The 72,089-nt window shown below is 37.9% G+C and overlaps 1 protein-coding gene across 1 annotated transcript; it reads right to left on the bottom strand.

Annotated features, from left to right (window-relative positions):
- Window positions 1-26,052: 26,052 nt before the first annotated feature.
- LOC115990775 (VQ motif-containing protein 1-like) lies at window positions 26,053-26,388 on the bottom strand. Its single transcript, XM_031114566.1, has one exon. The coding sequence runs from the start codon at window positions 26,386-26,388 to the stop codon at window positions 26,053-26,055; it is 336 nt and encodes a 111-aa protein (XP_030970426.1).
- Window positions 26,389-72,089: the final 45,701 nt, after the last annotated feature.

Below are 72,089 nucleotides of genomic sequence, written 5' to 3'. Positions count from 1 at the left end.
GGTTTCTCTGGACATGGTCAGGTTGTAGACGCAATCACTGTGGACGATCATCATGGATGAACATCTTTAAGTTAGTCCCCATCAGTTACCCCCTTGTCCTTATGTCATCCATGTCATTATCCTTTCCTTCAACCATCAATTATTTATTAAAGGACTAATCAGGGGATGTGTCGTGACGTGGCTAAATCTTAGAGGCCTTTAGGTTGAGTCGCTTCGTTTTTCAAAAATGTGCCACGTGGCACATTCTAATTGGTTTGTCGCTTCAGTGTCCCATCCTGTAGGCTATAAATAGGAGAATACCCCTCTTACCCTCTCACATTTTTCATATTTCCTTCCTTGACATCAGTCGTCCTACGCATCATCTAGAAGTTTCCTCCTGTCCTTAGTCGTCTTCGTCTAAATCAGGTATCCTCCTTTCTTCGTCTATAGGTTTTCTTAAGTTATTCTTTTACAAAATGGTTATCGTAATGTCCTTGTCTAGTAACAGCAATGAGAGAGAGATAGATGAGTATCATGACAAAAGTAATAATAGTAGTAGTAGTGGAAGTGACAATAGTGCAAGTAGTTCTTCTGACAAGCACTACTTGTCTGGGGTTCCTAGGGTTCCATTAGAGGTTTTCCAGGAAGAGTTAAGGTAGAGGACAGCATTAAGTTCGTTAGCTGGCCCGTCCTCTCAGATACCAGCATCCATTCCCTCTTCAAATGAAGAGGAAGATATTCTATATTATTGCGCAGTAGGTATTCCTTCTAAGACAAACAAGAAAAAATTAGGTTCCATTAAAAGTTGGTATCAAATCCTAGATGATTTGAATCCTTGTCTAGCTGTTCGTGGTGAATGGTGTTGTTCCCCTTGTCTTGGGGTTGGGATTTATGAGGCTTATCTGTTGGGAGGTCTTAGGTTGCCTCTCAACTCTTTTGCTAGGGAGATTCTTCACAGGCTAGACATAGGTATAAACCAGCTTAACCCTAATGCATTGAGGCTCATTATGTTTATGCAAGTGATGTGGAGTGAAGTTTTTGAGGGAAACTATCCTCTTATTGTGGACGAGTTTCTTTACTATTATAAGCCTTCTAAGATTAGTCAGTCTTTGGGCTTTTATCAGTTTTTAGCGAGGGGTTCCAACTATAGGTTGGTTAGATCTCTCCCCAGATCTAATAGGAGGTGGAAGACGGAGTTTTTCTTCATCGAAGTAGGCAGGGATCCATTTCCTCCTTATACTGGTGAAATCGATCATCTGCATCCAGAGGTATGTTAATTTCTCACCCTTTGCTTTATTTTTCTTTATCATACTCGTCTAAATTTTATTTATTTATTAGTTTTACAGCTGTAAGACAAGCTGCTTTGTCTAAATTCCATCTGGACCACGTTCAGCGAGCTCATTCTTTTGCAAACAAGACGTTTCACTGTTTAGTGACACTTTGTCATCTTGCAAGTTGGGGACTTGGCCCTAAATCTACTAAATAAGCACTTACCCATGAGCTTACCAATCGAAGACATGATTTTTTTTTTCCCTTCTCTCTCTTTTTATTTTTTTATTTTTTTTTATGTTTAAGTCGTCCAAATATTGAACCCTTTTTTTTTTCTTCCCTCTTCCCCCCCCCCCCTTTTTTTTTGGAATGGCAACGATGAAGGAGAACAAAGGGAAAGGTGTTGCTGGGGACAAGATCGAGGAGGGGGTTAACCAATCTTGTCCTCTAGTTTCATCCACAGTGAAGGTCTTCCCTCATGCTCTGTCGGAGCAGAAGAAAACAGTGTCCAAAAGAGTGGATACTGGGAACCTTCTTAGCTGTCAAGGCAACAAAAAGCAAAAGGTTGACCTTTCAACAAAGTCCACTCCTGTTGTGGTTCTTGACCACCCTACCCCCACAACCAAATCTAGAGCTGAACTTCTCTTGCTCATCCTGGTGTTAATGCATCTAAGCCTTCTAGCGCTACCCCCATGACTCTTCTTGAAAGTGAAGATTTGGCTTGGGAGAAATTCAATCAGGCAATCACTGACAAAGACGTTGCCATTTGTTTTGACATGTCCATGAAAGAATTTGAACATTCTACTATTCATGACCTTTTCAAGGTATTATAACTCGTCCTTAGCTTGATTTTTGTTTCTCTAAGCTTAAGTTTCATCACTTTCTTTTGTCCGTATTCCTTTGATACAGGTTAAGTCAAAGTTTATGGCGGCGTCTAGGCAGGCTTATGAATTGGACCACACCAAGTTTAGGCTTGAAGAAAAAATCCGTGATATGGAGAAGGAGTTAAGCCGTAGGACAGAGGAAAGGATGAAGTTGGAGGCTAAGGTGGAGGAGTTGAAGAATTTAGTAGAGGAATTAAGGACGAACATTGTGGAAAAGGACACTCGTTTGGACCATCTACAGAAGCAAAACGAAGAACTCAGATCATCTTCAAGTCAAGCCAAAGACGAAGTGATCAGGGAATTCAAGTTGTCCAAAGCATTCATTGATCGAAGATTTTCATATGGATGCTCTTGAGTTGTTCCCTGAGATGAACTTTAATTCCATCAAGCTTTGTACTACAACTGAGAGTTCCTTGCTTCAAACAGGTTCAGAAGATTTGAATGTTGAAAACGATGCTTCCACTCCTTTTCCTGCTAAAGACAACTCTAAGTCTGTTGGCGAAGCCCCCAGTGGTTTATCCCCCTAAAGTGATTTCTATTTTATCCATTTCTTTGCTTTTTATTTTTTTATTTTTTTTTATTTAGAAAGGGTCTGTTGTTTTGGACCACTTTAAATTTATCTAAGTACATTTGGCTCGTCCATGTTTAAAGATGAGTCTTGATACAATTGCCTTGTTTAGGCTTGACTTTGTTAAGGGTTTTTGGACGATAGTCGTCTACCCTTTTTATTTATGAATGCACTTTTATCCATATTGTTATTACCAAATTTAATTCCAAGTGTTTCTCGTCCATGTTTAGAACTTCATTTTGGAATATATATTTTCCTCATCCTTAGACTTATTCTTGGAACTTTCTTTGGTTATTCTTTTTATCCATAGCTTGGATTATTTGGTAGGTTGGACATGTTGCCCATAAAAAGTGTCGCATGCATGCTTTTCTTCGTCCTTAATTTTTTGGACGAGTGTACTAGGAGGTTTGTTCCCTCCCTTTGCACTTATCATTATTGCCTTAGGTTTTATAGCAATTTGCCTTTTCCTCATTTAAGGATGGCTCATGACGATATATCTCCGTGTCCAAAGATTTTAAATGTCTTTAATTTAATATGGACATTAATTTCACAATATACTTAAATTAGAGAATTCAAGCAACTTTATATACAATAACTGTACATAACATTGTCCATAAACATCAAAGAACTTAGTACATAGCAGTTCAAAGACATCGTCTATGCTAGTACTTAGTCCTTTTTTAGGAAATTCAAATTATTTTATATACAAGGGCTTTGTTCATGACATCGTCCATAGCACATGCCAGTAGCTAGTGCTTTTTAGGGAATTAAAATGCTAGAAAACATAAGATACTATTGAAAAACATAAGTTCTAAAAGATAACATAGATAAATTACTAGAAATCACTAGCAATCTTTAGACTTGTCCATGTTGACCTTCTCGACAAGTCTTCTTTATTGGTAGTACTTCCTCAAGTGCTCCACATTCCACGGGTGCTCTAGCTTTCATCCATCCAAGGCTTCCAAGTAGTATGAACCTCATCTTTTGGAATTGATGACTCTGTATGGTCCTTCCCAATTAGGCCCTAACTTTCTATGAGCAGGGTCCTTTGTAGCCCGGGACACCTTCTTTAAGACGAGATCTCCAATGTTGAACTATCTTGGCTTCACCAGTGCATCATGATGCTTGGACATCAAGTTTTTGTAACGAGCCACCCTTTATTCTGCATCCATCCTCACCTTGTCCATAAGGTCAAGGCTTAAACAAAGCTGTTTTTCACTCTTATTGTTGTTACAATGAGCCACCATGTATCTAGTTAGACCAACCTCCACAGGTATAACTGCATCACTTCCATATGCCAACTTAAAAGGAGTCTCTCCAGTTGGAGTCTTTACTATCGTTTTGTACACCCAAAGGACGCTGGGTAGTTCATCCGGCCATATCCCTTTTGCTCCCTCAAGCCAGGTCTTGATGATCTTTAGCAAGGATCAGTTTGCAACTTCAACTTGTCCATTCGCCTATGGGTGGGAGGGTGAGGAATAATGATCTCGCAAAAGTCTTTGAAAGGTGTATTGTCAAATTGGCGTCCGTTGTCCGAGATGAGCACCTTAGGAATTCCGAAGCGACATATTATGTTCTTCCAGACGAAGTTTCTAACATTTTGCTTAGTGATTCTTGCTATAGGCTTTGCTTTCACTCATTTGGTAAAATAATCAATCCCTACCACTAAAAACTTCATCTGTTTCGTCCTTATAGGAAAGGGACCAAAAATGTCAAGTCCTCATTAGGCAAAGAGCCAAGGGGCCACCATTGGAGTAAGATACTCTGATGGTTGCCTAGGTATGTTGTTGTACCTTTGACACTTATCACATGCTTTAACATAAGTTTTAGCATCTGCTTGCATAGATGGCCAGTAATATCCTGCACGGACCATCTTATAGACAAGGGATTTAGCCCCTGAATGGTTTCCACAAGCCCTTTTATGGACATCTCTCAGGACATAAAGAGACTCGTCTGGATTCAAACACCTCAGGTAGGGTTAAGAAAAACCCCTTTTGTATAACTCCTCGTCCATAAGGACAAACCTCGTTGCTCTCACCCTTAGCTTCCTGTTAGGATTAGTGTCCTTAAATCCTATTGTATGATGCTATATATGACATTATGTATGACTTAATGTTGCAATTAATAAAGTTGTTTTTATTATTATCTAAAATAATGGTAACATGAATATTTAGACATTATCATTTAGTCCATGAGATGCATAGTATGTGATTTTGTTAAGTTCTAAGATTTTAGGATCTAATGTATTAGAACTTCAATTTGTATTGTGTTGGCAAACCATGATCAAAACATAGAGTATAGGTTTAGGCTTGCTCAAAGTGTGTTCATTTGTAAAATTGGAATCAAGTGATTGTAGAAATTACTGGACTTAATATGCAAGGCTCGATTGATAAAAAATTAGACTCGATCGATTGAACCACGTGTAGATTTATTTTTCTATAGAAATTCCAATACAGCCTAAACCTGTTTGAAGTGTAAGGTTTTGTGTTTTACTCCAAGTATAAAAGGAAAAACCCTAGCTACGTTTTAGAAGTCTTTTTTGAGTTGTGTGTTGAATCTTCTGTGAGATCTAGAGGTGTTTACCTTCATACACACACTTAGGGTTATCAAGATCAAGATTCATGTCAAGAACTTGGTGATCTCTTCAGTTACTGCACAAAGAATTTTAAAGAAGATTTGAAAACTTTTAGTGGAGTCTCAAAGTCACAAGTAAGAGAACTTGTGGTTGCAGTGGATCAAAGAAAAAAGTAGTTCGTGGACTCGGAGTTGTCACGTGGTCATGATAGTAAGTTTTCTACTCAAGGTAGCAATAGGATGTTAGTGGTCTAAGTTTTATACAAACTTCAATTCTTTCATAGTGGATCTGTTTTACCTTGAGGATAGTTAGGTTAAATCCTCCTTAGGTTTTTTACCGGTTAGGTGTTCCTGGGTTATCATATCGTTGTGTTCTTTATATTTCCACATTATTTACATGATATGATTTTATTGTGTTAACTTAGAACTGAATAATTTATCTAAGTAATCACTTGGCTAAATAACTAGGTTAAACAACTTGTGTTAAGGGGTCTAAAAACATACAAGTGGTATCAAAGCAGATTAGCTCTTGTGTTTTTAGATCTTTTGATCTAAGAGTTGATCATTGACCCATGTTGTCATGGAACACGGTCACTTTCTTATGATCCCACCACACTTTAATGGGAACAACTATGCCTACTGGAAAGTAAAGATAAAAGTATTCTTGAAACCTATTGATGAGAGAGTTTGGAATTCCATTGAATACGGATGGAAGAAACCAACTACTCCTGTAAATGAGTGGTCAACTTCTCAAAAAGAGGCAGTCACTTTAATAGCAAAGTCATGAATGCTATTTTTAATGTTGTTTATATGGAGAAATTCAAGAGAATCTCAAATGTTAAGGTTACTCATACTGCATGGGATATTCTCCAAATTGCGCATGAAGGCACAAAGACAGTTAAGATTAATAAATTGCAGCTGTTAACTACTAGATTTGAAAGCATTAGAATGTCTAATGATGAGTGTTTTGATGAATTCTATGCTAAACTTAATGATATTGTTAACTCTGCTTATAATTTGGGTGAAATCTATGATCAACCTAAGATTGTTAGGAAGATACTTAGATATTTGACTGAGAACTATAGACCCAAAGTGACTGCCATTACTGAAAGTAAGGATGTGGACTCCATCCCTGTTGATGAGCTTGTAGGATTGCTCCAGTTTTATGACCTAGACCTACCTAAGACAAACAAATCAAAATCAATAGCTCTTAAGTCAGTTGATGATGTTGATGGAAATGGATTTAATGATGAACTCTCTTCTACAAAGATTGCATATCTTGCCAAGAACTTTAGAAACTTTCTAAGAAACAACAATAGAAGGGCAAGAGTTAAAAAAAAATGTTGAACCTAGGAATTTTAAGAGGAATGAACCCACTAAAGTGAACAATACTGATAAATCTAAAGAAAAAGTAGGTTAAACCTCTAGTAATTCACTTGGTCAACAATGTTTTGGTTGTCAAGGGTATGGTCATGTGAAATCTGAATGCCCTACATTCTTAAGGTCAAAGGGTAAAGCTATGGCTGTAACCCTTAGTGATGATGAAGTTTCTGATCATGAGTCTAATAGTGATGAGGATGGAAACTTCATTACTTTCATAGCTACTGCTATAGTTGATGAAAGTATTGTGGTTAAAGAGAACCTTTCTGATAGGGAACTCTCTAAGTGTGATGATTTGCAAGAAGCTTTTAATAAATTATGCAAGGTTGCTACAAAGGATGCAATGAGTGTTGACTTAGGTTTAAAGAAGATTGCCTCCCTTGAACTTGATAAGAAAAACTTGTTGTTGAAATTTCTTGATGTTGAAAACATGTTGTTGCTTGATGCTTAAAGAAGACTGAAAACATGTTGTTGCTTGATAAGATTAAGAACTTGGAACTAGAATTATTTGTTGCTAGAGAACAAACAAATAAGTCTGCTAGTTCTAAATTTGATCACATGTTGAGTGTTCAGAAGTCTCCCTTAGACAAATCTGGTCTAGGTTTTATAGATAGCATCTCGGTGTCTGAAACTCATTTCACAAACTTTTTTTCTTCTTCTGAGCCCCCCAATAATGAGATTGTCAAACCAATATAAGTTATACCACCTCCTAGGAAGATTAGGATTGATCTTAAAGAGTCTAAGCCTAAGAATACTAACCTCCCTAAGGATAAGTTGCATGATAAACCTTTGTGGGTTTGTCATTTTTGTGGAAAGGCTGGTCATATTTGCCCAAACTATTTCAAGATGCAAGCTTCAAAGCAAGCAAATAAGCCAAAAGTACCTGTACTTCAAGCACAAGATCCTATGGTACTTATTGGTGAATTGGTAAAGGTTTTAAACCTTTATACCAGTCCTGAAGTTGCTCATCATTCTAATATGAATAATAACTCCAATGATAGAGTTGCATCTAAGAAGTTTTAGATGCAAAAGGCTCAATCTAATTGAGTCTTTCTGACATGGTCCTTGTGCTTCATCTCAATACTCTTTGTGACCATTCTTCTTTTGATGTTTTGTTTTCTTTTTCTTTTAGGATTAGCATTGCATTACATTCATGCATTTCATGATAGGTTGTTTTTGCTATTCCTTTTAATAATTATAAAAAATAAAAAAGGAAAGAGAAATACGTTTTGCATTATATATCTTGGATTTGTAATCAAGGTTGGCTTCTTATCTTTACATAACATGCTTGTGTACCTTGTTTAGCTTGGATGAGCTTATTTTTATTGCACTTTGCTAGTTTTAGCTATGGAATGCATGTTGTGTGGGAGTTGTTTATAGTTTTTTATCATATGATCTTGATTTTGAAGTCACATGCTTTTGATTGTTAGGATTTGAACTTAATGAGAAAGGCATAAATAACCATCTCACCACTGTTTACTAGCCAATCATGAACACCTTAGTGCATATCATAAGATTTTGTGCTCAATAAAGTGTAGCACATGCACAAAAAGAACATGAGGTGTAGCCTCGGATTAATAATAAAATTGATGTGTACATTATTGGGCTATAATAAAGATGACACAAATGAATAAAATTGGTGTGTATATTATTTGGGTAAAATATCAGTTTCACAATGAAATAAAAATTGTGTGTACATTATGAGGCAAAATAAATAATTTACATGATTGTAACCTTGTTTTCTAGGAGATGTGAGAGTTATATGATGTAACTCTTTAGGTGATAGTCTCTTTCAAACTTATGTGATGAATAATTGTAATTAATTACTATCTACATATCACCTCACATGTATCTCATGCCATTACAAGTTGTACACACTACACAAATAATTCTTTGCTAAACTTAGTATATAATATTTTGTGTGAATTTGTTTTGGCCATCCAAGATTATATATTCCTTGATTTTGATGCAAAATATGTTTAATGTTTGAGTTGTTGAGGACAAAAAAAGGTTGAAAAACTTGTTTTTAGAAGATCTGGGTTGAATTCATGTGTTTTTGAAAAACTTTAAAACTCATACTATGCATTTCATTCATGATATATGTTGATTTGAGTGGTTTCTGTATAAAATTTGATCTGTTTTTCAAAACTGTCACTTTTCCATATTTTCGATCGATCGAAGCTATTGCTCGACTGATTGAAATTGCGATTGAAATTTTGGTTTGAATCTTCCTAGCTCGATTGGTGCTCGATTGATGCTCAATCGATCAAATCTATTTTTCGATCGATTGAAGCTCAATTTCGACCAATTGAATTTTGAAAGCTGAGTGTTTTAAAAAGGTTTTCTCACCTGTTCTTCATTATTTTCAAATCTTTTCAAACACCTTTCTCACTTTCTCTCCTCGACCAATCCAAAATAATTTTTTTTTTCGTTTTCTTCCACAAATCTCTCCAAGATTTTTGTCTTCAAGCACTAGTAAGTCATTTTTACCCTTTCTTTTTTCCATTTAATCACTTATTTCATGCATTTTCTTTGAAAAATTCAAACATAGCATCTTAGGGATTTTTGTTAATTTCATTTGTTTTTAACCAAATTTGATCAATGAGTTTTTGTTCCTAGATGATTTAAACATGATCCTCATGCATTAATTTGATCAATTTTGTGATTTGAGGAAAATTGAAATTTCTAGGGCTTGGAACTTTGTGAATTTGGGGATTTTGTTCAATTAAGCTTAATTTGGTAAAATTGACTTGTGTTATTGATAGAATAATGCATTATATGATTTTTTCTAACTAGTATAATGGTTAATTCTTCAATTTGGTTGAATTTTCGAAATTGGGTTTTTCAAATTTGGGGTTTTTGGACTAAAACTCTTTGTTCAAGTCAATTGATGGTTAATAATGTATAATTGAATAAATTTCAATGCATTAGAGCATGCATCATATGTGCATTCATTACACGCATCATATAGATTGTTATTTATTGAGATTTTTGTGCTCTAACCCACTCTAATGTAGTCTACCCTTAGTATTTTCTTTATTTTTGTTTTTTCTTTCCTTTCCAACCCTTAGCATCATGGTTAGGAAGACTAGAGCCTAGAAAACCACCACTCCAAGCCACATTGGAGCTCGAGTCTTATTTGTTCCCTTTTAGTCCCACTTCAAGCCACATACTAGAGCCCAATTGGAATGGCCCAAAAGGCTAGCCCAATTAGATAATCAGTTATAAAGAGAGAAACATACAGAATTTTGTAAGAGAATGAAATGGTTTGTATGTGAGTGTAGGACACTCTCTAATTCTCCCTTGAACACATACATATAAACTGATTGAAAGACCACACTTCTTGGGCATAAGTGGAATTAGAGTGAAGATTAAAAGTGTTCCCAAGTACATCTAATCTTTGCTTTTGAATTTCACTGTACCAAGGTACACTCTCTTGTTCTTATATTTTGAAATTTACATAATACATGTTGCGAATGAAGTAAATCCATTAATTTTTCGCTGCGTATATTTTGTATGCTATACAAACATGTATTTTTCCAACCCTTCCTTGCTTCTTCTTTATCCTTTGGGAGGAGTCCATTTTTAAGATAAGAGATGATTAGAGTAGTCCAGTTGGATACTCCGTCTATCTGAAGTACTTCTAGAATGTCAATACTTGGGATGTACTGGATTTTGATTTGATCACTCATTTCATCCGCAGATGCCGTCTTGACTAGGACGTCAACTTCCATATTATCCTCCCTTGGTATCTGCTGAAATTGAGCTGCTGTGAAGCTTTTGATGCACTACTTAACTTTACCCAAGTACTTCTTCGTCTGTTCCTCCTTAGCTTCACATGTTCCATTTATTTAGCCTATTTTTGATTGTGAATCTCCTTGGACAAGAATAGAGTCTGCTCCAAGTGATTTAGCTAACTCTAAGCCCTGTAGCAGGACTTCATATTCAGCTTCATTACTAGTTGTTTGGAACTGTAGACGAACTGCATACTCCAGATGATCCCCTTTTGGTGAGCATAAAACTATTCCGATTCCTTCTACATGCTGTGTGGACGAGCCATCCACATGGATGACCCACTACTTTGCCCTCTGGTCTTCATCTTGCTTACTACTAGCAAGAGTGAATTCAGCAATAAAATCTGCTAGGACTTGAGCTTTTATTGCTATTTCTTGGTTTATATCACACATCAAACTCACTTAGTTCTACTGCCCACTAGATTAGTTGTCTAGCGGTCTTCAGCTTGTTCATGGTCTTCTTCAGCGGGTGATCTGTCAGGACGTTGATTGCGTGAGCTTGAAAATAAGGTTTAAGCTTCCTTGTTGCTATCACTAATGAAAATGCAAGCTTTTCCATGATTGGATATCGTCCTTCTGCTCTGCTTAAAGCTTTGCTGGTGTTGTAGACAGGATTCTGTATCTTTCCCTCCTTTCTGATCAAGGCTGAGCTTACTACGTGAAGGGATACTGCTAGGTAGAGATATAACTCTTTTCTTGGTTTAGACGTACTTAACAACGAAGTTGAAGCAAGATAATCCTTCAAGTCTTCAAATGCTTGTTGGCACTCGTCCTTCCATTCAAATGCTTTTCTTAACACTCTAAAAAATGGTAAACATTTGTCAGTAGCTTATGAAGCAAACCTATTAAGGGCAGCTACTTGTCTAGTGAGGCTCTGGACATCTTTGACATTCTTTGGGGGCTCCATGCTCAAAATCGCTTGGATCTTATCAGGGTTTGCTTTGATCCCTCTCTGCAAAACCATAAAACCAAGGAATTTCCCTGATACAACTTTGAAGGTACATTTGCTTGGATTCAACTTCATCTTGTATCACCTAAATGTATCAAAGGTTTCTTAAAGGTTGTCCAAATGCTACATCTCCCTCACGCTCTTAACCAACATGTCGTCCACATATACTTCAACATTTCGCCTAATTTGTGGATGAAACATATGGTTAACTAGTCACTGGTAAATAGCTCCTACATTTTTCAAACCAAATGGCATCACTTTATAACAAAACAAACCTTAGCTTATGATGAAGGATGTTTTCTCCTGATCTGCCTCGTCCATCTTAATCTAATTGTACCCTGAGAACGCGTCTATGAAACTTAGCAATTGGTGTCCAACTGTTAAATCCACCAACTGATCAATGCGTGGAAGAGGATAGCTATCTTTTGGGCAGGCCTTGTTTAAATCTGTGAAGTCCACACACATCCTTCATTTGTCATTAGCCATTTTGACCATCACTACATTAGCTAGCCAATCATGGTAATAAACTTTGCATATGAACTTCGCAGTGACCAACTTATGGACTTCTTCCTTGATGGCATTATCTCGTTCTGAGGCAAACACCCTCTTCTTCTGACGAACAAGCTTATAGGACGGGGACACATTTAGACGATGAGTAATCACACTTAGGTCAATCCCAGGCATGTCTTCATGGCTACAAGCAAACACATCTGTACTTTATTTAAGGAACCCAACGAGTTCCTACTTTTTCTTCTCCCCCATACTTGTTCCAATCCTGGTAAACTTCTCTAGATTGGACTCATCCAATGGTACATCTTCCAATATCTCAATTGGCTCCGCCAATGTTCTTCTTTCTTCAATGCTCATTGTTTGCATTTGCTCGTCCATGGCCATCATTGCTAAATAACATTCTCTAACTGCTAATTGATCTTCTTGTACTTCTCCAATGCCATACTCCGTTGGGAACTTAACAAATAAATGATAAGTGGACATTGCAGCTCTCCAACTGTTCATAGTTAGTCGTCCAATAATGGCATTATATGAAGATGAACAATCTACAACAAGGAAATTCACTTCCTTATTGAATTGTCGTGGGTAAAAGCCAACCACAATTGGTAGAGAGATGGTGCCTACTGGTAAATCCTTCATCCCTCCTAACCCAATCAATGGCACATTTACTGGACGAAGTAACTCTTTGTTAATCCTTATTTACTAGAAGGCTGGATAGTAGAGGATGTCTGTTGAACTCTTATTATCTATTAACACCCTTCTTGTTGTATAGTTTGCAATTGTTAAAGTAATGACAATCGCATCATCATAAGGATGTTGAAGTCGTCTTGCATCTTTGTCCGTAAAAGTAATGGCTGGTTCATCTTCTCTGATCATCCTTGGTGGTCGTCTAGTTTTTTAAACATTCTAGGCTTCCTGTAGGTAGGTCTTCTTGGCTTTAGACGAGCTTCCTGTTGATGTAACTCCTACAATGATCCTTATTTCTCCAAGTGGTGGATGTGTTGGTTCTTCTGCTTTGCCTTTCATTGGCTGTCTCATATCCTTATGGTCTTGCCCAAGAAAATTCTTTAACTTTCCCAGCTTAATAAGAGCTTCAACCTACTGCTTCAAGTCATAGCATTCGTCCGTATCATGTCCATGGTTGCAGTAAAAACGACAGTACTTGCTTTTGTTCCGCTTACTAGGATCTTCTTTCATCCTCTCAAGCCACATCAAAGATGGACCGTCTTTGATCTGTATTAATACTTGATCAAGCGAAGCATTCAAAGGAGTGTAGTTAGAGTATCATCTTAAGGACGACCCTACTTTCTTGCCATCGCGATCCCTTTTCTCCCCTATTTTGGCTTTCTTTGGACGAGGACCTTGCTCTAGATGTTGTATATAGCCATTTTCTAGTTGTTCACATTTCTTTCTCTTTTTGGCAATAATTGCATCTTCTACATTCATCAAACTTTGGGCTGAATGTATCAACTCAGCCATCGTTTGAGGCACCTGGTTGTACAGCTTGTGAATGAACAGGTCTAAACTAACTCCATTGTAGAAAGCTGCCAAGAGGATCTTGTCGTCCGTCTCGTCCACCAACAGAGCTTCTTTATTAAAACGGCTGATAAAAGTACGCAGACTTTCATTTTCTCCTTATTTTATGTTTAACAGGCTAGACGAGGAACGCTTTTGCCTTTGTCCCTCAAAAAGGTTGTTGATGAAAAACTTACTTAACTCTTGAAACAAAGCTATGGTATTTGGCGGTAGCTTACTAAACCATACTCTGGCTGGGCCTTTCAAGGTAGTAGGATAGGCTTTACATATGATTTCTTCTGGAACATCTTGGAGATGCATGATTGTTTTGAACGTGGCAATATGATCACAAGGGTCACGAGTTCCATCATATGATTCTAGGGTAGGCATCTTGAACTTAGAAGGCAAGGGATGACTTGTGATGGACGTAATAAAGGGGGAATCAGTCCTATGGATGAGATCATCCACATGGTTTGCTCTCCTCATGGAATCCTTCATCTCTTCCATGGCTCTTTTCATCTGGTCCATCTCCCTCTCCAAATGTGGTACTCTATGAGTGACAATGCCTCTGGACTAGTCTCCTTCAGCATTATTATCAACCCCTTCGTTCTCTAAATTTTCACCTCGTTCTCCACCATACTGCTGATGACGTTGTCTATTAACTTCTCTAGTTAACTCCTGGTTCTGTTGTGACTACTGCCATGGACTGTAACTGTTGCTGGACAGTCATTGGGGGTGGTGGCACACGATTTGGGTGACTGGAGGCATTTCCACTCTCTTGGTGTCCTGGACTGGTGGCATTGACCTAGTATGAACCATGCAGCCTTTTTGTCTTGGAAAGGGCAAAGAAGTTAACACTTAGAAACTTTTTTCCTTAGCAATCTTTCCCACAAACGACGCCAACGGTTGATACACAAAAATCAATAGACTGGAATGCTTCGGGCTATAGTGATAGTTGTGAATCCTGAAAAGAAAGAAATAACTATCAAAGGTGACCGGCATGACCCATATAAGGACCCTCCAACGATTAAGTCAGTTTTCTCTCTAGGATACAAAGATGGAAAATAGTGAATGGTTACAACTTACCTTGGGTGAATGGGACTTGTTATTTTTATAGAGAGTTAGAAGTTAGTCTACTTGTTCGGATTCATCACCATAATGGGTGATGTGAGTAGTTAGTGGAGAAAACAGGTAAATGGAGTACGTGGGGCATATTACGAGGAACTCCTTTCACGTTTTGAGAGTAGTACATCATGGTCAGATCATAAGGAAGTTTATAAGAAGTCCTCTTATAAATTTCACTAAGTGTTGTTTGGTCTTCCTTATGTTTGCACTATGGACAACCTACCTAGAGCAATTCTAAAGGGACTTGTATTGTTTCCCAAGTACAATGTTTTTGTTACCCTTTTCCTAAGGTTTCTTTGGACGTGGTCAGGTTGTAGATGCAATGACTGTGGACGATCATCATGGACAAACATCTTTATGTTAGTCCTTGATGATGCAAGAAATCAACAGTTGAGCTCCTCATCATAACAGATGGACGATGCTGTGAAATGGGTCGTTTCCGTAGATAGAGAATCTGCAAAATGAACTAGGTGGAAGAGTAATTTGCTGGTGTGGCGTCAACCAAACCGCCTTCGATGCTTAAGTTAGTAAGGGAGAAAGATTATAGAGAGAAATAGACTGGAAAGTGATTTTTGTAGAGTATTTGTGTGTAATTGATCGTACCTTGGGTTTCTAGTGTTTTCTCTTTTATAGTTGAGTGCTTAATCAATGGGCAATGAATCACCGTATTTATGCTTAACTGCTAGTGTGTTATAGAATCTTTGTCTGAAGTTCACAGCTCATTCTGTGACCGTTGCTCTATCTGTTACGTTTCGTCATCAATGATCGTAATAAATGCGTAACGTCTTCTCTGGGTAAATAACGATCTTTGCATAGTGACGACCATAAATTTTTGACTCATCAGCTGCCCCCTTGTTCGAATTTTCATCTGTTAGACTAGATAAGAACAAATTCATTTAGGGCTTCATATCCCGTGTATTGCGCATTTATGACGGTTTTGATGTTTGAGCAATTGAATGCCACGTGTACGACCAAGATGTGTTTGTCGTGTGAACGTGTCTCGGTTTTCCCGCACATGTTTTGGCCACTTGTTTTTCATTTTTCCCTCCTCTTTCCTTTCCTCTATATTTTTTCCTTATTCAGTTTTTGTTCTAGGGTTTGTTTCTTCTCTAAGCTTCTCTTCTATATCCTGCATTTCCTGGTAAGTGCTTCATGCAATTTCTTCTTTTCTGATTTTTCCATGGTAGATTATTCTGCTATTAGAGTAAACTTTCCTTCGATAGCTTTCTTTTTCACTCATTTAGGTAGTTTACTTGAGTCCGTAGAGGGGGAATGCCTTGAGAGGATTAGTTTCTTTGTTGGAGAGGACTGCCTATATACCTCTATCCTTTCTTCATTATTTCCTCCGATTTCCCATTCTGCTAGGGTAGCTAGGTCGTTGAAAATATCTAAGGTAAGGTCTAGCAATCTGGAGACGGTGCTATCCTTGCTTTATGATCGCATGGTCTCGGAGGCCACTTTTGTGTCTACCCCCTATAAAGCCTAGAACATCTCGTGTTCCCTTACGGGAAAGGACAAGAAGTGAATTAGGGATAGGTTTTAGTTCTGTTATTCTATGAAAATTAGGATCCCAAGTGATGAAGAGAGGGCTTATCACTCTTATGCGGATGAGGTTTGTTTTTACGAGGCCAATTTTGTCAGTGGCCTTCGTTTCCCTATTCATCCCTTTGTTAGGGAAATTTTTTTTTCTATTTGCATCTCGCTTTGGTACAATTAGTGCCTAACTTTTGGTAGATTCTCTTTTCTTGCATGGTGGTATGGATGTCCGCCAAAGATGGTGATGTCATCAGGAGGGACGAATTCCTCCATTTTTATTGTCTGAGGAAATCTAAGGACCCCGGCTATTATGAGTTTAAGCCGTGGGATAGGGCTTCTAGGTTAATCATTGATTACCCATCGTCTCTCCAAAATTGAAAGCCAAATTTCTTTTTTATCTTTGAAAGTGGTTGGGAGTTCGTCTCTGGTGAGGACTTGGACAACGCCCCCAAGTTTTTTCATAGTTGGGGAGTTCCCGTGTCTGGTGCGTCTTTCTCATCTTTTCAGCTGCTTTCCCCTTCTTTTATGAGTGACGATGATAGGTGACTTACTTGTATTCCTGTTTTACAGTTGCCCAACATCCTCGTCTGAAGAAGAGGTACCAGCATCGCACTGAGAAAGTAAAGGAATATCTTGAGTTTGTCAAGGATTTTGACGAACTCGTTTCTCCTCAATCTTTGTTTTTACACTTTTTGGGTTCGGAACCGTCTACTAAGGTTTGGAAGTTGTGAAAAATAGTACATGTTTCTGCCTTCTTCTTTCTTTTTCTTTTTCTTTTTTCTTTTTTTTTTTTTTTTATAAAACTTTTGCCTCATCCTTTCAGGAATGATGACTAGGTTTAGCAAGCAGAAGTTAGCTAAGGCCCAATAGAAGAAGGCCAAGGGTGGCACTATCATTGGTCTATTGTCCAAGAAAAAGGTTAGTGGCGTTGTTATGAAAGATCTTATGATAATACCTTCTCCTACCCACTCACCTACCAAGCACCCTACCTCTCCCACTTCGTCGTTGGAGATGATTGTCTCTAGTGGAGAGGAGATTAAGAAAAAGAAAAAGGTTGGTGATAAATCTTTCCTTCCTACCTTCTTGGATGATGCTGACGTAGCAGCTTTGAAGGCCCATGAGGCACTTTCTATGGATGATCTGTGTCCTTTAATGGCGAAGTCATCTAGTGCAATGATGTCATCCAGTGCAATGATGTCATCCCATATCCACAAGCTTGTGCAGGTATGTTGTTCGTAGCTTCTTCTTTTTCTTCATTTTGCTTCTGCTAAGGGAGAATTTCTTTGTAGGCTTTGGGGGAGTCTCTGTTCGTCTCTAGGAAGCTCTTGGACTTAGAAAAGAAGGTGGCCATGTCTGAGCCCTTGGTCAAGTCTTTATCCACTAAGAATGAGATGTTAAAGAACATGGTCGCTATTCTTACTGCCGAGGCTGAAAATGACAAGGAGTGTGTGGCAACCTTGGAGAAAAGCTTGCAATTGGAGAAGGACTTCTGCAAGCTGAAGGACAAGCAGATTGGTGACCTGGAGCTGAAACTGTAGAACGTTGGGGCCACGATGATACAAGACTTTAAAGACTCTGATGAGTATTTTGATGACTTGTGCAAGTACTACATGGAGGGCTTTAATCTCCTCGTGAAGTGGATGATGAAGCATCACCCTGACTTATACCTCTCTGGCTTGGCTGTGGACATCGTTGAGAAGGAAATTATGTCTGATTGTCCCTTTGAGGCTATGGCAGAGGAAGCCACAAACGCTACGGAAGTAATGAAGGAGGCCTCTGCAGACCCTGTCCCTGATGAGCAGTAATCTTTTTTTTTTTTTTTTCTTTTTAGTTTTTTATTTCTTTGCAAGGCAAGAACAATATTTCCCTTTGAGCCCGTTGTTTTGGGCAATTGCAATTCCTTTGACGATGATAGATAGGTTCATGGATTTCCTGCCTTTACCTGTAGTAAACAACTTTTTTATGTTTAGGCAACCTTTTATGATGATGTTAGGTGTGTCGAATCAACTTTTATGTTTAGCTTGCATTTGAACAACTTTTTTGTACTTAGCTTGTATACGATCAGCTTTTTACCTCTAGCCGTGTTAGAATGATTTTTCACTGAGTCATATTTGGCTGATGATCCCTAGCTGTGTTTGAATAGCTTAACATTGAGTCATGTTTGTATGATGAGTCTAGTTGTGTTTGAACAACTTAGAATGTTTTTTTTTTTTTTTTAAATTGTGTTTGAACAGCTTTTTATTGAGTCATGTTTGAATGACGATTTTAGTTGTGTTTGAACAACTTAACTTTCTTTTTTTTTTTTTAACTGTGTTTGAACAGATTTTTATTGAGTCATGTTTGAATGACGATTTTAGTTATGTTTGAACAACTTAACATTTTTTAGCTGTGTTTGAACAGCTTTTTATTGAGTCATGGTTGAATAATGACGTTGCGCTATACTCGTGACATAGAGTCATGGTATTGGAGCATCTTTTAGGTTAACCATTTCTTGTTTTGTCTTGAATGACAATTATATTGGTTGTGTCTAAACAACTCTGATTTAGTCGACTTTGGTATTTGTGTAACAACAACTTTGATGGCTATGACATCATTGACTGTGCATGAATAACTTTTAATTTGAAATTTTAATGACGGAGGTCCTTGAGACATCTCCCAAGGACGACTCCTAAGCATGGCACATGTTTTGATAATGATAGATCATGGATAATCATTGATAAATACGCATGGATAATGCTTTCATGTATTATTGATCTTATGAAAGATGAAAGTAATGATTGTTCATACATACTGATATGAAGATTAAGCAAAATGTAAAGCACTCCTTACTGATAGTATTTCTTCAAGTGTTTTATGTTCCATGGTTGAGGCAGTTCCTAGCCTAAAGACTTCAGGTAGTAGGAGCCTTCTTTGGAATGACGGATTACTTCGTAGGGGCCTTCCTAGGCTTGTCCTAGTTTTCCTTGGGATGGGTACTTTGTAGCCTGTGATACCTTTCTAAGGACGAGGTCTCCCATGTTGAACCTTCTTATCTTAACCTTTTTGTTATATTATCTGGCCACTACTTCCTTGTGTTTGGCCATTCACTTCATAGCTTCTTCTCTGACTTCATCAATTAGGTCTAGATTGCTATTAAGCTCCTGCTGGTTCTTTTGGTCTTCATAAGTTTTGACTCAAAAGCTCGTCAATCCTACTTCTACTGATATGACGGCCTCAGAGCCAAATGTCAGTTTGAATGATGTTTCTCCTGTTGGAACTCTTGTGGTCATCCTATATGCCCAAGGGACATTTTGTAGTTCTTCAGGTCATGCCCCCTTTGCCCCCTCAAACCTAGTTTTGATAATTTTGAGCAAGCTTCTGTTCGTCACTTTTGTTTGGCCACTGGCTTGAGGGTGTCTTGGAGAAGAGTAGTGATTCTGGACTCCTAAGTCTTGGCAAAATTTTCGAAACTTGGGATTGTTAAATTACTTTCCATTGTCTGATATTATGACATGTAGGACTCCAAACCTGCAGATGATGTTTTTCCACACAAAGCTTGTGACTTTAGCCTCTGTTATCGTTGTCATTGGCTCTACTTCTACCCATTTTATGAAGTAATCGATTGCAACGATCAGATATCTGAGCTACTTCTTCCCTAGAGAGAATGGACCCATAATGTCAATTCTCCATGGGGGGAAAGGCCATGGTGAGGATATGGGTGTCATCATCTCTTCTGGTCTCGTCTGGACATTTGAGAAGCGTTGACACTTGACGCATGTTCTGACAATGTCGTATGAATCTTTCTGTAGGGTTGGCCAATAATATCCTGCTCTAAGCGCCTTTCCTACTAAGGATCTTGCCCCAGCATGGTTTCCACAAACTCCTTCATGTATCTCGCGGAGCACATAATCTGCTTCTTCTGAGTTGGCGTATCTTAGATATGGGAGTGAGTATCCTCATCTGTACAGAACGTTGTCAATAATGATGAATTAAGCTACTCTGATCTGTATCTTCCTTGCTTCCGCCTTATCTTCAAGGAGCTATCCTTCCTTCAAGTAACGGACGATTGGAGTCATCCATTCGTCTTGTTCTTTTATCTTCAGAACTTGCTCACCTTCTATGCTTGGCTATCCCCTTATCTCTATACATAGTTTAAAGGTTGCATTGTAGTTGTCTGACAAGGCCAATCTGGCTAGGAAGTCAGCTTCTATGTTTTTGGTTCTTGGGATTTGCACAAAGTCTAGGCTGTCAAAGTGCTGTAAGAGTCGTTAGACGATCTTTAAGTACTTCTGCATCCTTTCTTCTTTGGCTTTATAATCTCCCTTCACTTGTCCGATTATTAGTTAAGAATCAACTTGGACGATAAGGTTCTTTGTACCTAGAGCCTTCACTAGACTTAGCCCTGTTAGAAATGCTTCATATTCTTCCTCGTTATTTGTTGCTGGAAATTGCAATCTGACTGCTTACTTCAATGTCTCTTTTTCTGGAGATATGAGCACTACTCCTGCTTCTCCTAGTTTCTTTATGGCAAACCCATCTGTTTGAACTGTCCATGTTTCCATAGGAGGTTCTTCTTCCTTATGGGGGTAAGTGAATTCTGCAATAAAATTTGCTAGCACTTGGGCTTTGATTGCTACTCGAAGCCAATATTCAATTTCAAATTGGCCCAATTCAATTGCCCATTGAATGAGTCATCCTGCTACATCTATCTTGTTCATTGTCTTTCTTATGGGTTGTTCTATCATGAAGATGATGGAGTGTGCTTGGAAATAAGGACAGAGCATTCTGAAAGCGACCAACAATGCAAAAGCTATCTTTTCGATCCTTGGATAACTTGCCTTTTCTCCTTGGAATGCCTGGTTGGTATAATAAATTAGTTAATGAATGTTCCCTTCTCCTCTGATCAGTGCCAAACTTATTTGAGTATTGGATACCACTAAATAGAGGAACAACTTCTCTCCCATCACCGAAGGGCTTAATAGAGGTGGTTTCGTCAAGTACTCCTTTAACTTGGCAAGGGCTTCCTCACACTCGTCATTCCACTGAAAGGATTTCCTCAATAGCTTAAAGAATGGCATGCATTTGTTTGTTGCCTTAAAGACGAATTTGTTTAAGGCTACAACTTTTCCTAATCAAGATCTGCACCTCCTTCACTATTTTTGGTGATTTGACCTCAATTATTTCTTTTACTTTGTCTAGATTTTCCTTTATTACTCATTGGGACACCATGAGTCCCAAGAATTTTCCTGAAGTAATAGCAAAAACACACTTGGCAGGGTTTAATTTCATATTGTACTTACGTAGTGTGCTAAAGGTTTCTTTGTGATCGTCCAAGTGATTGGCTTCATCTTTACTTTTCACTAGCATATTGTCTACGTACACCTCTACATTCCTTCCAATCTGGTGAGAGAACATACGGTTCACCAATCTTTGGTAGGTGGCTCCTGCGTTCTTTAGTCCAAAAGGCATAGCTTTGTAATAGTACAACCCTTGGCTAGTAACAAACGAGATCTTCTCTTGATCATCTTCATTCATAAGAATCTAGTTGTATCCAGAAAATGCATCCATAAAACTCAAGAACTTGTGTCCAACAGTTGAGTGTGCCAACTGATCAATCCTTGGCAAAGGGAAGCTATCTTTTAGGCAAGCATTGTTCAAGTCTGTGAAATCGACACACATTCTCCACTTGCCATTACTCTTCTTTACCATGACCACGTTTGCTAGCCACTCTACATAGAATACCTCCTTGATGAAGTCGGCTTCTAATAGCTTCTCTACTTCTTCAGTTAGAGCTTTATTGCACTCAGGCGCAAATATTTTCTGTTTCTACTGTATGGGCTTGCATTCTAGATTGAAGTTGAGACAATGTTGTATGATCTTCCTATCAATCCTAGGCATATCCTCGTGTTTCCGGATGAAAACATCCTAGTTTTCCCTTAAGAAAGAAATCATCTTCTCTTTCTCTAAAGTTGGAAGTGTAGTTCCTATCTTCAATACTTTTGTCGAATCTCCTAGGACGATCTCAATTCCTTGTGGTGTTTCTGATGGTTCGGGGATGGGCTCTGGTTCATTGATCACCCACGTGTGGTTCTCTCCTGATGCTAAGGCAGCTTGATAGCATTCTCTTGTCAGAACTCGATCTCCTCTAATTTCTCCTACTCCATGGGCTGTTGGAAGCTTCACCTTTAAGTAATATGTTGATGTTACCGCTCTTAATTTGTTGAGTGCAGGTCTTCCCAAGATGATGTTGTATGTTGAAGGGCAATCAACTTTGAGGAAATCAATTTCCATGGTAATCTGCGCTGGTAAGTTCCTACAATCACAGTTAGAGTGACAATATCTCTAGGGACAATCCTAGCCCCTGTAAAGCTTACTAGAGGTGAAGTGAAAGGCCTGATCCTTTTCTTATCTAGCTTCATCTGTTGAAATGCGGGCAATTAGATGATATTTACTGAGCTTCCGTTGTTAATGAGTACCTGGTGGATGTTGAACTCTTCTACTCTAAGCATGATTACTAGCTGATCGTCATGGGGTTGCCTAATGCTGCAACCATCTCTCTTTGAGAAGACAATGTCAGGCTCGTCATTCTTTGGCATCTTCATTGGAGGGAGCTATGAATGGACACTATTTATTTCTCTCACGTGTGCTTTCTTCAGGGACTTCAGCATTCCACTTGCTGTTAGTCCTCTTGAGATTGTCTTTATCTCTCCTACAAGGGGTTTGCTATCCCCTGCCTCCAGAGTTTTGTCCTGGTCGTCCTTCTGTTGTTATCTGTAGGGCTCTATCTTTCTGATGTACTTCTGTAACTTCCCTTATCGGATCAAAGTCTCCACCTGGTCTTTCAAATGTCTGCACTCATCAATGTGATGCCTGTGGTCTTGATGGAACCTACAATACTTGCTTTTGTCTTTTCTTTCTACTGGACTGCTAGTTGGCTTTGGCCATCGCAGGGAGGGATCATCTTTTATCTACATAAGGACTTGCTCAATTGGCATTATTAGAGGAGTAAAGTTAGTGAACTTGGGTTTCCTCTCTGGAAGTTCCTTCTTTTTCCTTGTGGTCTGCCCAGCACTTCGTGTCTCCTTCTTCTTATCGCGATTGCTACTTGTTCCTTCGTCTCTCTTCCTTTTTCCTTTCATTTCTTTTGTGAGCGCCGCATCTTCTGCATTCATGTACTTCTAAGCTTTACGAAGCAACTCCACGACTGTTTTTGGTGGACTTCTAGTGACTGAGAAGAAGAAATCTTCTGGCAGCAACCCCGCTTGGAAGGTTGTTAGGATAACTTGATCTTCAGCTTCATCTACTTGTAGCAACTCCTTATTGAATTGGGTGACGTATTGTCTTAGTGATTCTCCTTTTGCTTGTTGAATGTTGAGAAGATGGCCAGTTGGCTTTTTGTGTCTTTGCCTCCCAATAAAAAGACAAACAAGAACCTTGCTGAGTTGTTCAAAATCTATAATAGTTCTTGGAGGTATCATGCTGAACCATACTCTGGCTGCTTCTTTTAGTGTTGTTGGGAATGCCCTACACATCACCTTGTTTGGGGACATCTGCAATAGCATCAACATCTTGAATGATTCGATGTGATCCAAAGGATCCTTGGAACTGTCATATGACTCCAACTGTGGGAGATGGAATTTTGGTGGGAGGGGATGTTTCAGTACTTCAGTAGTGAATGGTGAGTCCGTCCTTCGAATCATCCCATCTAGATTCTCTCCGCCTTTTTCTTTCATAACACTTTTCAGTTCATCCATCTCCTTCCTCATGTTGTGAACTTCATTCTCCATAATGGTGGAATCTTCTCCTAAGGTCTTTTCTCGTCTGTTGGCTTGAGAGTTTAACTCTTCTTCATTTTGGTTTTCACCTGTTCACCGACATTCTGCATTTTGGGATTCCATCGTCTTTCGCAATTCTTCATTCTGGCGAGTCAGTTCTTCCACATTGGCCAAAAGGGCTTAAATTTGTTGTTGTTGCACAACATCTGGCTGAGATGTGTTCTTTGCTTCCATCTCATACTCCAAGGAACTCTTTTCTCACTGGGAAATATGGCTTGAATGATTAACACTTCACACAGACGGCGCTAAATTGATGATGCAAGAAATCAACAGTTGAGTTTCTCGTCGTAGCTGATGGATGATGCTGTGAAATGGGTCATCTCTGTAGATTGAGAATCTGCAAAATGAACTAGGTGGAAGAGTAATACACCGGTGTGGCGTCAGCCAAACTGCCTCTGATGCTTAAGTTAGTAAGGGAGCAAGATTATAGAGAGAAACAGATTGGAGAGTGATTTTTGCAGAGTACTTGTGTGTAATTGATCGTACCTTGGGTTTCTGGTGCTTTCTCTTTTATGGTTGAATGCCTAATCAATGGGCAATGAATCACCGTATTTATGCTCAACAGCTAGTGTGTTACAGAATTTTTATCTAAAGTTCACAGCTCATTCTGTAACCGTTGCTCCATCCGTTACGTTTCATTATTAATGATCGTAATAAATGCGTAACGTCTTCTCTGGGTAAATGATGATCTTTGCGTAGTAACGACCATAAATTTCTAACTCATTAGTCCCCATCAAATTCTAAGGAAAATATTTGTACAGTAAAAATGATAATATAGTTAATTAATTAGTTACAATGTTAACTGAATTGAAGTAACATTTGGTTTTGGGTATGTTCTCCCTAGGATTCAAATCAATAAGAGCAAATGCAAAAAAAATAAATAACAAGCAAACATACACAAAGAGTATAAGAATTTACGTAGTTTGACAATTTACCTATTAACATCTATGCACAACGACAAAGAAAATTTTCACTATAAAATAGGAAGACTACAACTCTTACACAAGACCATCTAAAATCCCAAACCCCAAATTTGCTTCAACTCTAATTCATAAAAAGGAACAAGATAAGAAGACCTATTGTTTTCTGTTTCTTCTATCCCATACACTCTTCACTTTTCTGTGAGGGGGTTCCAATTATTGCTTGGACTTTGTCAAAGAGCCATGACCAACGACTTTTGGTTGTTGTGGTCATTCAAGCCACATTAAGAAAGCCACGAAACAGAATATATCACTACAAAACACGGGGGTCTTAGGCCGCGCTTTTTTAAGCCGCGTTTGCAAAAACACGGCTACAGACGAGCTAAAGCTGCGTTTTTAAAAAAACGCGTCTTAAAGAAACAATAAATGAACATGCAGCCATAAAACGCGTCTAAATGGTTAGTATAAATGGAGTGGTATAGATATTAAGTAACAATAAATGATGATGCGAGTTGTGGAAATTTTGTTCAAAAAAAAAACAGTAGTAATATGATGGATTTGAAATATCATCTCCCAAACCCATCCATCAATTTTATTAATAGGAAAAAAGAAAAAGAAAAAGATTATATTCTATTCAACTTATTTAAACATAAATTCAAATTCAAACCTTTTTCGTTAAATACCTCTATTGAAATGAACCATAGTTTGACAAAATAATCATGTTTCCACCAGGAAAATCAATCTCTTTTTTTTTTTTTTTTTCCTTTTTTTTACATTCTATGATGCACAAAATATTTTAAAGCAGAATTGTTAAATCATTTCAGACAGAAATTATAGAATATCCAGCGAAAGCATTTGTCCACACATACATGCACCGGCATAAGCACAGCCACTCATTACCACAACAGCAACGAGGATATATCATTTATGCATGAAAGCTCCGTGGCAATTATTGTCCACCATAGCTTACAAGGCCGCTGTCTATGTTTGACTTCATCAAAATGCACAAAGATTATTGACTAGATATCTCAAAACAACTAACATTGAAATTCAAACAAAAACACATATTGAGATTAACTTTTATATATACATTACGCAACAAGTGTAAAATCGAACTGGAATCTTGTAGCTCAACTGATAATCTTTAGTATTTCTAACTGATACATACAAGATTCAAATCTCTTCTCTTAGTGTAACTATCAAATTATACAAAAATAAAAGTAAAAATGCAAGATCTACTGAGCCCATAGCCAGTGAAATTCCTCCATTGGAGGCACCTCCGACATCAAACTATCCAATTCTTTAAACGACATGCCCTTCGACAACATCGGAACTGCACTACTACTTCCACAACCACCATTTCCGAAGTGGCCTGACCTCTCAATGCCACCATTCACCGCAACGGGTCTCTTTCTCTTTCCAGCAGCATACGAACTTTTTTCTATCCATTCAACACACGAATCCTTACCGGTAAGGCTCTGAACTACAGATTTGAAGCTGGTGGTGTCTGTTTCCACGTACTGGGTATTGATAAGCACAACTTTCACTGCATCATGACTTGTGTATGCCATTGAAAAAAATACTACTAGCTAGCTTTGGAACTTTTTCTTTGCTTTGCTAATGGGGGTTTTGGTGTGCTTTTTTTGTTGTGTGTTTATTTGAATAAGTTGGGTATTGACTGTGTATGTGTGTGTGTGGTTTTTATATAGAAACTGGGGCTGCGAATATCTAAGGAGAAAAAGGGAACAAATGTGGGGTTTTGACAGTTAGACTAAAGAGGGGATGAATCAATTGACCGTTAAAGTAGCAGTCTAGAAGGACCAAAATCCAAAAGTCTCGGTCAAATTAGCACGCAACGATTTAAAAATCTGCGAAATTCGCAAAGTCATCATCACCCTATCTTTCCACTCACGTGCCAAAAAAAATATATATTGAAAGGTGGCAATATTACTTGCCAATCAAGCACATCTAGAATATATAGTAAGTAGTATATAAACAATAAAAGATAAGTAATTTTTCTAAGATAATATATTTGAACTTACTGTCTACCCTATAATTGATTCTTCTTAATCATTAGATTATGATAATAATTATTTTTTGTATAGGAAAAATTAGAGTCTCAGATCATTTATTCGGGGACATTAGTCTTTTATCAAATACTTTTATTGAAACCCACAAAAATTGTATTTATATAAATATGATATGATTTAAATTTATAGCATTCATTTTATAATAACTACTATTTATCAATAAGTTAAAATATTGATTGGTTTTTAGTGGAATTTGAACCTAAGTACTTCGTTCACAAAAAATATTTTACTAGTTTAGCTTATTGAATGAAACATAGAGGGATAAGTTTAATAAAAAAAAGGTTTGGTTAAAACAATGAAATGAGTTTTTCATTTCACCCTATGAGGGCCGCTTGCCTCAACTCAATGAGAGTGGTGTGTGCACATGTGCATGTGCTTTAAGGCCAATTGGTTAGGTCTTTCTCCTTCCCACTAATTAAAGTTGGGTGCTCCTTAAGGCTCAACTCATATCCAACTTCAATTGTAAATAAATCTATCTAAGGGTGTGTTTGTTTGGAGGTAAAATAGAGTAGATGGAAAATTTTGAAAAGAAAATAGGAATGAAAACTTTTTTGAAGTGTGTTTGGTTGAGTGAGGAGAAAGGAAAATAAATAGTGAAGCCAGGTGTTTTCTCTTTGGGCCCACCAAAAAGTTTTCTCTCCAAAATGGAGAGAAAATTAAGAGAAAAAAGCTCATGAAATGAGCTTCCAAAAATACCCTTGGAATTCACATCTCTCCAACTGTTGCTTTTCTTTTTTTTTTTTTTTTGTTACTAACATGTGTTGGCTTCCTCTCTCTTTCTTTCTTTCTTTTTTTGGTACCAATGTGTTGGCTTTTTTTTTTTTTCCTCTCTCTCTCCGTTACTAACGTGTTGGTTGGGTTTTTTTTTTTTGCTTGCTTGCTTTTGTCTGGACATGTTGGCTTCTTTTCATCTTCTTTTTTTCTTTAATTTTTTTTTTTTTCTGGACGTGTAGCTTTCTTCTGTTTTGTGTTTTTTTTTTTTTTTTTTTTTTTTTTTTTGGTGCTCATATGTTTATTTTTCTCATTAATTTTGGTTGGTATTTTTTTTGTTCTTTTTTTTAGAAAATAGTTTTGGGTTAATTTCTTATACTTTTTTTTTTTTTTACTGAAGTGTCCATCTATACACAATTTTTTAAAAATATAATGTGTTACTTTTTGTTTTATTTAATAGGGACATTATAGTAAATTTATATAAAATTTATTTTCAACCAAACAAAAAAGTTTTTCATCCCTTCACTTTTCCACCCTCCCAACCAAAAACAAATTAGAAAAACTAAAATTTTTTCTATCTTCCCACTTTTTGATCATCTCTCCATTTTCTATCCTCCTACTTGTCCATCCTCCCAACCAAACGGACCCTAAAATTCAATTCCTTTATTATTATGTGAGATAATTTTATGATTATGTTTAAGTCAATACTTAAGGAGTCAATTTATCATTTCCTACCACATGATTTTAGACAAATAGTAACATAACCTTAATCTTCTTACTAAAAAGAACATGTGTATGTGTGTGTATATATATATAGATGGAGAGAGAGAGAGATAGAGAGAGAGGTTCCACTTAAACTTTGAGTGTCAAATCAGCCTATAGGTTCCATTTCTTTTTCTTTTTTTTTAGGAAGGTTCCATTTAACTTTGACTCAAAGATAATCACCCCAATGTTTCCAAACAATATCGAGATACCATAGTAAATTACTAATTAATAATAAAACGTCATTTCAAAATTAAATCTCATTTATCCTAACAAGTTTATCATTGAAGTTGGATATAAATAAATTAATAATTACAACCTTGGTGAAAGAAAACAAGCTTATCTATTCCCATCATATATATTATTAATTATCCAAAATATAATTTTTAGTTGAAAAAGATTATAGGAAACTCCCAGGAGGGGGGTCTCCAATCATCGCAATTCGCACATGCAAAAACTTTAAGCTTATTTTATGAGATAAGATAAGAGAGACGTGGGATCTTGGTCATTTCGCTGCTCTTCTTTTTCAAACACCCGAAATTTCTTTAACCTTTCAGCTCTTGTCTGTCTTTGCAGCTCATCAGTTACCTGAACATAATTTGGCTCATCAGTAGCCTGGACATAATTTGGTGAAGTTACGTACTCCACAAGCTTAATCCAATTATTTCTATGGGATTATATTAGAATATTCTAGTTTTATGTGTCAAACCAATCTAGTCAATAAGTTTAATTTGGTTTATTAGCGTTTGGTAAAATATGGCATACAGCTAGCACGTGAAATCACACAATTAAGCATGATTGGTCTCAATTTTATTAGCCAATTTTGGTAGCGAAATTTCCGGATGTGACCGTCTCATGCATTCTATTTGAAATTCACATATCAGTTTCACATAAGGTGCATAAGACAGACAAGAAGTACCTTCTCCTTCTAGCATGTGATGTGAGCCAATTAGAAGATGTCTGCATCTTTAGGTTATCTTACCATGGAATTATCCTACTTATAACCATTTATATCTTAATTTATAAATTATAAATCAATTTATTTTGTTAGGTACAGTTTTTTAAAGACTCTTGCTTATTATAGGTACAATTTATCAAATTAAATCTAACTTAATTTTTTATCTCATCAAAATAGATTAGTGCACCGAACACAACCATAGTGTCCAAGAAGGTACATGCGTTGCACCCATGTTCCATCCTCATCACATTTGACTGGGTGACATATAGAGCACAAGGTACGTCCTCATGGTGGCTCAAATGTTAGGTTCAATAACTCTGGGAAAAAAAATAGTTAAAAACTCTTAGGCTCAATAATGAATCTATGACTTTTTCCTGAAAATCAATGAAGCAAGACTTATATAAAGGAACACACCGTTGTTAATAAATTCTAAATAAGGACTCAGGGATAAAATATTGTTCAATTTGATGCCCCATAAATTGATTTGGAGGCAAGGTATGGAAGGCCAAATTGTGTCTTGATGACATAAATTAAACCTACTGAAAATAGAAAGGACATAAGCCGAACTAGTTGGGAAGAATCCGAGTCAAATTATGTCTTGTTATTTACGTTAAAATATACAAACAAAAAGAACATAAGCCAAACCCTTCGAGAAATCCTCTGCCCCTAGGTGGATACAGGATTTGATTTTACTCTATTTGCTGCCAATACATATATACTTTAGAACCTGAATTAAGCTGACTGTGAATAGATTAGAGAAAAAGATTTTGCAAACAAAATGCTGAAAAAAAAAATTAAGGTTAAATTGCATGTTAATTAAAAAAAGAAAAAGCAACAAGTGTTTCAATTTGAGGTTCAAATATAATCAAACATGTAACCCTTGTTTCAAAATCCTCTACCTCTCCCATTTGTTAGTAACACATGCACTACATTTGCTGATTTGGCTGTCTTGTTTTGTCAAAGTTTGAAGGTAAATGAAAGTATATCAAGATGAGATATCAGAATAGGCAGAGAGGCAGAGCATTGGGGCAGAGTATTCTTGTGTTTTGTCATTAAACGACAATTGCCTCAGCTACAAATGCGACTTGTAGCTTTCTGTAAATATATAATCAGTTTACATGTAGCTTTTATGTTGTAGTGTGGTTAGTTTATTTGTATTAACACGTGTAAGGTGATGATCAATGGTTTGTTGTAATGATCAGATGGTGTGAAGTTGATCCATGTAATTAGGAAGTGGTTTAGAGGTGGTTAGATTATTTTCTTACTTCCTTAGGCTATATATAATCTTTCTGTAACTGTTTGTCATTTTCAATTTCAGAAATTCTCAGAGCTTCTAAACTTGATTTTCTTTCTCTCTCTCTCTTTCTCTCTAGCTTCACTGTGTTTGTTACACTCTGTTTTCTGTTATGTTTTCCTATATTCAAATTTCTTTACATGTAGAGACTCCATGTTCTTTAAGTGATCGAACTCAGTTACATGAATTTCATTTACCACCTTAGTATTTTTCATCTATTAGTTGACTACAATGATCTTCTTGAAAGAATTTTAAAAGTACAAAGACTTAATTGAAATATTTCAAAGTATAAAAAGCTAAGTTTCAGATAAGGATTAAAGGTTGAGAACAAAAATGTGCAATTTAACCAAGCATTAAAAAAGCTCTACTTTTTCTTGTCACTTTTTTGTGTGTCCCCTTGATAGCGCAGCTACTCGCGGGCCGCCTATAAAACCTCCCCACTTGTTTTACCTAAGGCTACTTGGGACCTAAACTGGACCAAGTTGCTCCACATGTGATTTGGCAAATTATGCCATATGGTGAGTATCTCACCTTCATATCTTGATAAGTCATTCATTGGTATTATCTTATACGCATCAATAAATGTCACTTGTCCATTGGATAGAATACTTGAAGAAACTTGTCAAGTGCATAGAAGGCTTGAAGACACTTGTCCAGCCAAGTCCAAGATATAAGAAACTATCCCCTTATCTTATGGGATAGTTATTGGCCGGAAATAACAACCACTTTTAATTAGTTTTACCCATAAAAGAAGAGCTCCTTATGAACACAATTCTCCAGGCATTGACAAACTTATTAATATTGAGATAAATCTCTTACTGTATTTTCTTTGTAGTTTTCCCCTTATTTCGTAGGGCTATGCAATTGGTGTTCATGCCAATAAATTTTTTCCTTGTAAATTGTTACTTTGTTAATGTTATTTATATCTTTGACTTAGTTTGGTTCAAGTTCTTAGTTCTTTATTTAGGCATCAATATGTTCTGTTTGCATTGAAACTTGGCATAACGTTAACTTAACTTCCTGATACTTGATGGCATTGAATCTCACTAATTAGAACTTAGTTTTGGAACTTGATAACTTAGAACATTAGAACATTAGTTTTGGTGATACTAAAATTTAACAATTTAGTACCACAAAAAGCTATTTTATTTATTTTACTACCTCACTTTACAAAACACTTAACATCAATGGTTTTATTTTAGCATTTAACGCAATAAAATAATATATCTACTATAACAAACAACAATCACAACTGCCAAAGATGGTTGTACACTGTAGTAGCTCAACAGCAAAAAAATATGATTTTTGCTGCATCACACTTTTGTTATATTTAATTGGTAAATTTAGCATTTTACCTATTTGTCTTCTCATTACTAAGTCATATTATTTTAGAGAGAAAATTTTCAAAGCATATTATCTGAATCTACGGATTCCGAATCAGAAGTGGTCATCTACTACGGCTCCAGGTCAAATGAAAAAAAAAATGTTAATAATATATATATATATATATATTTTAATTGTAGCCTGTATCAAGTTTGGATCAGGCTCGTCTAGTGCTCTAAAAAATCAGGCTTTGATTCTTAGCCGAGGCCCGCAAAGCTGTGTACTTCATGGGCTGGTCTCATATGCATGTGGGTATTTCATTCACTTTCTTTACATGAAAATAAAGAAGCCCGTTCAAATGTCGTCCATTGTGCCACACTGCCACCAACTTACTTTGGACTGGGAACCATAAATCCAACTGTTATTGCAGCCCGCCCTCAACACAGACAAATATCCATTCGCTTCTCAAATTTAAAATTTTCAAATTTAAGCGCTATACAATGCCCTCTTCAAAGGTTTCTATCAATTCCATCAATTTATTTTAGGGTTTCTCTCTCTTTCAAGAATATCCATTTTTTGGCTGAAACTCTTTTAAGTTTTAGGTTTATTTCAGCTTCGATCCTTTGATTTTGCTCTGGATTTTTATGCAATTTAGTTACTGGATGGAATTTGTTGGATCTAGATGCTGATTCAACGACCTTATTTCCAATGCAATTTTGGTTAGCAATGGTGCTTTCAGTTGTGGAACTTATTAGCCGAATTTAGGGTTTTTGGCACTCTATTTCCTGAATAGTTGAAAGTTGAAACATGGTAATAGTATGCTTCTCGGTCATCTCAACCCCGGTTGCCGAAGATTACTATCAGCTAGTTCTCCGGTGGCCGCCAACCTATTGTCTTACCGTCAACTACAGTTCCTCTTGTAGTTCACCACATAAGTTCACTATACATGGAAGTTGGCCTAGTTACACAAATACTAATCGAACACCAAACTAAACTGGAAATGGGAATGGGAATGTTAGGTAGATAAGACCATTCTTCATGGGAATGGGAATGGGAATGAGGCCATTGCTAATAAATACACAGGATCTTCGCCCTTACTCCAGTTATCAAGGAAACGGAGTTTACCTCATAGGAATTCATAATTTTTATATTAGGAATTGTTATTAAAAAGATTTTGGTGTGAATCCTGCATGCAAACTGTGTGAAAACTGATTTGGGAAAAATGGTTTCATTGATTATTAGAATTACAAGACTAAACTCTATATATATATATATATATATATATATATATATATATATACACACGAGCCACAGAGTAACTAACTAGCGGAAAAGGTGCTAACAGAATATCACTAATCATTACATCTAAACTACAAGTCGTTTACATGCTCAAAACTACAGATCATTCTATTTGTTCATTTACTTTTTGACTTCCCCTGTTTCTCTTGTCTGCATTGTCAACTTCTTCAATAGCAGCTTTAGGTGCCTTCTTTATTTGATACTCTCCCTCAAGATGGACTGAGGGTAAATGAATATTTATTAGTCCCATCTTGGAAATAAGCTCTGAGAATTGATTAAAACTCAAAGCTTTAGTTAACAGGTCAACTAATTGACATTACGTCCTTACATGAATCAACTTTATCACCTTAGCCAACATCTTATCCCTTACCACATGACAATTTATCTCTATGTGTTTGGTTCTTTCATGAAATACAGGATTATGACCAATATGGAAGGCTGCTTGACTATCACAAAAGAGCAAGGCTTCTCTTTCATGTCTTACCTGCATATCCTTTAGAAGATAAAGAATCCACACCACTTCACATGTAGCTACTGCCATTGCTCTATATTCAACTTTTGCTGAAGATCATGAGACAATGGAATGTTTCTTGGACTTCCAAGAAATCAAAGAGTCTCCAATGAAAATGCAATATCCAGTCACTGATCTTCTTGTGTCTAGACAGACAACCCAATCAGAATCTGTAAAACCTTTCACATGCAACTCTGATGCAGCTGAAAAGAATACTCCCTTCCCCGGTTCATTTTTCAAATATTGCAAGACTTTATAGGCCGCTTCAAGGTGTGGTTTTCTTGGTTTTGACATAAATTGACTCAAATTATGCACAACATAAGTGATGTCAGGTCTAGTAATTGACAAATACAACAACCTCCCCACCAATCTTTTGTACTTGCTTGGATCATTGAGCAAATCACCATCATACTTGCTCAACTTAAGATTCTTCTCCATTGGGACCTTAGAAGGTTTACAACCAAGCATACCAGCATCACATAGCACTTCTAAAACATACTTTCTTTGACAAAGTGCTATACCCTTGTCAGTCCTTGCAACTTCTAGACCAAGGAAAAACTTTAAATCTTCCAAGTCCTTGAGCTTGAACTTCTAATCCAGTAGAACCTTGAACCCATCAACCTTGTTCTTGTCATTGCTAGCAATCAATACATCATCCACATACACTAGTAAAGCAATAAAAGACTCGCCCTACTATCTAGTAAACAATGAGTAGTCTGCTTTGGACTACAAAAAGCCTAATTGAATCAAAGCTTCAGAAAACTTAGAGAACCATTGCCGAGATGCTTGCTTCAAGCCATAAAGAGATTTTTTTAGTTTACAAACTACCTCCTTCTTGCAGTGAAAGCCAGGTGGAAGAGCCATATAAACATCCTCAATCAAATCCCCATGGAGGAATGCACTGTTCACATCAAGTTGGCTCAAAAACCAACCTTTCATAGCAACCACAGCCAATAAGCATTTCACAGAAATCATCTTAGCAACAAGGTTGAAGGTTTCAATATAATCCAAGCCCTCTTTTTGTGTGAACCCTTTAGCAACTAGCCTAGCTTTGTACCTCTCTACAGACCCATCAAACCTATAATTAACTCGATAAACCCACTTACAACCAATTTCCTTCTTGTGAGGTGGAAAAGGGGTAAGGGTCCAGGTATGATTTGCCTCCAATGCTGTAATTTCAGCATCCATGGCAACTTGCCATTTAGGGTCAGACACAGCTTGAGAATAGTATTGTGGTTCAACAATGGCAGATATGGAACAACAAAAGGACTTATAAGATTGAGACAAGTGTTCATAAGAAAGAAAAGAAGAAAGAAGGTGAGATGTACCTAACTGAGGCAGATTAGGAGTAGGAACTGAGGTTGCCTGACTGCAATGATAAGCTTGAAGGTAGGAAGGGGGCTTAGAAGTCCTAGTTGGCCTTTTAAGATGAGGATTAGGAACCAAAGGCTCATCTGGAGCCTCAGGCAGATCTTGAGGAATATCCTCATCAATGTCATGATGAATATCAATAATAGTGTCATCAAAAATGGTAAGGGAAGAATGTGAAGGAATGGAAGAAGTTTGTGGGGAAATATCATAAAAGGAAGATGGTAAAGGTGACATGGAAGGAAGTGGAATAAGGGAAGAAGAAGAGGAAATAGCTTCAACCACAGAAAAAGGAAAAACCCTTTCATGAAAAACTACATCTCTAGAGACAAGGATAGTGTGAGACAAAAGATCAAAAAGTTTATAACCCTTGACATTGTAAGGGTAACCAATAAAAACGCACTTCCTTGCTCTAGGAGAAAACTTAGAGGACTTAGGACCAATGGCAGTAGCAAAACATAAGCAACCAAAAACCCTAAGATGGGAATAAGAAGGAACTTTGCCAAATAGAAGTTCATAGGGAGTTTTATGTTGTAAAAGAGGAGATGGCAGCCTATTAATGAGATGGACAACAATGAGTACACAATCACCCCAAAAAAGAAAAAGGCGGATTGGATTGAATTTGCAAAGCATTAGCAGTAGATAGAATATGTTGATGTTTTCTCTCCACAACAGAATTTTGTTGTGGAGTATAAACACAACTAGTTTGGTGAATGATACTGTGAGCAAAATAAAAATCAGAAATTTTGAACTGAAGGGCATTATTAGACCTAAAACATTTGATTTTGACATTAAAATGAGTAAGAACCATGTTGTAAAAAGAAACAATCAAGGCTTTAACTTCAAATTTGGCATTCATAAGAAAAAGCCAAGTTGCCCTAGTTGCATCATCAACCAATGTAAGGAAATATCTATGACCATCTGAGGTAGGAACAGAAAATGGACCCCAAACATCCATATGCACCAAATCAAAAGGAAAATCATACATTTTATTATTGAAAGGAAAGGGTAATCGTTTCTGTTTTGCCAAAGGACAAACAGTACAGCAGTTTTGCAAGAAAGGAAAAACGTTGCTCAAAGATTGAAGTTTAACATCAGAAGGATGTCCTAGTCTAGAATGCCACAAGGAATACAGATTGTTGTGGTGATTATTGAAAGAAAAAGCAGTAAATGAACCTATCTTGTGCTTGGACAGAAAATCAACAAGAGAAGTAGAAGCTAATGAGAAGCTTGATTGTTGCAGCAAGTACAGACCATCAGACATCTGGCCCACTCCAATTGTGCTCCAGTTGGTAAGGTCCTGTATAAAGCAATAAGTAGAAAGAAAAACAAGACAAAGAGGTTGTGTTTTAGTTATAGAACTGACAGACAAAAATTGAAGGAGAAAGAGGGTACACAAATAACATTGGTTAGGGTTATGTGTGAAGAAAGTTGAACTGATCCTACATGTGTAACAATAGCTGCTTCCCCATTAGGCAATTGCACCATAGTATGTGAAATAGCAGTAATTAAGGTTAGTAAATCCACAGAACAGACTATATGATTTGTTTCCCCAGTATCAATGACCCAAGTCTTCATATTATAAGCCTTTCTATTTACAATCTGAGCAAAAAAGACAGGATGCTTGAGATTCAAAAACATACCTGCTACTATGTTGTTAGGAAAACCTACAATATTGGCCATGTGATGCTTCTGCCCTGTAGAATTTTGTTGAAAAGAACTTGGTAGTGTGCCATTCAAGGCTAGCAATTGTTGATACTGATCTAGTGTGAAAGAAGGAGCATGAGTGGTGACAACATTATGACTAGGCACACCTTGAAGAGGCATTACCATATGTTTGTGAGGTTGATCTGGAGTAGTAGAAGAGACCAGATGGGCCATGGACTTGTTCTTAAATTTGTAACCTGGTGGAAAGCCATATAATTTGTGACACTTATCAATGATATGACCTAGCTTGCCACAATGAGTGCACAATGGTCTTTCTTTTCCTTTACCATTGAAACCCCCATTGAAAGTAGTGAGGTTTTGACTGTTGGTGGCTAAAGCAGTGGATTCAACCCTTGTACCCAAATTAATACTCCTTTGCATCTCTTCCTGTATCAACAAAGAATGCACCTTGTTAACAGAAGGCAGAGGATCCATGAGCAAAATCTAAGTCCTGACTTGGGAAAAAGAGTCATTTAGTCCCATAAGGAACTTCATCACTGATTCTTTGGCTTGAAGATCAGTAAGCCTTTGATTCACATTGCATTGACACTTTCCACAAGTGCATAAAGAAAAAGGACTGAAGCTTTGTAATTGATCCCACAAAACCTTCAATTGTGTAAAGTAATCAGTGATTGAAACTTCACCTTGATGAAGCTCTCAGATTTGCTTCTACAAATTGAAGGTCTTTGGTCCATTAGCAATTTCTCTATAGATGATGCTAGCTTGAAGCTTCGGAGATACTGAGTTGATTATCCAAGTCCCTACCATATTGTCTGCACGAATCCAGGCTTGAATTGCAAATGGAGAATCCACAATTGGAGATGACAAGGTGAGAGAGCCATCTATGAAACCAAGCTTGTTCTTGGCAATGAGAGATTTCCTAACAGATCGAGCCTAAGCAAGATAATTTTCTCCACCAATTAGAGGTTGAGAAACAAGAACAACGCCAGGATTCTTTCCATAGTGTAAGAACAAAGGATCATTCGCATTTGATGAATCCAGTGTTGAAGATGTTGAAGAATGAGTTTCAGAGGACGAAGCAGTAGTTGTGACAGTGGCAGCCATGGAAGGAGCTTCGAAGCATTGAATAGAGAAAAAAAAATGAAAAGAAAGTTCTAGAAGAAAACCCTAGGTTTTGCGCTCTGATACCATGTGAAAACTGATTTGGGAAAAATGATTTCATTGATTATTGAATTACAAGACTAAACTATATATATATATACAAGCCACAAAGTAACTAACTAGCGGAAAAGGTGCTAGCAAAATATCACTAATCATTACATCTAAACTACAAGTCGTTTACATGCTTAAAACTACAGATCATTCTATTTGTTCATTTACTTCTTGACTTCCCCTGTTTCTCTTGTCTGCACTATCAGCTTCTTCAATAACAGCTTTAGATAAACTGTTAAACCAATTAATTCAGTCACTACTTGCCAGGAAAGGTACCTAGTCTGACTCCAGTAATAAGCTCACCGAACTGGTGCAGTGACTCACATTATTTGCTTTTTCATAGTTGTATAGCATTCTGCCCAACCCGCATCAATCATATTGCTTTAGTTGCCAAAATATTTGAGTATCCTAAAACAAAACTAAGAGTTCTTGAAATCCCATGGAAGTTTCTCTCTTTCATGGTGGGAGTTGTTCTCGAAAAGATTAATGATTCAGGAAATCCTTTACTTGTTAAAATCTGCATCAATCTAATGTTTGTTTTGTTTTGTTTTGTTTTTCTTTGTATCTATTAAGTCATTATTTCTGATATATTTGTGCTTCTTTTCATAAAACTGACCTGCTGAGCTGATTGCGAAATTTCTGGATGAAAAGCTTCGTGCTGGGAATAAGGGTACTTCTGTGCAAGAATTGGAGGGTAACGCTTGATAAATTTCAGGTTTATTCAGGTTAGTTTGACTATTGGATTAACTAACAGTTCTATTGTCTGATAATGATTGTTTTTGTTACTATTTACGTCTCATGTTTTTCATCAAAATGACACTGAGAAACATGTCATATTCTTGCTTATTAATGAAGAGCAAGGATGTGTTTGAAGCATTTTATAAGAAGGATCTTGCAAAAAGGCTGCTTTTGGGAAAGAGCACTTCCATTGATGTGGAGAAATCCATGATCTCTAAGGTTAAGGATTGATTTTTGGGACTTACATGTATTTGTTGCATGTATTTGTTGCATGTTTTTCATCTATTCATTATGCTAACAAGTTTTTGTTGCTAATGCAACTAAAGACAGAGTGTGGCAACCAATTTACAAACAAACTTGAACGAATGTTCAAAGTATGCACATTTGTTAATCTGTATAAATTTCGGGTTTAAAAATTGTCAATTATTATTGTTAGAAATACAGAATGATTGTATTGTATTTCTTGAATAAAAGAATATACATCAGTGCCTTTATATAGGAGGCATATGTGTGCGGTACAAGTAAAGTGTACTATACAAGTAACCTAACTGGGCCTAAAACCCATTAACATAATATACATGAACAGTCCCCCTCAAACTCAAGGTGGATGTGAGACCAACTTGAGATTATCAACTAAATCACGAGTGCGTCTCTTAGGAAGTGACTTGGTGAAGATATCTGCAAGTTGATCTTTGGAGGAGACGGAGAAGAGCTTAAGAGCACCATGGACAAGATGATAACGGATAAAATGACAATCAATCTCGATGTGTTTAGTCCGTTCATGAAAGACATCATTGTGAGCAATATGAATGGCACTCTGGTTGTCACAATAAAGGGGAGTAGCAGAGGAGGTGGACACACCCAAATCCTTAAGAAGCCATCGTAGCCAAAGGAGCTCAGATGTGGTATCAGCAAGGGCACAATATTCTACTTCAGTACTAGAGCGGGCCACAAAAGTTTGTTTCTTACTTCGCCAAGAAATCAAAGAAGAACCAAGGAGAAAGCAATAACCTGTAGTGGACCTGTAATCAGTAGGATCTCTTGCCCAATCAGCATCAGAGAATGCACGGAGTACAAGAGGAGACTGAGCTGAGTAGAAAAGGCCATGAAAAAGGGTACTCTTCAGGTATCGAAGAATGCGCAAAACAGCAGCATAGTGAGTTGATCGTGGAGCAGACAAATACTGGCTCACCTGATGAACAGCATAGGAGATGTCTGGACGAGTAACTGTAAGATAAACTAAGCTGCCAACCAATCGTCTGTAAAGAGAAGGATTAGACAATGGTTTTCCCCCCGAGGGTGTCAAATGTGCATTAAGTTCAACTGGAGTGTCAACAGTCTTGATGTCAGTGAGTCCAGCTTGAGACAACAGGTCAGAAGCATACTTGGCTTGAGTAATATAAAGACCATCTGTGGAATGAGTAATTTCAAGACCCAAAAAATAGCTGAGATGTCCAAAATCTTTCATCTCAAACTGCTGACTGAGAAAATCCTTGAGTTCTTGAATGCCACTAAGGTCATCACCAGTTATGATCATATCATCCACATATAGAAGAAGCAAAATAGTGCCTTTATCAGTACGACGAAGAAATAATGCAGAATCATACGGACTGGCAGTGTAACCCAAGCGAAAGATAGTGGAGCTGAACTTGGCAAACCAAGCTCGTGGAGCTTGTTTAAGACCATAAAGTGCACGTCGAAGATGACAAACCTTGTTTGATTCAACAGAGAGACCAGAAGGAGGTTGCATATAGACTTCTTCACTCAGATCCCCATTAAGGAAGGCATTTTTAACATCCATCTAAAAAAGATCCCATTTACTAGCAGCAGCAACAGCTAAAAGAGTACGAACAGATGAGATACGAGCAACTAGAGCAAAAGTCTCTTCATAATCAATCCCATACTCCTGTGTAAAACCTTTGGCAACAAGACAAGCCTTGTAGCACTCAACGGATCCATCAGAGCGAGTCTTGATCTTATAGATCCACTTACAACCAACCACAAACTGTCCAGGAGGAAGAGTAACCAGATCCCAAGCATGGTTTTTGGTTAATGCATCAAGTTTCTCTTTCATTGCAATCTGCCATAAAGGGTCAGTAGAGGCTTCACGATAGGTTTAAGGCTCGTGAAGTGTAGTAAGGGCAGTGTAACAATGATAGTCAAGTAAATGTGGAGGAATGGATCTTACCCGGGTTGAGTGGCGAGGTGGAATGTCTTGTGGAGGATCTTCAGGCAGAGCAGGAGCAGGGGACCCAGGCTCAAGGTGGGGTAGCTCGTTATCAACCTGTTCATCTTCAACCTGTCTAGGAGAAGCATCAAAAATATCTAGAGAGAAGTCCAAAGAAGGATCAAAAGTATTTGTAGAAGGAACAAGAGACTCATCTGGAAAGATTTCTAAAACAGAGGAGTTAGTCAAGGAAGAACGAAAGTGAGAGAGTTCAACAAACAATCGGTGTTCCCAAAAGACAACAATACGAGAAACACGAAGATGATGAGAGACAGGATCATAACACCTATACCCCTTTTGAGTTTCGCCATAACCAAGGAAACAACAAAGTCTAGATCGAGGCTCAAGTTTATTGTGCTCATGAGGCTGAAGAAGAACAAAACAAGTAGATCCAAATGAGCGAAGGTGATGATAGTCAGGGGGTGACCCAAAAAGACGCTCATACGGAGTTTGATTATGGATGACAGCACTTGGAATGCGATTAATTGCATGAACAGCATGAAGAGCAGCTTCACCCCAAAATGGGGCAGGAACTTTGGTAGAAAGAAGAAGAGCACGAACAGTGTCAAGAATATGACGAAGTTTTCTTTCGGCTCGACCATTTTGCTGAGAGGTACCTGGACAAGTTAGATGATGTACAGTGCCATAGGAATGTAACAGAGCTTGAAACGCATATTGAGTATATTCAAGAGCATTGTCAGATCGAAAAGTTTTGATACGTTTGGAGAATTGTGTTTCAACCATTTTTGCAAAATTGCTATATATTAGTAAAATTTCAGAACGAGATTTCATAGGAAAAATCCAACTATAACGAGAATAATCATCAATAAAAACAACAAAATATCGAGATCCACCAATACTAGCAATAGGAGAAGGTCCCCAAACATCAGAATGAATTAACTCAAAAATACTATTAGAAATGGATTCACTGTTATTAAAAGGCAAAGCTGGCTATTTTCCTAACTGACATGAAGTACAATCAAAATTGTCTTTAGACACAGAACCCAACAGACCCCTAGACGCTAACTGTTGTACCCGAGAAGATGGTGCATGACCAAGACGAGAATGCCAAAGTGCAAGAGAAGGTAGGGAAGAGACTGCAGCAGCAACAGAAACAGGAGCAACAGGTGGAAGATGAAGATTGTCCACGGGAAACATACGCCCAACTCTAGGACCGGTCCCAAGCTCCTGCCCCGTCCTCGGATCCTGCACAATACACCCAGAATAGTCAAAAATAAGGCGATAACCTAGTTCAGCTAATTGTCCCACAGAGCACAAATTATAGGATAGGTCAGGTACATGGAAGACTCCAGGAACAAAAAGGTTAGAGGTTGAAACAAAACCTAAACTATTTCCATGCATGGTGGAACCATCAGTTATATGAATATTTAGAGGATGTGGTGCAGGGTCAAGTTTGGAGAATAAGGACGAGTGAGGTGTCATGTGATTGCAGCAGGCAGAATAAAAAAGCCAAGTTTGAGACTTACCGGATAGAACAGATAGGGCAGTGGAAAGAGATGCATTACCAGCCATACGAACAACCTGAGCTATGATCTCTTGTAGTTCAGTGGAGGAGAGGTTGATAGTGGATCCAGAAGACTGGGACTCAACTGAGGTGGAAGCCATTGGCGGAGTAGGCTCAGTATTAGCAACAGCAGCAGTAGATTTGTTGCGACAGTAACAAGTCTCAATGGTGTGGCCAGAACGCTTGCAATAGTTGCAGACCTTTTTTTTGGTCTGCTTGCGACGATTGTTAGAGCCAGAGGAATCACTTGATTGCTGAGGTTGCTCTATGAGTGGAGTAGATGAAGTAATAGCCAAAACATTGAGCTTATTCTGGGCTTGAAGGGTTGCAAGACGAGCTTCTTCTCTAACTAACTCATTCACAGCAGTATCAAGAGAGAGAGCAGGACTGCGATTTAGAAGCTGGCCTCGAATGGGCTCAAAGTCCTTGTGAAGTGACATCAAGAATTCATAGAGGCGAAATTCATCTCTGATGGAAGCATATTGCTGAGCATCCTTTGAGCATGCCCAAGTTGGATCAAAAAGGTCAATTTGGTCCTAAATGTAGCGAAGCTGATCATAATAGTCATTGATGGATTGCCCTGGTTCTTGCCTGAGTTGATGCAATTCAACCACTAACTGATATTTCATGGATCCATGAGTAGTGGAGTACCTTTTGGCCAATATATCCCATGCAGATTTTGCATCATCAAAGCTGCCCAACAGATTGGAAATAGAGGGAATGGAAGTGTTCTGAATCCATGTGAGGATCATGTGGTTATGACTATCCCATTCAATCATGCGACCAAGAAAAACAGCATCTTCTTCACTTTCTCCCTTGACAGGAATAGTGATTGCAGCAGTACAATAATGCCAGAGCATGTGACCCTTAAGAAAACTGCGCATAGCTTGAGACCGAGATAAGTAATTTTTATTCCCCTCCAATACAATATTGATGGGGCGAGGAACAAAAATATCCTTTTTATCCATTTAGAGACACAATATGCAAAAACAGACAGCAAAAATGAAATCTACGCGAAAAACTGGGTAAGAAGAACCTGGACTGAAAAAGTCAACGATAAACGGTCAACGGCCAGTCAAAGTCAACGGTCAACTTGGAAGTCAACGGTCAAATCCAGATTCAGAAGGTGACGTCAGTGGATGACGCAAGCAGTGACGTCAGCAAGCTGTTAGGGCTGACGTCAGCAATGACGTCAGCGAGGCTGTTGATGCACGTAAGGCGCGTGACGGCGCGTGGAGGCGCGTGACGGCGCGTGGTCGGCGCGTGAAACGAAGCTGTGGCGCGTGTGACGCATGATCGGTGGAACAGCAACTTTGAGCTGCGCGTGGGGGCGCGTGCATTCTCCGATGGCGACGAGGCTTCCACGAGTGTGTAGATCGGCGCTGGACGATCTCAATGGTGCCTTCAAAAACGTAATCGGAGCAATAATTGCAGCGGCGATGCAAAGAGCAGTGGTCTGTGCAGTGTGAAACTCCTTAACGACGGCGACTGCAGGTCCGGAACCCAAGGACGACGGCTGGATGACGTCGGAGGTTCAACGGCGAGAGGCTACGGCGGCAATGTGATGGCGGAAGCGTTGTTAAAAAGAAAGCCACACTAATGAAGACAAGACTGCTAAGAAAAGGTCAGAGCAGTGACTCTAATACCATGTTAGAAATACAGAATGATTGTATTGTATTTCTTGAATAAAAGAATATACATCAATGCCTTTATATAGGAGGCATATGTGTGCGGTACAAGTAAAGTGTACTATACAAGTAACCTAACTGGGCCTAAAGCCCATTAACATAATATACATTAACAATTATTATTGCTATTAAAGATGATTTCAAATTGTGGGCTTCTTTTCTTTTTTTTTGTTGGGGGTGGGGGGACGATAGGGGAGGAACCTTTATGGGAAAGGCTCCCTTCCAATTCAAATCCTTCAATTTTAATCCAGATGTGAGACACATTTAAGAAATCCCATGGTCCTAAAAAAACAAATGTAAATGACACAAAATCAAATAAATACGACGTTTCTCACATCTAGCTAAAAATTGTAGGGAATTTGAGGATTTGAATGGGAGGGGATCTTATCCCAACTTTTAATATCATCTAGATGATGTGGCCTCGATGATGTGTTGATATCATGAATGGGAGAAATTATAAGGTCCACATGGTGGACAAGTGATGTGGTCCACCATTCCACTATAAAACTTCCACCTGTTTAAAATTGTTGGTTAGAAAATTTTTTTAAACAGAAATTAATTATTAACTCAGCAATTTTAAACAAGTGGAAGTTTTTTAGTAGAATGGTGGACAAGTGACGTGGTCCACTAGAGGACTCTATAATTTCTCCATGAATGGGATGGCAGCTTCTGTCCTATTTTCCAAATCTGAAGTTTACACTAGGGTCTTACCTGCTACAGACTATTGTTTTGATGCTGAGAGGCTAAAGATTTCAATTACAACTTTAAGACACATCAAAACTCAATAAAAGACACATAATTTGGCATGATTGATAATACCAAAACACTTGACCCTAACAATAATAACCCAAATACAATGAATGAACCCATATTCAAATGCACTAGCTAAAAACAACCAGTCCTAAGAAACCATAACACGAACTAGGATTAACTGTTTTGATTGGCTTCATACTTGTCTTTCTTAAAAGCACTTAACAAACATGTTATGCACACCATGTGGACAATAATGACAGATAATAAACAAGTAAATTGCATTTTTTCATAGGATATGGCAATTACATAAAAATATGAACCTAAAATTAAGGACTCCACTGATGGATTTTGAGTTTTGGTTTCCACTCACACGATGGAACTTGAAGCTAATATTGCATTGATGGGAGCAGGTAAATCCAATACAGATGAAGGAAACAACGGAGAAGAATATAAGCACCACTGAACGAGTTTTTCAAGACTGTCAATATCTAGTCAAACTTATGTTTGTGTTACTATCCTAGGAAAATTTTTGGTAAATAGCGTAATTTTAGGAACAAACCTAACCAAATTTATTTAGTTATATAGCACTTTTTTGGAACTCAAGTTTACCAATCTCGAATTCCAAGTATTATGTTAGATTAGACTGCCATAATGTTTGGAACTCAAGTTTGACAAACTTGAATTCTAAAAGAAATGCTACGTAACTAAATAAGTTTGGCCCAATACTTTTTTCCTTTTTTTTTTTTTTTTCTAAAATTAAGCTATTTGGCAAAAAAGGCCTACCATTCTATATAGATATATGCAAGGTTGTCAAAATCAGGATTCTACGTAGGATCGTAAGAAATAGGTGGGATCGTGGATCGTAGGGTTGAATCGTAGGTTGTAAGATCCTATGTTATTTGAGAAAAACACAAAAAAATATACATTAGTATGTTAAATAATCACATAAATTATACATTCATTCATAAAAAACCAAAAATTATTTGCATTCATTTGATGAAATTACCATACATCACTAAATCCATTTGTAAGTATCATTTAAAGAGGTCAAAAACCTCAAAACATGACACTCTATCTCTCTACATTAGAATAATAAAACTCGATATATTGGGATATTATTTTTCATTTGGGTCCAACTGAGTGTTCTATCAAGTTAAAGAAGATTACAAGAAACCGTGACAAGAACAACCCGCAGATATACAATTAATTGGCTTAATCAATCTTTTTTTAATCTATTTGTAAAACCACCTTTTTGACTTCTACTCCAACTAAAATTTTATTATCAACATTTTAAGAACAACTAATTAGTAAATTAATTTTGTATTATTTGTTATGATATATTTCCTCAAATTAAGGGATAACATTTCACAACTATTTAATTTAAATAAAACTAAAAACTTATCATTAAAATTTTCTAAACTTAAATTCTACCAAACTCCCTTTTTTTTTCCCTCAAGTTACATCTTATTAAATTAATTAATATTTTATTAGGATATTAAGCTACAAAATTCTTGACTAAGGGATAAAATTTAATTTAGATAAAACTTTGTTATCTAAATTTTAGAAATTTAATTTAGTGTATATATATACACACACTGCTGTTACTTAATTAAACAAGATTGCAACTATAAAGGAAGAAATTTACAACCATAGAGTCTTCTACAAGGCCTAAGAACTACTTGGCCTCTTAAGAACTTCTAGATTCCCTAAGAATCTAAGTACATATGAACTTAGAAATGACTTTTGGTATGTTGTAAGTTGTAAGTGGTTGATTTCTTGTAGAATAAGCCACTATTTATATTTGAGACCTTGACAGTTATGCTTAATTTCACTTTCCACATGTTGCTTCTTGGTCAATTCTCTTGGCCAATACTTTTTCTTTCTTTCTTTCTTTCTTTCTTTCTTTTTTCTTTCTCAAAAAAAAAAAAAAAATCTCTTGGCCAATTAACTCTTTGCTAACTGAGCTTGATAACCTCTCCTAACCGCTTCAAAAAAACTGTCATCGTATTGTTTTATGGCTACATACGTCTACTATGTAGATTTTTATAACCAATCCAGGTAACTATCCAGATCTCTTGAGATAACTACCTTAGAATTAGGGTTGTAAATGAATCAAGTCATTTATAAATAACTCAGACTTGGCCTAATAAAAAAACTTGTTCATATTTGTTTGTTTATAAACAAGTCAAGTTTGACCTTAATTTTAGGCTTGTTTAATAAACAAGCCAAGCCCAAGCCAAAAAAAAATTCATGAACAAGCTCATGTATGATAAGGCTTGATAAAAAAATAAGCTAAGCTTAGGTTAGTTTATGTGCTTACTAATAAGCTTGATAAGAACTTGAAAAATAAACTCATATTTACTAATTTTTTAATTATTTGGAAGTTGAGACCATATGTCTAAAACCAAATGAACTCAGTGTTGTCGAGTCATCCCACATCGGTAAGGTGTGATATTGAGAAGGGGTTTATCACTTGCTCCGCAACACTAACTGTTGCATGCAGTTTTGGTATTGGCGTGTGAGTGTATTCCCTTATTTCATCCTCTTTCCCCCATATATGTGTGTGTGTGTGTGTATTTCTCAAATAAAATAAAATAAAAATGAACTTGATAATGTGTTTAATATGAGTTTGATGTTGTACTTGTATTGGATTTCGAGCTCAAAAACTTGATATTGAGCTCAAGTTTGGCTTGATTAATAAATCAAGTCAAGTCGAGCTCAAGCTTTCAAACTATTTGACAAGCTCAAGCCCAAAAAATTTGTGTAGACTTGATTTGAGCTCAAGCCAAGCTTGAAAATTTTACATTTATTGCCGAGCCAAGCTTAAACATTCAATACTTGATAAAGCTTGACTCATTTACAACCCTAATTAAAATCACCAGATTAATGCCAGTTGTCATCCTTTTTGTCTTTAACCCTGAATACAATTTAATATTACACGATGAACATGTCATTGCTTTCTTTCCAATTGATCTTAACCTATTTTATTTTCAATCCCAACAAACATATTAACACACTTTGTCCAAAAATGCCTACTCACACTTCACAGTTTTTTTTTTTTTTTTTACTTCAATCTCAAACTTTTTAATAAAAGGAAATATTCCCTCTCAATGCTCTCATGAACACTCACCCCCAACATTTCACTCTCACTTCATAAGAGAAATTATGACACAATATGTTCAATACTTCAATATATATATATATATATATATTATTCTATCTAGAAGAATATCTATTTCAAGAAACTAGTGCAACTTTTTCTTTTAAGAGAAACTACTATTGCAAGTTTAAAATCCCTTTTCTTAGTAACGTTACCCGGCCCTCTTATTGTGGCACATTGGCATAGGAGAATTCACTAGATAATATTAAAGACTCAACCCATAGCAAATATATATGACCCATTCTTATCAAATTTCCCATTTGAATCAAACAGGTGAGAAGTGTTTATCCTTCTAATTTGGGAAAGAGTTCATTATTCTTGATGAAGGGTTGACCACACAATAATGAATGTAAGTGAACAGTCTCATTTTATACTTTATAAAAAGCTGCATTCTTATATTTTACAGTATTACATTAAATAATTAATAACCAATATTATTGTTATTATTATTATTTTTCTTTACTATCAACAGAAAATATCATTGAATTAATAAATTAAAAAACCTTTCATCTAATATCTGAAACTTGAATATTTCAACAACTAATATCTAAATTTATTTTGGTAAAAGTTAAAACAGTCTTTTATTGATAAGATAACAACATTACAAACAAGAGGCCATTAAAGACCCAATCAAAAAACATCAGAGATGTAGAGAACCTATTGACTACACAAGAAAACACTAAAAACAAAGAAGAAGAAAAAACTATTTCAACTCCAAAAGAGTTTTCCATGATTTTTATAAACATTAGTGAGCAAAGTCATCTCATGTAAAAGGTTTATTATTTCATATTCTGACATTCCATCAATATTCCATTCATAAATTAAATCTGGCGAATAAGATGAATTAACATAAGTATGTCTTTCTTCAAATTGTAAATCAGGGGGAGTAGGTTTAGGATACCAATTCTTTCTGGGGTATAAGTCATCAATTCTTCCTTTTTTACAATCTTGTGATGAAGATGCTAAAATTAATTTATTAATTCGTAATTTATCTGTAAATTGTGATTCCAAATTATTTATATCTGTCAAATCTGTCAATCGATTGTCTTCTGATTCTTCATCCTCTGAAGAGTCAGTTCTTCCTTTTTTATTTAATGTTATAATATTCTTATTTTTTAATGGCTCCATATCCTTTGATGATTCTAATTTCATTAAGTCTAATTTTTTTATTTATTTCATTAAGTAAATTATCAGTTTTCTCTGTCATGGGTTTCTTTAAAGGTGCTCTAAGGTGAGGAGGTATCTCATGAGGGATAAATAAAGGGGTATTAGACGTGTTTTCTTTTTTTATGGAAGTAGAAGGGGGTATAAGTCTATCTTCTATCTCTTGTAGCTTTTGACCAATAGTTTTTAGATAAGTATTGGTGTAATTGTTCTGTTGAATTATACTATCTAGATTCTTATTATCATCACTTAGACTGGGTCTTTTAATAGGTGTAGCCAAAACTTGGACTCCACTATTTTGACTCAATATAATTGATTCAAATGGTGGATAAGTCTGATACACTTTCTCATGATTTTCTATCTTTGTCCATGATAATATTTTCTCTATTACACTTATCTTTTTGTTATGATAGTCTAAAAAGTCAAAGAAACTAAAGTGTGTCTGTAAGTCTGTCATCATTTCAAAATACTTAGTTCTTAAATTGTTTCTTTCATGTTCATTATATTCTTCAAAAAATTGATTCTTTCTGTCATTATTTTCAAGTTTTAAATAATCATATTTTAGTAGTTCCTTATCTAAAACAAATTCTTTAGATAAAACATTAATTTGTCTATCATCTGTAAATCCTAATATATCTGTGTGGGTAGGAGAATCAGGTTGAGGTTGGGGCTGATAAAGAGGTTGGTGAACATTAGGGGTAGGTTGTGTGGTATCTGTCGGATAATAAGCTGGCTCTGTCTGAATAGGGGTTTTCCTAGTATTTATAGGGGGAAGATGTATAACTGGAGGAAGATTTTGGGGAGGTAAAGGTCTGGAATCAGAGAAAGGTGTCCTAGAGGAAAAGGAGCTTCTAGGGGTAAACATCATTGGGGTCTTTTTGCCTGTAGAACTACTAGGTCTTATGAGACTATCAGTATGTCTGTCATTATTATTAAAAGAAATAATAACTGTACCATCTGTATTTTGGGCTATAAAGTCTGGTTCAGTGTTTTCTATTTTTGGTGTGGGGGCAATAGCTTCAAGTTGCCATCTTTCAGGAAGGGTTATATCTTTCCACTGTATTTAAAATCTTACTTGAAAATACTTCTGTCTTTGATTAAAACTGAAAACTGCTGTCTTTCTTACAAGCTTTGAAAATAAACGCTGTCTGAAGAGTTACAAGATTACAAAGTAAAATCTGTAAAGGGTTACAAGATTGTCTGTCTGGAGGGAAGGTTACAAGATTACAAAAAGAAAGTAAAGTACAAAAGTCTTTCTAAGGGAGAATACAAAAGTCTTTCGGGGAAAGGGAAAACGAAAGCTAAAAGTCTTTCTGAGGATTGGACCTTGGAATTGAAATGGAAACTTAGACCTTAGTCTGGACCTTAGAACTAGACCTAGAATTTGAACCTGTAATTTTGGACCTTGGAAATGGACCTAGAATTTGAACCTGTAATTTTGGACCTTGGAAATGGACCTTAAAATTTGGACCTGTCTTTTGTCTTCGAAGTCTGTCTATTTATAGATAAAGTGAACCATGGTAAGTCTTCAAAAGTAACCTGAGTTAAATGAGGTGAACTCAAGTTAATCTGTCGGTAGAATCTTGAACAGTAATAGTTTGTCTGTATATGAATAATATTCTGTCAAAATATCTTTCAAAATATCTTTCTGGATCTGTCTGTATCTGTCTGGACTGTAATGGATCTGTCTGGAAGCTATTCATGCATGTCGGTGAATAGTGATCTGTCTTCAGTGAATAGTGATCTGTCGTCGTTGTCTGTCGGAAAAGAATTCTGTCTGTCTGTGCGTTCTGTCTATCAATCTGTATCTGCGTAGTTATCATAATCTAGCAGATCAGAGTTGTCCTCATCATGCTCGTGGTACACTCCATAACTATTACATAGGGCACAATATGAAATAAGACGGTAAATAGGACCACAATCCTTTGCTGTCATTAGTCTGGGATCCTTAACAATCTTTCTTTGCCCAATAAGCTTTCTTGCTGAAGGTCTTGGACCATATACAGCAATCCTGTTGGTGTAGCCATATAAGTGGAAGCCTTCTCTGTCTAATTCTTTCTGTACATCATTAATCTTGTTACTCATAAAATTAGACCATTCTTGAGCCAGAGTACCTGGATCATCAAGTGATAAATAAGTATCTCCTGTATACCAATTATGTTCAGGGATACAACCCCAATCATGGATAAGAACTAAAATGTGAGCTGGTTGAACTTCCATATAATAGCTATTATTCCAGACTGGAAGAGTACTCCAGACTAGTAATTTCATATAATTAAGTCCTCCAATCTGTATGGCTGCTTCTCGGATGACATTAGGAAATAAATTGATCTGATCTGCAGAAGTTATGGTTAATTTGCTGATAAACCCAGCTTCTAGCATTTCAGATAGCCAGAAAGGATCACAAATTACTGGATCTTCTGTCTCTGTATTGATAAGTAATCCCGGGTAAGGATTGTATCTGTCTCCTAGTCCTTCATAAACTCTGTCTGCGTTTCCAAAACTTTCATACCATGTAGCTTTATGAGATAGCCATTTATCGTCTGTCATATCTTCTGTCCTGATAATTGCTGTAGAAACTAATACTGTGAAAAGATGAATCCATCTGTCATAAGAACTTGTTAGGGCTTTATGAGTCAATATTTTCTGTTGAATTTCAGGAAGTAAAGCTGTGATGGCAAGTCTCGTATTTTGCTGAATCTTAGGGTGGAGCCTTGAAAAGCTTGTTCCCATAAGATAGCTTTTTAGAGACTGTGATTCTGTCATTGTGGAGCTTGAATCTCCATCCTCCTTGCCAGGGAGTTGACAACTAAGTGCTTCAATAACTGCACCAGTGTTAACAAGATGTAATTCCAAAGCCTGAAGGGTCATTTGGAATAAGGGTTTCTGTCTGAGGGTAAAGGCTGCCTGTAAATTATCAAGAAGCAGTTTAATATGAAAAGGTAGGTTTGTAAATTCTCCGTCTTGAAACATAAATTCACTGTCGGGCACTTTTTGCAGAATTACACTTTTATCACCACATGAATACATTGCCTCTGTTAGCAGTGTATCCTGAAGGGATATTGTCTCTTTCGAGACGCCTTCATGCATTTCCGAAATTTTTACTGAAGGTTTTCGGGTACCTTTGGGTTGCACCGCTGGTGCCTTGCCCTTGTCTTTCTGAAAGAATCTTTTACTCATGGTAGTCTGCAATTGGGTTTTTGGAAAAGGATTATATATGGAATAAATAAAAACTTCTTTTGAAATTCTTCTGTCAATGTCTTTCTGTGAAATTCTTTTGAAATATTTTAAAACAAGAAAAGCATTTATAAAATAAACAATATTTATAAAACAAACATTTCTTTGGACACTTTCGTGCTCTTGCTGAGTAGCAACGGTATTAGAGTAGTGATGATGGGATCTGTCAAGATAAATGATATTCAAGATATTTCTAAAATCTAGTATGATTCTTTCTATGCATGTACTACTATACACCTCTTCGTAAAGTCTTTCATTAATAGGACAATCTATCAGGGGATTAATTTTGTCATTAATCAAGAGATTACCACAATTAATATTTTCTTTAATGATTAATAAAGAAGAGTCTGTCAAAGATTCTTTTATTAAAATATCTGTTATATGAATATTTAAAAATGCTATAAAGAGTGTACATTTGTCATTTAGTACTTCTATCAGTCTATCAGTATGTCTGTCATTAAAAGAAATAATAATTGTACCATCTATATTTTGTGTGGGGGCAATAGTCTCAAATTGCCATCTGTCAGTCCATATACTATTAGTCCATATATTCATATTTCCAACTTTCGTGAATTCTTCTGTAGATTGGACTTTATGTAAGAAAGCAATAGAAGAATAAGAACATATCTCTGTCTCTTTGTCTTGCTTATCTTTCTTTTTGTCATTTTCTGTCAATTGACTAACAAGTAGCATTTCTGTCTTTAAAGATGACAAACTTCTTTCAGTTCTATAGATTCCTCTTTCGTTGATATCTGTTAAAATAGTAACCTCTTTGGAAGAGTGTATTTCCTTCAGGACAGGTGGTACAATGAATTTAAAGAATATATCTTTTCCTAACACATTAATTTTAATTCCTTTATCTGTCATTAAAAAAGGATAAATTAAAGCCATAAAAGGAGTTGCTAAAATAATTTTAAAAGGAAAGTCTTTAATTAAAACAAAAGCTGTCTCAAAATATTTTCTGTCATAGCATATATGATCATTAGTTATTTTATAATTAATTATCAGTTTTTCTCTATTGTCCTGAATTAATCTTTCAGATGATTTATCATAATACTTTAAGGGTATTAATCTTTCTTGTATACAATTTATATTAGCACCTGAATCTGTCCAAGCAATTTCTGTCAAAGAAAACTGTTTAGTAATTTCTATATGCCATTTTTGGAGAATTACTCTGTCAATTAAACTTAAGAAATTCTGTCTATCAAATTTACTACTATTGTTTGAAACATTAATATCTATAACTTCTTTATCTGTAGGAGGATCAAAGGGGTCTATCATGGAATTGCAAAATTCTTTTACAATATTATGTTCATTTATGTCCGTCAGATTTTCTTCTTTAATTTCTTTAATTTCCTTTTTTATCATTTCTTCTTCTGTCAGTAGAGCTATTGGTTTTATCTCTACACCATCTTGTTTTAATTTCATTTTTACCTTTTCTTTCTTGTCTTTTTCTTTCTTTCTACAATTCGTAACATGGTGACCATATTTCCTGCACCTAATGCAAGCAATAGGTATTTCTATAGTGTCTTTCAATTTTAATAAATATTCTTTCTTGTCTTTATGGTGATTTGGTAGATTGTCTATTAGTTTTATTATTATGTCTTTTTGTTTTCTCTTTCTTTTATTAATTTTAAGTGGGTTGGTTGATTTTAACTCTTTCTTTACTTGATCTATTTCTTTTTGACTAACATTAAATATTTCCGTTAATTCTTTTATAATATCTTTCTCAAATTCTAATTTACTAATTTGTTTAATAATTCTATTATATCTGTCACATTGTTTTTTAGTATGTCCATATTTTTTGCATTTATGACAAATAGTATTATTAACCTGTCTGTCAGTTTTCTCATTATCTGATAACTCTGTAGTATTTAAAACTGTTATGTCTCTTAATATGTCTGTTTCTAAAGGTAAACTTAAAAGTTCTATCTTTTTAGCCAATTCTATTAAACTGTGGTTTTCAGTTCTGTCAATTATTTTAAGTCTCTCATCAATTTCTTCTTTAAAACTATTACTCTTTTTGTCTTTTACTTCCATCTTTACTTTTACTACACTATTACTATTACCATAATTATTTTGCCTACTATTGTGGACTTTGACTTTTTCTCTTTCATGTCTCATCTTTTCCTCTATTTCTATCTTCCTACGTAGGGATTCCTCACTACTATTTGTTTTTGGTTTTTGCATGTCCTTTACTTTCCCTACATCTTTCCTATTTTGTCTTTCATGCAATTCTTTCAAACTATAATCATAATTTCTAGGACTATCATCTTTTCCTATTTCTTTTTCTAGCTTTCTACGTATAACATCTTCATCTTTATGTCTTTCAATTCTTCTTCTATCATTTGTCTTTATCACTTTCTCTACATCTTCACTATTCTGTCTTTCAAACATTTCTTTCATCTCTTTTACCATTCCTTTTTTTATTATTTCTTTCTCATTATCTATCAACTTCTCATGTAGAGATTCTTTCTTGTCTGTCTCTATTAGGCTCTTTTGTCTATCTGTGTCTAGTACTGAACTAGAAATTTCTTTTAGTCTGTCATTTTCTATAGTACTTCTATCTTTTGTAAGATCTTTTATTTTATCTTCTACACGTGTTACTCTTTCCTTAATTGGGTCAGTTTTTTCATCAACTAATCTGTCAGTTGCTTTTAATGTCTGTAAATTCTTATCGACAACTTCTTTTAAGCTATTATTTAAATACCAATTATCTGTCATAGTTTCTGTAAAAGATGATCTATGATGGGGTCCAAATTCTATATCTTTTTCAAAATGTGAATTTAAGGCTTTCATTCTTTCATAGAGGTCCAAAAAGCTATCATTTTTCTTTTCAACTTTAGTATATATAGCAAATCTATCAATATTTTCCAAGGATTCCAATTTTCTATTAATTCTGTCCAAAAAACTATTATTGTGGTTATTAGTCTGTCGGTTGATTTTATCATTTGTGAAATTACACCAATTATTTGTGTTACCATTATAGTTATAATTATCCATTTTTCTGTCAGAATCAGAATCTGTTTCATATTCCATATCACTATTTGACCAATTATCATCTATATCTGTCATGCTATAACCTTCATCATAAACTATATCATCATAGTCCATGTTTCAATTAGTGTGTGCCTAGCCTAAGTGTGAACAAGCAAACAGATGATGAGCTGATAAATGTATTTATTCTCTTTCTAAGCAATTAATGATTACTGGCGGAACTATTACTAACCACTGGTATCCTTGCTATCGGGACCACCTCCTCGGGAAACTCCATTGCGGGACCACCCAAACAACGCCTGTCTGTCGGCTACAACAAAGGGGCTGACCAACGCGAAACTATGGTTTGCCAACGAGTCTCTAGGCTGACCAACGCTAACAAGGAGCCAGTAGTGGCTATGTAGTAATATAAGTTCCTAGTAACTTCTTAATTGCAAAGAAATAAAACTCATACACCTACCATCCATGGCTCTGATACCATTGACTACCCAGGAGAGAGCACAGCAGTAATATAGAAGCATAAACAATGATAAAATAGTTGATAAAGAAGAGAATAGCAGAATAGATATAGTCAAAATAGATTAAAACAGGGTATGGAATATGAAAACTGAAACAAATAAAATCTTACTTGAAAGTACTTCTGTCTTTGATTAAAACTGAAAACTGCTCTCTTTCTTACAAGTTTTGAAAATAAACACTGTCTGAAGAGTTACAAGATTACAAAGTAAAATCTGTAAAGGGTTACAAGGTTGTCTGTCTGGAAAGGTAAGGCTACAAGATTACAAAAGAAAATAAAGTACAGTCTTTTATTGATAAGATAACAACATTACAAACAAGAGGCCATTAAAGACCCAATCAAAAAACATCAGAGATGTAGAGAACCTATTGACTACACAAGAAAACACTAAAAACAAAGAAGAAGAAAAAACTATTTCAACTCCAAAAGAGAAGAAAAACACAATAAACGTACCCAGAACATCTTAAAGAAACAAGAAAAAGATTGGGCATCTTTTCTTGAGAGTCATGATAAAAGAATTCATCCCCCACTTAATTATGGCAAAGATTCCAATTAAGAACTTAGTCGTGAAATTTGGTTTTGAATCCCAAACAACCTCTAACATCCTTCTTAATACTTCTTAGGATTTGCTCCTCTAACTAAACTATCTCAATTCATGAACTATAGCATCTCTTGTAATTAAATATAGTTTACAGTAGACCACAAAGCAATCTCAAGCAAATGGAGGTTCTCAACCTCTCAGACATTTCCCTTTTTGATTAGTATATTGCTAGTTACTCTTGGCCTCTCAAGATAGCCCTATAATAGTATCCCCAATTCTTTTGATAAAAGAACAGTCAAAGAGTAAGTGATTTATACTTTCAATGCATCTCATACAAAAAAACACACAAACTACCATCAATATAGCCTCTCTGAATTTAACAAACCTTCTTAAACATAAACATAAAATATATTTTAAACAAGTGAAATAAATTAATAATTTTTAGATTATATCCACATGTGCATTTTTTTTACATGCTATGCATATTTTTCATTTTCACTAAATTGTACTGTGGGAAGAACGAATCTTTTCCCAATCAGGTGTTGTCCTCTTTGGAAATGGCGTTGAGCCTTAGTTCTCAAGGATTTGCTCAATCCCACATCGGGGAGAGACGCCTCCCACTCATGCCTTATAAGCCTTTGGCCTAAGGATGAGTGTACCACTACTACACATGTGTACTAGAGCAAGTCTCAAAAATTGCTAGCGCATGCTATCTGTAGTGGGGAGGCATGCCCTTCGGGGTAACAAAGTTGTGCGGTCGGACGTGTCTCAAAGACTGCCACCCAAAGCGGACAATACCTTTGATGGGCACTGCCCTCAAAAGCGCCTTTATGTGGGAGGACTTTCATCTCAACCCCCAATCAAGTATTGTCCTCTTTGGAAATAGCGTTGAGCCTACACTTGAAAATCATGTGTAAAACTATGTAAAGTAACGAGTGCGTAATATATATTGCTAAAAAATTTTAAATTTGCAAAAGGTGACTTCTTTAATAGAATATTCTTTTTTTAGAAATTATTTTATTCAAATTTTGTTTTTTCTTAACTATGGAGAACTCTATCCAACTAATGACAGATTCAATTTCCTTATTCTTTCAAAATAAATAAATAAATAAATAATTCTTATTCTAAAATATGCAACAAGCGTGCCAACATTACTACAGTACAAGGATTTTTGTACTGTAGTAATGTTGCATATCAACCATCTCGATTTTAAAATTTTAAGTTTTACTACATTTATTAATTAGGTTTTATTCATTTGTATTAATAATGTCGTAACACCATTTGGAAATACAAGTATCTTTTGAGATGTGTATATTGTTTAAGAACCCTTAGTTTCGTGCTTTAGACTGCCCCATAAGCATTTTAACTATCACAGTAAAAGTGTTGATACTGACTTTGTTGTTCTTCAATTTTACATCACAGCTCTAGAAAAAGAATGTTTAGTTATTTCTCTTTTGGGCCCATTTGAAATAAATTGAATCATAAGAAATTTAAATGGTTTTAAATTATATTATTGAGGCAACTGTACAATAGGTTTTGCATGTCTCCCATTTTCAAGTGGAAATATTCTTTAAAATTTGACGTATTGTTTAGTACCTTATTTTGTACCTAACATTTTTTTTATAAATATTATCCACAAATAACGACTAGAATAAGAAAATATATATAAAAAGCTTTTAAATTCAATAAGTATAAAGAGATTTTATACAAGCCTTCATTCGCTTGTGCACCAATTCCTCAATTGTATTCCTATAAAATATTTAATATAAAATAATCTATCATTTTTCAATACAAATTTGAAAAACGTACCATATTTATTATAAATGTTGTAGTTGCACGATTTTCCTGACCCAAGTTCTATTGATCAGGCCCTGGCCCAAAGCGCAACCCACAATAAATATTTGTAGAGGATGGGTCAAAGAACTTAGTTTCAGTGAGCCTATTCGGTTTGATACATGGATAACATTGTTGCAGAAAACCCAAGCACAAGAATGGATCTCTCACGTATATTTCTATTTCTTTAGTTCCTCATACAGTATTTTTTGTCCCCTTCTTTGTGGGACTCTACTACATTATATAGTTCCTCTCCTCTCATCCCAACCTTACATTTGTTGATCATCCAAGCATCTACTTGAGTACCTGTCCCATCAGACGCCCTCATCTCTCCCTTTGTGAGTTGCAGAGGCCAAGGCGGTACTGTTCAGGGGTCATTTCCTCATTAATGCGGCCAAGAGGGTGGTTGGGGCGCAATTAATGTGGTGGCAGCTCCCCATGAGATATTTTGGATTTTATTCATTTTATATGTTGGGAGGATGAACTGAAGTGGCTGGGAGAGCTCCTCGTCTGGGTTTCGTGATGTCCGAGGAGGAATTACTCCTCGGATAGGCTTCCTTGGCGTTTATTGGGGTTGAGTAATGTTTCATACGTGGCTTCTCTTCGGACAGGACGCTCCTCGGACGGGTCTGAATTTGGATTTGGCCCATTATTTCTGGGCCAGGCCCCACAATAACCCCTCAAAACTCCGGTTTTTATCTCATTCTGAGGAGGAAAAAACGGGGTTTTGATGTTTGGGAGAGGATGGAAATAAATAGAGCGTGTGGCGCGCGTGCGGTCCGTCACTTTTGACGCGCTACAATTTACGAGGCGCGGCCATTAACTTCTGGAGGCGTTATGTTCCCTCATCCAACGGTGTGGCATAGATCGAACGGCCATCGTTTTTTCTCGTGTTTTTAGGCGGGAGCGATCTTTTCTCTCTCCTCCTGGCTATATAAGACATCAGAGAGGTTCAGTTTCTTCTTTTTATCTGCATTTCGTAAACCCCAGAAGACTCCAGAGAACCCCATCGAATACCAAAGATATACCAGCACTTGCGTCCGTTACGCCATCGTAGCCGTTTTATGTGAAGCGTTTCGTCCAAGAGAGATTTCTAGGCGTCCCGTCGAGCGTTTTGTGAAAGTACCAGTATGTTTTGTTCATCTCGCCGTTTCAATTCCCTCCTCGGACTCTACTTTTCTTCTTAGTTTTTACTTTCGTTTCCCCAGTTCAGTTCCGATGGGTAGATTTGAGAAATTAGTAAAAACTTCAACCGCTATGGAGGCCTTTAGGGCAAAATACCACATTCCCCCGGGGGTTGGGCTGCGGTACTGTCCTCTTGAAGGAGTATTGACAGATAGGCGTGAGGGAGAAGTCGTTATCCCCATGATTGCTTTCATAGAGGGAGGGATGACACTTCCCATGCGTAGGATTACAAGGGAGTACTTGTTCAACCATAGGTTGATGTCGTACCAGTGTGCCCCGAATATGTTCAAGATACTAGGCTGTGTAGATGTCTTAAACGAGCGGATGAATCTAGGCCTTACTTGGCACGATGTGGCTTATCTATACGAATGTCATCGCCTCGGGGATGAGGGGTATTATCTTAAATCCCGGAACAAGGACGTTAGGTTGATCTCTTGTCTCCCAATATCCAATAAGACAGTGAAGAATGATTTCCTTATTGCTTCTGGGGAGTGGTTCGACGGTATTCATTGTCCAACTCGGGCAGGAAACCCAGGTGCGGCGTCTCTAGGATCGGTCCCTTTTGGGATAGGATTTAGCATTGAGGGGTTACACTTTTTGCTTTCTTTATAATTGGAAGATTTCGTGGACTAATCCCCTTTTCCTTGATTGTTTGCAGATAAAATTCACGTCGCCCCTCGGCTAAACTTTGTGAACGTGCTAGCGCTGAACTACCTTCTTAGGTCGGAGATCTACGTTTCCGAGGACGGGCAGTTGCGTGCTGCCCATCTGGTTCTGGGCTATCAACCTCTGAGCAGCTCTTTCCAGGCTATCGGTCACGCCATAAGGGCTGGTAGTCCGAGGTTGGCTAGGATTGACGTGTCCAGGGACGGGCTCCTAGCTGAACACGATCTGCCACCAGTTGTGTTGCCCGGTGTTAGAGATCCCTACTTGGCAAAGCAGCTACCTCCGCCAAACGAGCCTGGTGCTGCCGTTCAAGTTGAAAAGGAAGCTGAATCATCTTGTCTTTCCCTTGAGGCAGAGATAGACGAGTTTTATTTTGAGGAGGAAGTTCAACAGACCCCCCTGGTGGAATTTTCTGATCCCGAAGGAGAGCGGGACCGACATTCTGCAGTTGGTGTTCCTTCCATCGTTATCTGCTCGGACGATACTTTGGACTAGGAGATAGAGCCCATGGCAGGAAAAGGAAAAACTCTAAAGGAGCTGATGGCCTCCCGAGGGAAAGGCCAGTCGTCGAAAGGACAGTCATCAAAAGGACAGTCCCCGAAGGCACCAACTCCACCACAGAGCAAGACCCTCCCTCCTGTGGCCCCTACGGACACCTCGGACCTTGGCCTTAAGGTTAATCCAGACCTAAAGAAGAAAAGGCCGGCCGACACTCCTGAGGAGGGCGAGGTGGTTGCCCAGCCGACCAAGCAGCAAAAAACCACTCGCGCGCCAAGGAGCAGAAAGGGCAACTCCTCGGAGAGTCGGGACGAGGAGAATCCTGCAGAGGTACGCGCTGCCCCGCGTTTATGGGGCCCCAGGTTGGAGCTGGATGGGGTGGCCATCCCCTACAATGCTTCGATCCGGGAGTACAACCAAGGCCGGGCGGGATACGTGGCCGAGGCCTTAGAGCAGCCCCTACTCCTTCCTCGGGATATGGAGGCTTATAGGCGGTTCTCTCAGCCCGAGATTTTCCTTTCCCTTAAAAGGGATCTCGCGATGGTAAGTAATCCTTTTACTGTTTCATTGATTTATTTGGCCTTGTTAGATTAAAGCAATCTTGCTTCGTTTGTAGATTACTCAGCAGGTATTCGTGGTTGAGGAATTTTGCCGCGGTAACAGTAGTCGAGCTGAGGTCGAGATCCAGGCGCGGGCGGAGGTGGAGAAAACCTTGGGGTTCCTCCAGCACGATTATGCTGAACTCACGGACAAGTTCAAGGAGTCGGAGAACCGGCGCAAATCTGCAGACGCTGGTTTGAAGACTGCTGAGGCCCAGGCGGAGGACCAACGCAAGGAGCTGTTCGCGACCCAGATCAACCTCGCCACCGAGAAACAGGCAGTGCAGGACCTCAAGACTGCTCTGCAAAAGGTCGAGGATGAGCTGCGGCGGGTCAAAGAGGAGGCCCAGCTGATCCGGGAGGCCACAGAGGCTGAAAAGAGTGCCGCTCGCCAGCTCGGGGCCGAAGAGACAGAGGTGAGGCTATCCAAGAAGATCCCCGAGGTATGCCGGGAATATTGCGGCATCTCATGGTCTCGTGCCCTTGATGCTGCAGGAGTTCCTGCTGACTCGGCGCTGAGACTGCCTGAGAGCATTTTCTATCCTAAGGAGATCCGAGAACATCCTGATGATGTCCAAGCGGCCTCTGAGCAGGATCCGGTGGTGCCTGATGCTGCATCTGCGCCTGATATGGCGAAAGATCATGTCACGGACTCTTCCATAGAGGTTTCTTCCCCTCAGCCCGAGTCAAAAGAAGATCCTCCTGCCCAGGCTTAGCTCTTTTAGGCTTCTTCTTTTTTTGTGAGAGTCGTCCTGTTTTTTCTTTATTCTTTTGTAAGGACCTCTTTTTCTAATGTACTCGGAATACTAATATGAAATATTCGCTTTGCTTACTACGGATGTATGCCAGTAACGCTCTTTTTTCTTTTCTTTTTTTTTTTTTTTAAACATTTGCAACGATGTAAATACAGGTAAATGGTTAAAACGAAGGGGGTTTTTGGGTTGCGATGGTGCCCGACTGCGCGAACGCCTTAAAATGATTTCCTTTAAGTAATAGTCCCCCAATCTATCATAAGTAATAATTTCCCCTAAGACTGTGGTCCGAGGAGCCATACAGGACTAGGTTCTTTTTAAAACTATGAATAGTTGCCTTAAGTATTAATTTCCCCTTAGTCTGTGGTCCGTGGAGCCATGCAGGACTAGGTTCTATTTAAAACTTATATGAGTAATAATTTCCCCCAAGTCTGTGGTCCGAGGAGCCATGCAGGACTTGGGTTCTGTTTAGAACTATAAATAGTTGCCTTAAGTATTAATTTCCCCTTAGTCTGTGGTCCGTGGAGCCATGCAAGACTAGGTTCTGTTTAAAACTTATATGAGTAATAATTTCCCCCAAGTCTGTGGTCCGAGGAGCCATGCAGGACTTGGGTTCTGTTTAGAACTATGAATAGTTGCCTTAAGTATTAATTTCCCCTTAGTCTGTGGTCCGTGGAGCCATGCAAGACTAGGTTCTGTTTAAAACTTATATGAGTAACAATTTCCCCCAAGTCTGTGGTCCGAGGAGCCATGCAGGACTTGGGTTCTGTTTAGAACTATGAATAGTTGCCTTAAGTATTAATTTCCCCTTAGTCTGTGGTCCGTGGAGCCATGCAGGACTAGATTCTGTTTAAAACTTATATGAGTAATAATTTCCCCCAAGTCTGTGGTCCGAGGAGCCATGCAGGACTTGAGTTCTATTTAGAACTATGAATAGTTGCCTTAAGTATTAATTTCCCCTTAGTCTGTGGTCCGTGGAGCCATGCAGGACTAGGTTCTGTTTAAAACTTATATGAGTAATAATTTCCCCCAAGTCTGTGGTCCGAGGAGCCATGCAGGACTTGGGTTCTGTTTAGAACTATGAATAGTTGTCAGTAGCCCAGCAAGCAGTGGATAATCATGAAAGAAAACGCATGCTAAGCCATTCTCATTAATAATAATATCTTCTGAGGTTATTTACATTCCATGGTCGGGGTACAGCTTTTTCATCTAAATCTTCTAGGTAGTAGGCGCCTATTCCGGCCACAGATGTGACACGGTATGGTCCCTCCCAATTGGGCCCCAACTTGCCCCAAGAGGGGTTCTTTGCGCTGCCAAGAATCTTCCTCATCACGAGATCACCTGGACCCAGAGGCCGTGGTTTGACGTTAGCATCATACCCTTGTCTCAGCTTCTGGTGATAATAGGCTATGTGAATCATCGCTTTTTCCCTTCGTTCTTCGACTAGGTCCAGACTCCGTTCCAATAACTCGTCGTTATCGTTTGGGGTAAATGATCTAGACCTTAGTGTGGGAAAGTTGTTCTCAATCGGGAGCGCGGCCTCAGCCCCGTAAGTCATCGAGAAGGGGGTCTCACCGGTCGATCGTCGCGGCGTCGTCCAATAAGTCCATAAGACGTGGGGGAGTTCTTCTACCCATCTCCCCTTTGCCTCGTCCAGTCTCTTCTTCAGTCCATTCACTATGACCTTGTTCACGGCTTCGACCTACCCATTCCCCTGAAGGTAGGCGGGGGTGGAATATCGGTTGATGATTCCAAACTCGCGGCAATACTCCCTAAAGTTTTTACTGTCGAACTGCAGACCATTGTCAAAAATGAGTGTACGCGGAGTCCCGAAGCGGGTGATGATATTCTTCCAGATGAATTTTTGGGCGTCCACGTCCCTAATGTTGGCCAATGGTTCAGCCTCCACCCATTTAGTGAAGTAATCCGTTCCGACTATTATATATCGCTTGTTCCCCGCGGCCTTGGGGAAGGGTCCAACTAGATCAAGGCCTCATTGTGCGAACGGCCATGGACTCGAGAGGGGGTTGAGAACTCTTCCGGGTTGGTGGATATTCGGGGCGAATCTTTGGCACTGATCGCACTTCTTAGCGTATTCTTGGGCCTCTCTCTGCATGTTCGGCCACCAATACCCTTGGGTAAGTGCCCTGTGTGCCAGCGATCTCCCTCCGGTATGACTTCCACAAATCCCCTCGTGTAACTCCTCAAGTAGAGATTCGGATTCCTCTGGAGGCACGCAGAGTAGGTACGGTCCAGAGTAAGAGCGCCGATATAGTTTGTGGTCCTCTGACAGCCAAAATCGAGGAGCATTCCTTCGTATCTTCTCGGCTTCCAATTTTTCTTCCGGCAAGACGTCGTTTTGAAGGAAGTTCTTTATGGGATCCATCCAGCTGTGACTCTTTCTGATCTGATGGACTCTGGCAGGGCCTCTGCTGATGGGACTTGCCTGGGCTAGATCTTCAACCAGGATTACTTGCGGCAGATTATGTGCCGAGGACGTGGCGAGAGTGGCCAGCGAGTCTGCATGGGTGTTGACATTCCTGGAAATGTGTGTCAGATTGAAGGACTCAAAATTCATCTGCAGCCGCTTGACTTGTCCCAGATACTCCTGCATCCTAATATCTCGGGCTTCCAGTTCACCCATCACCTGTCCGACTACCAGTCTGGAGTCCGAGAACGCTTCTATTATCCTTCCGCCCAACCTTTGAACCATCGTCATCCCTTGAAGTAAGGCTTCGTATTCGGCTTCGTTATTCGTAGCCGAGAATCCTAGCCTTAATGATTTTTCAATGGCAGCACCGTCCGGGGATATTAAAACTATCCCAACTCCTGACCCTCTCTGGTTGGCTGCGCCATCTACGTAGACCTTCCAATGCGTGTTCCTCCCTGTTGAAATCGCACCAACCGACTTCCCATCCATGTCCCTCTCCTCGGTTATTGTTTCTATGGAGGGCTCAGCAAACTCAGCTACCAAGTCTGCGAGGACCTGTCCTTTGATGGAGGATCTGGGCATATATTTTATATCAAAGGCTCCCAAGAGCGCACTCCACATGGCGATCCTTCCTGTATAGTCAGCGCTTCGAAGCACTGCTCGGAGGGGAAGCTGAGTCAGAACGATGACCGTGTGCGCCTGAAAGTAATGCGAAAGTTTTCGGGTTGCGTGCACTATTGCTAGAATTGTCTTTTCTAAAGGCAGGTATCGCACCTCGGCCTCATGTAGTGATTTGCTCACATAGTACACCGGTCGCTGCACCCCATTATCATCCCGTATCAGTACCAGGCTTACAGCGTGGGGAGCTACGGCGATGTAGGCAAACAACACCTCATCTGCCTCAGGGCTGGACATGATGGGTGGTCGGGACAGGTAGTCTTTGAGTTGTTGGAAAGCCTGAACGCAGTCCTCCGACCATGCGAACTCTTTCCACTTGTTTATCAGGAGGTAGAAAGGCCGACATCGATCCGCCAATCTCGATATGAACCGGTTCAACGCCGCAATCATACCAGTGAGCTTCTGTACTTCCTTCGGATTCCGAGGAGCCTGTAGGCTGTTAATGGCTTTGATTTGATCGGGACTTACTTCTATTCCCCTGTGGGTGACCATATACCCTAGGAATTTCCCAGACCCGACCCCGAATGAACATTTGGAGGCATTCAGCCGCAACCGGTGCTCCCTTAATATAGTGAAGATTGTTCCGAGGTCCTTCACGTGCTCGGACACCCTTCTACTCTTGACAACCATATCGTCTATATAAACCTCAATGATCTTGCCCAGTTGTGGTTCAAACATCCGAGTCATCATCCTTTGGTAGGTTGAGCCTGCGTTCTTTAGCCCAAACGGCATCACCTTATAATGATAATTTCCGATGGGCGTCATGAAAGCCGTTTTCTCTTGGTCCTCTAGCGCAAGGGGTATCTGATGATAGCCTTGGAAAGCGTCCAGGAAGCTCATTCGAGGGTGCCCCACGATTGCATCCACCAATCGATCAATTCGGGGTAGGGGGAATGGGTCCTTCGGGCACGCCTTGTTCAGGTCCTTGAAGTCTACGCAGACCCTCCACTTCCCTATCTTCTTCTTTACCACAACAGTGTTTGCCAACCACTCTGGGTAAAAGACCTCTTTGATAGCCCCCGCTCTTTTTAGCTTTGCCACTTCGTCTTTTACGGCACTAGCATGTTCCTTTGAAGGGCGTCGTGGTGGCTGCTTCTTCGGAGTGGAAGAGGGGTTGACGTTCAGGTGGTGACAAATAAGGCTAGGATCGACGCCCGGGGCGTCGTAGGCGTCCCATGCGAACACGTCAACATTTTCTCTAAGAAATCTGACCAGTTCCTCCTTTTCTTGAGAGGGCAATTCAGAGCCGACCAGGAAGAACTTCTCCGGGTCGTCGTTGACAGCGATTTTATCTAAACTTTCATACCTTATCTCCTCGGCCAGTCCGTCGTCTTGCTCTGCCGAGGCGGCTGATTGCTATAAACTTTCAGGGGCCGAGGACTCGGCAGGGGGCCAGTGTAAGACGGCGGCCACCATACACTGCCTGGATACGGCCTGATCTCCTCGGATCTCTTCTACTTGTCCTTTGGATGGGTATTTCACTTTCTGATGAAGTGTGGAGGTTACGGCCTCCAAGGAATGGATCCATGGCCTGGCGACTATCGCGGTGTAGGGTGAGTAAGCGTCAACGACGATAAAATTCACCTCCACCACCTCTGCCCCAGTCTGTACGGGTAGTCGGATTTGTCCTTTTGGCGTAACCATTCTTCCTCCGAAGCTGAGAAGGGGGGAGTCATAAACTGCCAAATCTTCTGGCTTCAGGTTCAGCCCCTTGTATAGATCAGGGTACATTATTTCTACTGCACTTCCCGAATCCACCAATACCCTTTTCACGTCAAAGCCCCCAATCCTCAGAGTGACCACCAAGGCATCATCGTGAGGTTGAATAGTTCCTCTCTTATCCTCATCCGAGAACCCCAGTATCAAAGAGCTTCCCTTTTTTGTCCTTTTGTGTTCCCTTTGCCTGCTCCCGGAAGGGAGCCGATCAACAGCTAACACCCTGGGGATGGGTGGTCCCGTTCTTCCTGGTGCGGCGAGGATGACATGTATCGTCCCGGTGGGTGGTCTTAAGGTCACGTCCTTTCGAGGCTCTTGTGTTGCTTGGCTGGTGTGGCCACTCGACGGGTGCAGCAGGTGACGTAACTTTCCTTCTCGGACCAACTGATCTAGATGATTCCACAGATTCCTGCAATCCTCAGTAGTGTGCCCATGGTCTTGATGATAGTGGCAGTACAGGTTCTGGTTACGTTTGGAAGGGTCTCCAGCCATCTTTCCCGGCCACCTGAAATAGGGCTCATCTCTTACTTTCTCTAGTACCTATTGTACGGGCTCTCTGAATATGGCATTCACTGTTTGCGGGTTACTCTGCCCGGCCTGTCGCGAAAAATCTCTCCTCGGCTGACTAGGGTTGTGCCGTTCTGACCTGAAATCATTTGCTTAGGGGTGGATAACCTTCTCCTTTCCCTTCCGTTGCAGCTGATCTTCCTCCACTCTTTTGTACTTGTCTATCCTATCCCTCAACTGATCAACGTTGGCGACCGGTTTACCAGTGAGGGATTTCCTTAAGCCATGGTCGGTGGGGAGGCCGCTTTTGAATGTGCTGATAGCGACAGCATCATGGTTGTCATCCAGGTCATTATATACTTCCCAGTATCTATCGGAGTATGCTTTCAGAGTCTCTCCCTCGTGCATGGACAAGGACAATAGCGAACCGAGGGGCCTGGGGACTCTGGTGTTGGTGATAAAGCGGGAGCAGAAATCCCGAGTGAGCTGCTTGTAAGAGCTTACAGAATTTGTCTTCAGGCCGTTGAACCACCTCATCACCATTGATCCCAAGCTGGACGGGAAGATTTTACACATGAGGGCTTCGTTTTGCGAGTAAATCGCCATCTTTTGGTTAAATTGGCTCACATGCTCTACCGGGTCTGATCGACCGCTATAGATGGCGAATGCTGGTTGGTTGAACCGTCGAGGCAGCTTAGCCCCTTCAATTCTATTCGTGAAGGGGGACCTTGAAACCTGATCCAACACCTTCTTCATGGCGTCGTTTCCCGAACCCTTGCTAGATGTGCTCTCATACTTCCGTACAGGGCGTGGTTCCTTTTCGTAGGTAAAGGTTTCACTTGGGGGGGTCCTTGACCTCTGTCTGTAACTCACATCCTCCGCATTAGAAGATTCGCCTGAGTCAGAGGGAGATTGTCTTCGCCGCACGCGTCGTAACTCCCTTTTTAGGTCATCTATCTCTCGCTGCATGGCCTGGTGACTATTTCGCCTCTGAGACACGTGACTTCCTATCTGAGTGTGACTCTGGCTGGTCCGGGTAGTATGCATACTTCCCTCATGGTTTCCCCTGGGGCCTGGGTTGACGAGGTTATTTTGCCTCTAGGACTCGGCGGGTTGTGTCCGTTGGGAATTAGCCTGGTGAGAATCCTCCTGGTGCGGAGCCAGTTCTGCCATGCTCGACCGTTGCACTAGCTGATGCTTTAGTTCTCTCCACAGACGGCGCCAATTGTAGTTGCACGATTTTCCTGGCCCAAGTTCTATTGATCAGGCCCTGGCCCAAAGCGCAACCCACAATAAATATTTGTAGAGGATGGATCAAAGAACTTAGCTTCAGTGAGCCTATTTGGTTTGATACATGGACAACATTGTTGCAGAAAACCCAAGCACAAGAATGGATCTCTCACGTATATTTCTATTTCTTTAGTTCCTCATACAGTATTTTTTGTCCCCTTCTTTGTGGGACTCCACTACATTATATAGTTCCTCTCCTCTCATCCCAACCTTACATTTGTTGATCATCCAAGCATCTACTTGAGTACCTGTCCCATCAGACGCCCTCATCTCTCCCTTTGTGAGTTGCAGAGGCCAAGGCGGTACTGTTCAGGAGTCATTTCCTCATTAATGCGGCCAAGAGGGTGGTTGGGGCGCAATTAATGTGGTGGCAGCTCCCCATGAGATATTTTGGATTTTATTCATTTTATATGTTGGGAGGATGAACTGAAGTGGCTGGGAGAGCTCCTCGTCTGGGTTTCGTGATGTCCGAGGAGGAATTACTCCTCGGACAGGCTTCCTTGGCGTTTATTGGGGTTGAGTAATGTTTCATACGTGGCTTCTCTTCGGACAGGACGCTCCTCGGACGAGCCTGAATTTGGATTTGGCCCATTATTTCTGGGCCGGGCCCCACAAATGTGAACATAAAATTCATTATCTTTTTATTTGTTTAAAATTTATGTTTAGATTTGTCAAGAACCATGTAACCCAATTGACTCCTTCTGGCATTTCTCACAGAAATTACCAGGGTTTAAATCCTCCCATCTCTATGGTTGTAACAATTATTTAAAAAAAACTATGTTTACATTTAAGTATAAGTTTATGTTTAGAAAAATAAAAGGTTGCGTTATGTAATGTAAGATAGATCTTTTAAACCAATGTCTTAAATTCTCATAATATATATATGACTAAAATAATGAATATCGTATCTTCAATTTGCTAATCAAATCCAAGAAATCTCTTTCTAGAAAGTTCTTTTCTCCACATTCTCTAAAGTGGCGATGATTAAAAGAGTACACTTGGTTATTTTCTTTGTTTTTATTTCCTTTTTTTATAGAAAGTTCTATACTTTTTGAGAAAGAACCCATTTGATGTGTTGAAGAAGAATATTGAGTGTTGATTTTCTACCCAAATTTCAAAATTTTTATGAGTGTAAAACATTGGGTTAGGTTTTTGGACATTTTTCCTATTATCTATTATATTTTTTTAAGATATGGGTTTTTTTCCTTCAGGTCAAGAACTCAGACTATGGATATTTGATGAACCAAAAGAACTGAAGAAGTATGGTGTTAATTATCAACTGGATGAAGTGAATATAGAATTTAGATGGGCCTACAGAGAGAGAGAGAGGAATAATATTCAAATCAACATGGGACATAACTGGTTTGGCTAGAGTCGTCATTTTTTTTTTCGTAAGGAGTATGAAAGTATTAATTTGTTTTCTCTAGCACTTTTGTTTTATTAAACTGAATACCCATCTTCCAATCTCTGTCATTTGGGATTAAATTTTTGTTATTGGTTTTTCCACTACTTCATATATATTTGTTGTGTTCAAAATCTGTAACTTCATCAAATCTTGCATTGGTACCTTGGTCCTTGTAACAAATTATATATACCACATATTGAAATTCTTCAATAATCGATATATCCTTGATAACATTACCAGATTTTTTTTTTATGGCATTACCAAAATTAATGTAATGTAATAACATATTATTAATTATTTCTACGCTAAAATGCAAAACACACCATCTAAGTTCTTCAGAGTTCATTTTAGTTCTCTAACTTTGCTTTCATTTATTTTGTTTTTTGAGTTTCAAATTTATTTAATTATGGAAACTCTGTCAACTTTCGTTAAATTTTTATTTTATTTTTATAAAAAAAATTGTGGAAACTATTTTTCAATTGAAAAATATGAAGAAAAAAAATTAAAAATTGAACAATTAACCACAACATATAATAAAAGTTGATGAAGAAGTCTTAATTGAATAAATTTAAAACTTAGAGGACTGAACTTAACAAATATAGAGTTAGAAGACTAAAATGAATTATGATAAAATATAGAGGATAAGTTTTGCATTTTAGCCCTATTTCTATTATCAATGATTGCTTTAATAAGTTATCTCAAGGATATAAACTAAGCTGCTTTGATAACAGGATATTAAAGTATTTCTATTATATCTTAGAGAAAGCTTCCATGAGATTGCTTTGTTTATGTTATTTTCATCTTAGTTTTTTCCTTCACCATTACAAATTTAGTGAATAATTCATTGGGCTTTGTTTTATTTGTTAGTGGGAGTGAGCCTTGATGCTACTTAAAAATATTCCAATTATTAATATTCACCAATTTTCAAGGTATATTGTGGGTGTATGTCCAATTATTGAAAGACAAAGAATATGCATTTTTTTGCCTATGAACTTAATGGTCTAATGTCACCTCCCTAGAAGTAGGGGGTCTTAAGTTCGAGACCTGGGAGTAGGGGTGGGGGTGGATTTAAGATATTTCTAACCATGGTAAAAAAAATTTAAAAGTAATATACATTTTTTTTATGCATTTTACTATTATTGTTGGCTCGATTACCTTTTAACCATTTTTGATAAATAAGTATATGAATACGGGGAAACTTTCATGGCCCAACTATAGTAGATAATGATATGTTGCTCAAATGAAGATGTAGCATTTAATTGAAGTGGCCTAGTGTGCACTTGCATAGTCCTCCTAGATTTTTTTTTTGGTTCCTATGTAGTCAATGTGATTTCTTTCAAAATAAAAAATGTAAAGCATAGTTTTTGTTAACTGTAGTTTATATATATAAATAAATAAATAAATATATATATATATATATAGGGTTGGGTTCAAGTTACACCTGGTGTAACTTTAAGCAATATTACACCATCCAATAACTTGTTATAGAATTCATATTTTGAAAATCCCACCGTTAAATTACATGTTCTATATGTTCTTAACATTCATGTCAATTTTTATGTCAATTGGATATTATTTACCATTCGATCCGTAAACTCATTTTTATGCATTATTTTAAACTACAAAAACTTGAATTTAAACGATTGATTGATGACATGGCTATTAATCTTTGAACACCTTGAAATTTTGCAAACATAGAGAATATACAAAGATAATGTAATCTAATAGTGGATTTGTCAAAATTTACATCCAATTAAAAAATATTGAGCGGTGTAATATTACTTAGAGTTACACCAGGTGTAACTTGAACCCAACTCATATATATATATATATATATAAATATATGTATACAATTATAATTTTTTTAAAATTTAGTCTACAAAAATAAGAGTTGGCCCCCCATATATTTAAATCAATCCAATGATGCTCTTAAAAAACAATAATTAGTCTAATAGTTATAGAGATATAA

Source organism: Quercus lobata, chromosome 5 (genome assembly GCF_001633185.2).
Source record: "Quercus lobata isolate SW786 chromosome 5, ValleyOak3.0 Primary Assembly, whole genome shotgun sequence".
NCBI lineage: Eukaryota > Viridiplantae > Streptophyta > Magnoliopsida > Fagales > Fagaceae > Quercus > Quercus lobata.
The sequence above is the reverse complement of the archived record's forward strand: the minus strand, read 5'-3'. Positions and strand labels throughout refer to the sequence as shown.

Coding starts and splice junctions, on each gene's coding strand:
- LOC115990775 (XM_031114566.1), bottom strand. CDS start 26,388: ATGGCATACACAAGTCATGATGCAGTGAAAGTTGTGCTTATCAATACC.